At 42.4% G+C, this 72,089-nt stretch overlaps 2 protein-coding genes across 16 annotated transcripts in view; one reads left to right on the top strand and one right to left on the bottom strand.

Moving 5' to 3' along the window:
- Positions 1 to 10,274, bottom strand: part of unc-104 (kinesin family member unc-104) — a 348,954-nt gene extending 338,680 nt beyond the window's left edge. For 11 of the 14 annotated variants that reach the window (XM_068361060.1, XM_068361061.1, XM_068361065.1 and 8 more), the window contains exon 1: positions 10,110 to 10,273. The gene's annotated coding sequence lies outside the window, so the exon portion shown is untranslated. Of the gene's footprint in view, positions 1 to 10,109 lie in introns of all 14 variants that reach the window. The other 3 variants (XM_068361054.1, XM_068361056.1, XM_068361058.1) reach the window with 1 other exon arrangement.
- Positions 10,275 to 14,073: 3,799 nt separating this feature from the next.
- Positions 14,074 to 66,769, top strand: Tcs3 (Probable tRNA N6-adenosine threonylcarbamoyltransferase Tcs3). Of its 2 annotated transcripts, none has more exons than XM_068360347.1 (3): positions 14,074 to 14,174; positions 29,164 to 29,342; positions 65,785 to 66,768. In XM_068360347.1, the coding sequence occupies exons 2-3, from the start codon at positions 29,193 to 29,195 to the stop codon at positions 66,640 to 66,642; spliced, it is 1,008 nt and encodes a 335-aa protein (XP_068216448.1). In that variant the 5' UTR covers positions 14,074 to 14,174; positions 29,164 to 29,192; the 3' UTR covers positions 66,643 to 66,768. The 2 variants fall into 2 exon arrangements, with proteins under 2 accessions (XP_068216448.1, XP_068216449.1); XM_068360348.1 differs by having other exon boundaries at positions 14,164 to 14,266; positions 65,785 to 66,769.
- The last annotated feature ends 5,320 nt before the right edge of the window (positions 66,770 to 72,089 follow it).

Below are 72,089 nucleotides of genomic sequence, written 5' to 3'. Positions count from 1 at the left end.
GAACACATCCAGAAGGATCTGATAACTTGAAACATTCAAATCCCACCACGCATTATTATTTCTATGATTATTATCAAAAATAACCAATAACCTTGCCAGATGTATAACACTTTAAAAAACCCGTAATTTTGATCGGAAATTCTCCGTAAAAATATACTGTTCTCAGCTGCATTTCAGTAAAATACGGTCGACCGTAATTTTACCATACTTTGTTATTATCTTTTACGGGTTGGTGACCGTAATATCACTCCTTTGCGACCATATATTCGTTTTTAAAACGGTAAAAATCCTGGAATAAATGTTGCCAGATACTTACAGTTTTTTAATGCAAATTTTTAACAGTGAAGGTTCTGGCTTTTGATGCGTAAGGAAGTTGGATAAATAAGTTAAATAACAATGTGTACAAAGACCATTTTCAAGATATCCCACAGCTAACAGTAGTTTAAACTAAACTTGGTTTTAATATCAATATTCAACTTTCAGAGACTTAACCAAATGTGCCATGTCTCAAAATATGTTGAATAGCATTAAATCGCCTTATCAATTTATGTTGATAATTTACAGTAATCTTTCAAGTTCGGATTTCATTATTTGTACTAGAGTATTTCAATCATTATCATTATAAAAATAACAGACATTTATGCATCTTGTAGAATGTGATACCATGAAAATAAAGAGAGAGAGAGAGAGAGAGAGAGAGAGAGAGAGAGAGAGAGAGAGAGATGAAAATATAGGCGGTTTTCAACCTTTACAGTTACCTTATTTGCATTTTATTATGGTTGTAAACGATTCGAGTGCTTTGTTCTCTAATACTAAAACGTTGAGAAAAATACCTTCTCTCTCTCTCTCTCTCTCTCTCTCTCTCTCTCTCTCTCTCTCTCTCTCTCTCTCTCTCTCTCATGTCTGTATTTTCGATGCACAGATAGATGGTAAAATAACCAGTACTCTAATCTAGGCAAGAATGAACGGGGTTGATCCCCAAAGGAATGAAAGACGATGCCAGAACTTCCAAACAAACTTACAGAACCAAACGATCGAGGGCAAAGTGGATGGGTGCAAATTGGTTGGCAAGTATGACAACTTGATATGAACTTAGACCGGAATAGTACCTACAGAGAAAGGCAATACGTACAGATAGACACAGGAGTCCCTGGCACACTTCGCTCCGAAGAACTGCACACTGTCACACCCTTACTTAGATACAAGTAACCAAACACATAGTGTAAGGAGAGATGACAGAGTTGGGGGGCGGGTTTAATCACAGGAACTTGCTATGCAGTAAGGGTAGTACAGAGTGCATTTCCTCAGGGAGAGTTGTATCAGGAATTCATGTGTCCAACTGTTCATTTTGATGCTGAGAAAACAATATCTTGGGAAATAGCAAGATTAGTGGCAAAGACCATGCATCTGCCTAAAGTAAACCCTAAGAAAGAAAGAGACGAAACAAAGGCAGATTACTAATATGACAAACAATAAAATGCAAACTTCTAGTAGCTGATTTAGCCGTATATACATGAGAGGTCTTTCCAATACATCTTTGAATATAATTAAATGTCAAAATGGCCGGCAAAATTAAGGGTATCTATTACTCTATGGTATACATATAGGCATATTTGTGATACCATTTGTTCTCAAAATCAACATGATTCATGAAACGGTAAGTACTTTTTGCCAAAGCTTGAACAGTATTACGCAGAACGGACACCCAAAATAGCTTCGCAGCAAACCCCAGAAATATCCACCTTTCTCACCAGTGCTCTTCAACACACTTCCTGTTTCGTTCAAAAGCACCTACAGCAAAATTCCCGTCAAGTCCGTTATGTTATAGATAACATTTTATTTAGAGACGGATTTTTCTAAGTAAAACTGAAGTATTGATTCATTTTGTCTAGATAAGTTTCCATCTCCAGCATTACTATACATAGAATAGTATAATAGCATTGTAAGGGGTTGATGTGAACCTCGTAAAGCTTTAGTTGGGTCTATAAACACAAATTTTCACGTGATATCTAAATAGCATATGTCTGCCAAAGGTGAAATTAAAAACGGAGTACTTTCGAGTAACTGGTACAATATATCAAGGATTACACACACACACACACACACACACACACACATATATATATATATATATATATATATATATATATATATATGTGTGTGTGTGTGTGTCTTACTTATAACTGTAATCGAACAGTTCAACCCGTTTCTACAAAATGGCCCATAAAAGAAAGAGAGGACAAAGGAAATATAAATAAATCACTACATTTTGACCAATACACATTGGCTCTCTTCAATGTGTAAAGTAATATATATATATATATATATATATATATATATATATATATATATATATATATATATATACACATATATACATATATATACACATTATACATATATATACACATTATACATATATATATACATATATATATATATATATATATATATGTGTGTGTGTGTGTGTGTTTGTGTGTGTGTGAATATACTTTAGTATATAATATACCTGCGTACCCTCTAAAAATACACATTATCTTCTGCACGGCATTCATATTTCACAAGAAAAATCCCAAATATTTTCGATGCTTCATCCACGGTGCCTAACTTGCATAAACAATGGCCTAAGCCTATGCTTAAATCATGCAGCTTAGCCTGAATAGCGCCTCAATGTAAAACTGATAAAAGTTATCCGAGGCTGCGCCAAATCTTTTAAGGCATAAAATGTAAATATCACAACATCCATTCCCATCTCTATCTCATTTTCTTATACCATCTAAACGTAGGCAGATGCGCTATATGTATGTATGTATGTCTGTATGTATACGTATTAAAAGATACACATAAACACACTGACACACAGACTATATATATATATATATATATATATATATATATATATATATATATATATATATATATATATATCTATCTATATATATATATATATATATATATATATCTATATATATATATATATATATATATATATATATATATATATATAGATATATATATATATATATATATATATATATATATATATATATATATACATATACATACATACACGGTATATTGCACTAAATTAAAAGTGTGTGCTGCTCATTCTTATTTTCAATTAACAGCAATCTTTAAATGACTATTGGAAAATCACTTACGAAATTTTCAATTGTATCTAGCATGAATATAAATTATGAATTTAATGCCTAATCCAAATTTAAATTCTAACGAATCAGCTACGCTAGAGAATTCCAAGTTAATAGTCTTCGCCTAAACTCAAATTAATTCGACTGAATTGAAATAAAAAAAAAAATAACTTTCTTCAGATTCAGCTACACTAAGTAATTTCAAGATAGTAGTCTTCGCCTAAACTATTAGTAATTACAACCATTCTAAATTTAAAACAAAAATAAAAATTACTTCCTTCTATACTAAAGTCTCCTATTTTCAGTTGTGTAAAATAGTCAATTTTGCTCTGTATTTATATGAAAAATCCTGTTACTAACAATACAGCATTCTTATTATTCTATTCTTTCTGTTCTACTATTTATCTTGGGAATCCATGAATGCCTCTTCACGGAATGTGTACAATCTCAAAGGCCTAACTAAATTTCCTTCATGCATGTTAATCATTTAATCCAATTTTCTTAGCCTAATTATATTTTCACGGTCCGGAGTAATTAAAATGCTATTGGTGGACCTTGATGCTTATGAAGGTGGAGACCTGAATGATATTTTTCCTTTGTTTTTTTCATAATGTACCTAATTTCTTACCTCTAATATTGCCTGTTATTTTCTGCAAGTTAGTACGAAGGGTTTTTTTTTCCACTTGTTGGAGAATTAGTAATGTTTCTCCATTAGGTAAATGTGTTTTGTGGTAGTTCTAACCCTGCTGATTGCCGCACAATTTCCATAACTCCCATATTATCGATCTAAAGTTTTAGAACATATTTTGGCAAAACAGCTAAATTGGTTTGCTGAAGGTAATAATCAGTTCCCTAGTTTGCAATTTGTCTTCTGCAAAAGCCATGGGGAGTATAATGTCCTTCTTACAATACTGTACAGAAATCACTTGATTGTGGTAAAAGGAATTCGTATAATTGTTCTTCATTTTATTGCTGTCTTTGACTATATTAATCACGAGGACCTTGTTTTCAATCTTAAATAGTTGGGAATACGTGGACCTTTTCTTAGCATCATTATTAAATTTTTGAGTAATAAGTGTCAAAGACTTGTTCTTAGAAGGCACCATAGTGAGTATAGGAATGCAATATCTAGTGTTCCTCGGGGTAGTAATTTTGGCCCATTATTTTTCATTCTGTATGCACATGATATGTGGTTTGGCCTAGAAAACAAGCTTGCTGTACTGTATATGTAGATGATGCTACTATGTTTGCCTAATTCCATCTCCTGAATTTAGATCTAGGGTTGCTGAATCCATCAATAGAGATCTAGCTGAAATTGGCGCATGGTGCAAATTATGGGATATGAAGTTGAATCCTGATTATAAGTAGGTCAAGGACAGTGGCTCCTTGACATACAGATCTTAGCGTTGGTAACGTTTCTTTATCTATATACATCTTTAAAATCATAGGTATGATTCTTGATTTCCAGATTTCAAAATTACCTTTGAAAAACAAATTTGGTCTGTTACTTTTTGAATTGCACATAAAAATAGCTTATTGAGGGTTTTAATATTTTCGGTTATCAATCCATTCTTAAGAAATGTGTTATTTTTTCATTCATCCTTTTTAAAGTATTCTTCTCCTGTCTCATCTTAACCTATCGACTCTTATCTTAATTTGTTGGCCAAAAACTTGCTGTTTATTAAATTCATGATTTATGATCTTGATAATAATATCTGACAACGTCGTTCAGTTAGTTCTTTATGAAAGTTGCGTCGTGTTTTTTTTTTGTTTTTTTTTTTCATATTTCTGACTATCCTTTGCATTCAGATCTTCCCAGACTTGCCCTCTCCATCATAAGGCTTGCCACTATACCAGTATTTTAGAAGTTTTATTCCAGTTGCGACCATATTGTGGAATGATCTTCCTAATCAGGCAATTGAATCAGTGGAACTTCACAGGTTCCAACTTTTAATGAATGTTATTAAGTTAAACAGACTAACGTAAGCCTCTCTCTGTTGTTTATATCACAGATTATTTTAACGTTGTTACCGTTCTTGAGATTTTTTCTCTATTCTTCACTCCTCATATAGTTCATTCAATTCCTTATTTTCTTTACTTACAGGGCTATTTTTCCCTGTTGGAGCCCTTGGGCTCATAGCATTCTGTTTCGGATAATAATAATAATAATAATAATAATAATAATAATAATAATAATAATAATAATAATAATAATAATAATAATAAAAATAGTTCGATTTGAAATCTTCAATGCCAAATCCTTTATACAATATGTATCATCATGAACATACAGTAACCTACTTTCTATACGCCTATCTCTCTTTCAGAGCAACAACTAAGTCCGATATAGGGCTAAAGGAATCCTAAAAATCTTTAAAATGGGTAATATATAATATCTTCAGACATCGGCAAAAGATTAGGCAGCCTCCGAATATGTCTAATCTTGGTTTCTATAGCAAATCCATGCTGACATTTAGTAACATTGCCATATTATGCAATTGCCAAATAATTTGTGAGATTTATCTCCAGCTTCTAGTAGCGTAAACTAGAACCATCGACGTCAAAAGGATTCGAACAGTTTGCACTGCAGTTTCAACCTTATTTCATTCATTTAGATTCAGTATCTGCATTTCACTTCCCTAATGGAGAGTTGGCTCAACAGTTGCTTCATTCATTCATGACTTAGCAATACCTCTTTAAGAAGGAAGCTTTGGAACACATGTGATGAAAGTCGCTGACATTTTGAATTATGTCCATCCTAGTCTCATCATAAGAAAATAAAAGAATAGTTAATTGTTCTCTTCTTCATTGGTATTAACATAACTCGGACATAGTCATTCTGCATGTCAATATTGATCATAAGCTAGATTCAATCAAGCTTTGAAACTGAATGTGAAATCTGATTATTTAATATCTTAGATAGTTAGCTGTGTCTAATACTAACAATATATCATTCAATATTAAGTTTTGCATTACATTTTTAAACTTTCTCCTTGTGAGACAGCTAAGCATTTACTCTATCTAGCCTTAAAAAACTGTACTGCAGTACAGTGTTTTTTTTTAAAGTTTTATTAGCCTATGACTAAAGCATTTCTGCTTACCAAATGTATCTTCCTCACAAATCAAGTCAGACTGCATATTTTTCAAGAAACAATAACCTAGTCACAAGAAATTAAAAACCTAGTTTCCATTCAATATCATGATGTCCAACAAGTTAAGAAACGCCATGGTAAATTATGAATTCAATTTCCAAAAACCTATGTTTATCAAAACCCAAGTTTCTTGAGGGTACTATTCCGAATTAAGGTAAAATCCATTTTCTATCTTTAGCCATAATTTCTTGCCAGTTCTATAACTTTGCAATAATATATAAAAAAAAATCTTTAATTTTTTTTTCAAAATAACATAAAAATCATACTCATTGTGCTATATGAATAAAATTGTAGCTCTTTACTCCCACAAATAAAACTTGGAAAGGTAATTTCATAAAGTTAGTGTCATGAACACTAACCTATGGAAAAACATTAGTGAAATATTACCTTTCACTATATTACACCACTTTTTTTTTAATCTGAACAGTTTATCAACATGCTTTCCTATTAACTTCAATGTAAAGTTCATTAATAACATACTGCAGAAATAATCTAGGACAAAATCTAAACCTTACAATTACTGTATTAAGTAGGAGACTCAAAAGACATTAGGGCTACACGCAGAATATGAAATGTAACTTAAAATGATAAGATGAATAAAGCACAAAAATTATGCAATTTCCAATGGATGAAATAAAAAAAACAATTGCGTCTAAAATGGATCTGAAAATTACATTCATCTATGTATTGAAAATCTTTGATAAACTCAATAATCTATTTAAATAAACAGCCCATTTTAGAGGAACAGATCCCATTTTAGATCTGAATACTGTACAATACAATGTATGTACATTATGAATAATGTTAGTTTTATCAAATGCCATAACCATACATAACTGACATTTGCTACATAATTTGGCAACAAATTTACCCAGACAACATACAAGGACAGTACTTTACTATGTGCTATGAAATACAGTGTACTAGAGCTGTTTAGGTGAGAATGAAATTGATGAGTGGCTTCGCCACCCTTGTGAATAAGGACATGATATCCTAGGTTGGGTTATGGGAACAGGGAGGATTCAATATTAACTAGTGATGTTGCACAGGTAAAGATATACTGTACCATATTTTGTAGCTATATAACACAAATTTTCTAGTCTAACATCCTTTGAGTAAAACCTGTTAGCTAACTAAAAAGAAAAACAAGAATGCTCTAATCAGCCTTACAATATACAAAATATGGCTATGATTATAAGTTGTTCGGTAATCAGAATGAAGTGAGATGAAATGAAAACAAGTCAAACTCTATAAAATGAAGCTTTCACATACAAATATTTCTACTTTATCATAGATTTATTTTATCCTTGAAAAATGCAACTACATCACAAATATGAGAGTACATATATATATATATATATATATATATATATATATATATATATATATATATATATATATATTTATATATATATATATTTATATATATATATATATATATATATATATATATATATATATATATATATACTGTATATATGGTTAATGTATGATAATTCAATTTCTAGTGTAACTGGAATTCTATATACGAAATGATGAGTTCTAGCTTTTTAGGCATTTTTCTCTGTAGGACTAATGGGAACTGGGGCATAATAACTTACAAAACGATCAATTACAATTTTAAAACTTCATTGTCTAAGTTCACTGTTTTCTTTTGGTAGACTGATGGTGGGAACCAGCGCATAAGTTACTTGCAATCCCCTATATCAGCTATTAGAGGCTTCTAAGTATTGAAGCATAAGTTCCAGAATTTTTTCTTACAACAGCCCTTTATCTGCCCGCTTCATTTCAGTTCCTGCATGATTACCTTCAAAATAAGGCATCTCCCTGATGAAAGTTAAATCTATTTTGAAATTTAATGTACAGTAATTTAATCTATTTCAATAATTTATATCTAAAACAACATCCTTTCTCTATATACAGTAGCTATTGTTACTCATCTGAAAGTAAAAAATGTTGCCAAAATAATGACCTACGTGGTTGGCGTGCACATCACATCTGTGATGTCAGGAGAGAATTTCACATTGAATAAGTTAATATATGTATGTGCTTGGCCATTTTATAAGTTTTGTTCATTAATTAAACAATAGAGACAAATAAAATTAGTTGATTTCGTAGAGTTATTGTAAAGAGAGAGACTAGAATCGAGAGAGAGATGGAGTGTAAAGGCATTGTGCGAGTTAAATACTTATGTTGTAGTTTTTATAGACATAACAAACCAGAACCAGAAGCAGAAACATAACTCATTGTATGATTAATTGACACGCGTTGCTCATCAGCCAAAAAGATGCTGCTAAGAAGCCGGTAACAATGACATCACCAGAACGTCAAGTACAGTGACAGTGTAGGACGTCAACATTACGTAAGAAGAGGAGACCAATAAATCACAAGAATAGTCACATGACATGATTTAATTTGCCACACCTAGATTGGCCAACAAAAGATGCCAGCGAGAAAGCAGGACTGACTCTTCCCTCACCAGCAATCCCAGTGGAAGGTTTCCCCTTCTCCCTCATCTTAAGGCGTGGCCCCCACACCAAGTGCCGACATGATAGACACTTAATTAATTTCAAGAAATGCAGTTAAGTTGGCCGCAAGAAATAGGAGAGAAGTCCAGTTGGAGATGCCCTTTTGCCTTTCAACCGAGAGGTGGATAAACAACTAAATCCTACCCAAAACGAGGTAGGAGGAATTTTTTGTGTCCATTTGGATGACGCCTACCCAAGACCGACTTCCCTTCCTACCTGAAATGGGGACTCATGGATATTGCAACACACCGCAAATTGGTTAAGTTCCAGTCCACGGATGCAGCAATAGGAGAATTAATTGTGTACTACTTTGTGTATTAACTCTTTAAACGTTGAAGAAATTTGTAAGATCGTTGTTCATCGAAGTTCGCTTAGTAAGGCCACGAAAACAAAACCGCATTTTACCTGCAACCCCATCTTTTGGACATCATTCATGAATATAAAAGTAAATATAAGCACTGATGAATTATTGATATTAATAACTCAACATAACTTACAGAATAATAACTAAAAATATAAAGGACTTGAAGCTATTTAAAGATCATTCTGCCCCAGGAAGCTACAAATATCCATGTACTGCTTACATGAACAGAAGGGTAGAAATATTTTTTTGTCTAGAAGTGAAGCAAGCCACTACACAGCAAAGGCCATTGGATTAATGTGATATAAATTACAGCTAATTATGATACCGTACTTTAATTTCATGCACATTACATGAACCACATATTTTACGAGTAGTTATTTATTACTTATTCATTTCTGACTATAACTATTGATGCAAATCACTAGTTTATGATGTTTTCCCACCCAAAAACCAAGGTTTCCAACTGTAATCCCCCATATTGGCTTTAATACGGGGGTAAGAAAACTTATGAACGGATGGCTTGCCCAATATTCATGTTCAGAAATGGATAAAACACACGATAAACAATAGGAAAAACATGTGGTTCATATTTTTGGCTAAAAATTAAAGCAATATATATTTGCCAAGGTTATACAAGGTATCAAGCTTCAATCTCAAAACATAAGGTAAGTCAGGCTACAGCAGCCCGTACGCAAATCAATAATCATCAATGGACACGAAGTTATAATTATTCCTTAACGATAATGTATAATACCAATACATAATACATTAATCTTGCTAACAACAAAACGAGTGGATAAAGACAATGCCGCTAGGCCTAGCCTTTTTCTTTCACCATATCGACTGACAGATCAAAAGCGCTGGTTGAGAAACAGCTTTTAACCAATAAAATGCAAGGTATAATCATTAAGCTTACCGTCCCAGGTGCTTCTACTGTTGAAAACGTCTTCTTACAGCATGTCTGTAACAATACACAAGGGCAAGTATTCACTGCAAAAGATACAATTAGCTCGCCAAGGGACACACCCAAATATCGGCCACTGATGCTTGATTGGGTCGATGGCAGAGCTCAACTCAGCTGACCATTGTTTACATCTGCGCGGTCGCTTGCATTACCAAACATGTATCAAATGCCATAGGTAAAACCATTCTTTAAATGGTTCTGAAAATATTTCTTCTTTAGTTGTACTTTTAGTTCTTTTGGTTGTTTCCTAATCTCCACCTTCTGTCATTTATATTTTGAGAAAAACATCCATTCACTCCCAGCTGAGTTACCATAATTTTGTTGCCATGTTCCTTTTAGATGTTTCGAAATTGTTGATATAGGTAATGAGAATGATGGAACACCAATTACAGCTTCATTTTTGTTGGGTAAATTCAGAACTGGCCATCTTTGTTTTTTATTGCAGCTACTTCTTCAGATGAAAATCTGTCAATCAACCCGCCCTGGCAGAGCAGTGTTAGAATCGGACCATTTAACGAAAGTATTCCTGATACTTGCCATCGTGACCCTCCTATCATAAAAAGGTGCATTTGCTTTATTATACTCTGCTGTAAGGGCTGTTTCCCTTAGTTCAAAAAAACGGGTAAAAAGGTTTTGATAAACTTTTGCTCCTATACTGAAGATAGAACATGTTGGTTTTCCGAATATCAATTTCTCGATGAGCTGAAATCATACATAGAATTTTTTTTTTCTTTCTTTCTTTTCGAAGAGATTTTATAAGTACTAACAGCAGCATTTACAACCCAACTACCAAGGATCAGTCAGTGTTCTCTAAAGTTCTTAAAAGTTGAACACAACACTAATCTATGTACCTTGACCGTATATACCAACTTTCTGGTAGTTTTTTTTTAACATAAATCAATCAAGTATATACTTGCAATGGAGCCCTTCTTCTAACATTAGTTTGCTACATGAAAGACAGTCTTAGTCTTGTCTTGACAAAGAATAATTCAAAGGTTTTTACATTCAATCTAATGCTACTCGGTTAACCATTAGGCATAAATAGAATTGAGGACTTTGCTAGTTTTAAAAAATAGATATTTAATCTCAGCAGTAAAAGCATTGGTTGTGTTTTAGTAAGCAAAACTTATTTTATTTTCAAAGCATAACATCAACATTTTGTTGCCCTATCATTATGTTCTATGTCCACTAAAAAGGCATTTTTTTTCCCTTTTACTGAAGGCTATGGAGTATTCTTCTTAGAAGTGTTATATATATATATATATATATATATATATATATATATATATATATATATATATAATGACATACATTCGATTAATGTAGACTGTAAATCTGTTTTAAAGAACCGTGTATAATTGCCGGAGCTTTCCTGGTGAGTGTGAACGTTTATGAATGAATTATTATTATTATTATTATTATTATTATTATTATTATTATTATTATTATTATTATTATTATTATTATTATTATTATTAACTAAGCTGTTAGTTGGGAAAGCAGGATGCTATAAGCACCAGAGCTCCAACAGGGAAAAATAGCTCCGTGAGATAAATGGGTCTTACTAAAATATAGTAAGAACAGTAACACCATTAAAAGAGAACTTTCATATATAAACTTTTAAAAAGACTTATGCCAGCCTGTTCAACATAAAGCAATTTGCTGCAAGTTTTAACTTTTGAAGTTTGTTATTCTCTTCACTCTATTTCATTTCCTTTATACACGAGGGTATTCTAATTTGTAGAATTTGATGTGCGAGTTGTTGGTTTTATTGATTTGTTTCAAATAAATGTAGGCCTACTTAGCCTACATTATATATAACTACGCTTATTACCAATGTTATCAATATTATCCAACAAACATTATATGAAATTTTCAAATGCCGAATTTGATAAAAAAAAAATCATGTAGCCTCCTATATTAATAAATGGGTCATCATCACATGTATTACTCTTTTTTCAGTCAATTTGGAAAATCAATTATCTCTACATAATTTTCTTCTATGGTTGTAATGCACTATATCATCCTAAAACTCCACTTTCAATCAACCTGTGATTTCACTGACAAATTGCATTTAGACATGTTTTACTGGCACACGAGGAAGTTAGCACGAAAGATGTAACCTAGTCTTATTGGTTGTCCTCTTAACGCTTCTTTGACTAAGTCACTTTAAATGACAAAATGGTTCTTTATCTTTCTAATTAATTATTCAAATGCATTAACACATATGTAAAAAAAACTTGTGAAATAATTAATGCAACACAATGATCATCAGGATGAACGTGGCCAGATAGTCAGGACATTATTATACCAATTGGATGGATTAATGAATTGTGCAGAGTTAATAGTGAACCAATGTCACCCTTGGCTTATGGAAGAACAGCTTTGTTGAGAACATTATAACATATATATGAATTTAGGAAATAAAGGGATTTTAGAAGCCAACGATCAATGCATTTGGTAGAAAAGAGAAGTTTGTGAAACTTAGGCAAATTAAAATAACACATTGAATATCAACGGATGAAACAGAAAAGCTAAAAATATTCCGACTGTGGATCTTCTCTGCATATAAAGTAATCTTGTAACCTATATATTTGCATTTACTTGTATATCCATATACACGCACAGCCTCTCCATTTGCACCCCGTTTCCCGCAGAGGCGTTAGTTCTTGAAGATTAGTTCTTCCTATCTCTTAGTTACAATTTCAAGATAGTGTATCTTAATACCATATGTTCATACTTTACAAATGATCCTACAGGCTGGTGTGGATTGGACGTTAGTTATAACACTTGTGTTGTTTAACGACAATGGTAACAAAAATGGTAGAGTGAAGTGCAGATGCAAGATCGAAGGAAATGTTGCATGTATTTATAACGAAGAGAAACGAAGGTCAGATGCAAATTAGGTGAAAAAAAAGGATAATTTAAAAATTATATGGAGGAGAACTAAATGGGGAAACGTTTTTTGAGAAAATTAGCAAATATGTCATAAAATAAGAGATACAAATCGGGCGATGCTGTCTCAAGATGATTCGGTCCTATATCAATGAAGAGATTATATGAAGTTATTGAATGCCCCTGGTAAAGGAGAGGTAGATGCGAATGACAATAATAGGGAAATTTGAGAATGCTCTTTAAAATATGAGCTGAAAATAAACATGAAGCAAACAATTCCATATGAGATTTTTTTGTTAACCACCAGAGAAGAGAGAGAGAGAGAGAGAGAGAGAGAGAGAGAGAGAGAGAGAGAGAGAGAGAGAGAGAGAGAGAGAGAGAGAGAGAGAGAGACCTTTTTATTATCTTAATATATTTGATTCAGTCACAAGCTTTTATCGTCAACACCCGAATTGTTAATATTTTTTTGCCAAAGAGGGTACTATACATTGCTAAAAAGTAACTATTTTAGAACTCTCATGTTCATAAGACAAATTAAAAGAATTGTATTTTCAATGTTTGTTCACAGAATCTGTTTGATTTCTGAGGAATGTGTCTGTCATTACTATCAAATCTGTTGTATGTGGGTTCCTTCATCTTTCATGAGATATTTTCATAGGTAACGTATAAATTTAATTTTCACCACTTTTCTGTGAAGCACGATAATTATCCTCATTGTGCATGAACTTGTTTGTAAGTTCATAGCTTATTATATATACCATAATCGTTGAATTAGGATAGGATTATTTTTCATAGCAACTTAGAAGTCCTAAACCCCTCTTTTCTATTAGATAAATTGGAAGTTATGTGAGATAAATTTCCTACCTTTGCCCTCAGTTGTTAGACGGAAACTGACGTCTGGCAGATAGTCTACTAAATTTAAGATAATGAGTCTATGGTAGCATTAAAGGATAGTGTAATTTAAACTTAAACTATGATTAACGTGGACTTATATTATATGGAAATATTTATTGTTATATTTTTCAATGCAATAAGTGGGTTTTCTTCGTATAGTAATTTACAGTATTTGTACGATGTTATATATCGACATTGCATTGCTGTACTGTAAACATTGACAACGAGGTTTGTGGTTTTATTTTTAAAAGTAAATTGCTCGTATCTTTTGCTTTGTTCGTCGTTATCAGAGCGGCTGTTCATCAGCAAATGGTCACAGTGTATGTACGATTCACATATCATTCACCCCATTTGTTGATGAACATACCCAGTTTTTCAATGAGCGAGTAGGCCAAGCTAGTCTATGTCCAAAGTTAGACCAAATACTGTACTAGATCACTCCACAAGCTGTTCCACGTCTGATAGTATTTATGGCAGTAGTAGTATTTTTTCATGACATGCTCTCTCAACTTAAGTAAACTTGTTCATACCTACATAAACCGGTGAAGAGAAGTTATCTTTGCTAACTAATAATCTCTAGAAAAATAAGAGGTGTTCTTGGCATATTTTTAGGTATTTTGAACAATTTTGATGACGATAACTCTGAAACTTTATTTTTTAAACTATGTAAATGCCTGAAATACCATGTTTCACAAGGGAAACAAAAATAGATATCCCCTAACCTAAGCTTCCCACTTAACCTAATCCAAGACATTTTGTTCATTCATACCACAAGTGCTAAGCAGCCTACATGCCTCACAAGACACCTCGTAGAATAATCCTTTCGTTGCAAGTAAATGAAGGAGTTCCGGTGTTTTATTAGGTGTTTGACTAATTTTAGTGGCATTAACTGCCTGCTAGCTAATGTCTTCTGCACCATTATCTTGAAGCTAGCCACTCTGGTAAATGTTTACCCATTCACTGGCATGGGTAAAGAGTGAAAACTTGCATATTTTACCTTAATTTAACGTGCGATGCCGTATTACTACTCATCTGGAGCCTTCAACCTCTCAAAAACCTCCCCACCTAACCTAACCTAACCTAAGATTCTCTGCCCTCAGTCATACATCATTGTACCTGTGATCAGTGAAAAGACAAAGTAATATACTTTGAGTTTTAATCTTAGGTTAATTTTTTTTAATCTGGACCAGGGGTCTCCAAAGTGGTCAATATTAGGTGCTACTATAGCGTGAGGTCTACCACACTGTAGCGTGAGATCTACCTCCCGTTAGTACTATAGCGTGAGGTCTATTGCTGAATTATTCGTCCCTCATAGATAATACACATTTCATACATTTGTTTAAGCAATAAACAGTTAATTTAACATATCTTAGAAATGACTTAAATAGATAATTGGATTTCTAATTACATTAAAAAAGGAATAAAGGTAAAAATAAACATATTATCATATATTTCCATACATTTATTCTAGCGATACACTCTTCGTACATCAAACATGTTATCATATATTTCCATACATTTATTCTAGCGATACACTCTTCGTACATCAAACAGGTTATCATATATTTCCATACATTTATTCTAGCGATACACTTCGTACATCAAACAGGTTATCATATATTTCCATACATTTATTCTAGCGATACACACTTCGTACATCTTATAAGAATGACACAAATAGATCATTGGAATTTTTTCTCATCACCTTCCAGCACATATGGCGGTAGACCTCACACTATAGTAGCACCCAATATTAAGAGTGTGGAGTGGGTTGACAAAGGCTTTGGTATTAAAAAGGGTGTCGATAAAAGCCTGGGGTCTATTGAACATTTGCCCCAATACTTATCATTCGTACAATGAATAGTAGTACAGTACATTGAAGGCTACAATAAAATATGAATTACTACAGCACCTTGAAGATGGTTTTAACTGTTCTAATGCAGTTCTGACAAGCAGAAAATGTAATATACCATCAAGAGCTAGGTGACTTGAATTGTACTGATTATTCCCAGTAATGTTAACCTATTCAAGGAATGGATTTATTTGCTGCTTTGTCTTTATTTTGTTTAATATTTATAATGATTCTGAACCTAATTTTTTCATTATTACCATCATTATTGTTTGTTATAATTATTAATACTGTATTATTATTATTATTATTGTTGTTGTTACTCTTAATATTGAAAATAAAAAGAATAATGATAAAACTTGTAAATAGAATTAACGTAAGCAAGAAACAATGAATAAAAGGGAATGTATACCCGTAAGTAAAGTCATTGTTATTGATGTTATTATAGGTTTCTTATTTCTTTATGTAAACATCAGGGTTCGATGAGGAATTAAGGACTACATGTAAGGGTCGATGGTCCAAAACGTTTGTAGAGCCCTGATTTGGACCCTTTTAGTTAGACAAGACTCAATGGTCATTGTGGTTTTTACTGAGGTTGTTTATGTTTAATTAACTAATTCTAACTTACTAAAGTCAGTGCAAGGCTGTTGCTCTTATTGAATTAATTTATATTACTTTACAAATCACCAATATCACAGGATGCAATGAAACTACTACGTACTTGAAAATTTCAATAATCAAAAGGTAATCAATAGTCACCAATTAATTCTAAATTGCCATAGTATTAAGTATCATTATCAAAAGACCTTATTTGTTAACTCTGATTTGTGATGTTCAGCATGTTAACATTGACTCCCATAATTATTATTTGCAACAACTCTCCTTATATTTACATTTAAAGCTTTGTAACTAAAAGCATTTACTTGATGTTCATTTATTTTGTATTTGGCTTCATAATTGATATATTTAACAAAATCCTTATGACCTATCGTTCCTACATGTATACAAACAATCGTCCAATATTATTATTACTAGCTAAGCTACAACCCTAGTTGGAAAAGTGGGATGTTGTAAGCCCCATTTCTCCAACAGGGAAAATAGGCCAGTGACGAAAGGAAATAAGGAAGTAAATAAACTATATGATAAGTAATGAACTATAAACAATAAAAATAGAATATTTTAAGAACAGTAACAACGTTAAAACAGATCTTTCATATATAAACTATAAAGAGACTTATGTTAGCCTGTTCAACATAAAAACATTTGTAGCAAGTTTGAACTTTTTAAGTTCTACTGATTCAACTACCTAATTAGGAATATTCCACACCTTGGTCACAGCTGAAATAAACCCTTTAGAATACTGTGTAGTATTGAGCCTCATGATGGAGAAGGCCTTTCTTTTAGAAATAATTACATACCCAGTAATACGAAGAGGATGATACTGTCCAGGCAGATCTGAATTTAAAGGATGGTCAGAATTTTGAAAAATCTTATGCAAGATGTATAACGAACTAATTGAACGACAGTGCCAGAGATTAATATCTAGATCAAGAATAAGAGATTTAATAGATCGGCAGTTCTTGTCCAACAAATCAAGATAAGAATCAGCAGCTGAAGACCTGACAGGAGATCAATACTGTACTCGAAACAAGGTAGAATGTAAAAGTCAAAATACTTCTTTAGAATAGATTGATCACCAAAAATCTTACAAGACTTTCTCGATAAGCCAATTTTTTGTGCAATTGAAGAAGAGGCAGCGCTAAAGTGTTTCTCAAAAGTAATTTTTCAATATTTAACTTAGCCGGTGATTATATAGCTGCAACTCTGTTGCCCGACAGACAACTCTACGGTAAAAACTCGCCAGCGATCGCTACACAGGTTGCGGGTGTGCCCAACAGCGCCATCTGTCGTCCAGATACCCAGTACTCAATGTAAACAAAGACTCAATTTTCTCTCTGTCGAGCTATCGACAAGACGTACTTACTCGCTGTTGCTAAACTGGAGTTTTTTCACAACTAATTGGTGAAGTACTTTATTCTAGTTTTGAGCTTTCGCTATGCAGGTGTTTTATCTTCATCTTAAATCTTGAACTCGTTTTGGATAGATTTAATTATGGTGACAAAGAGAGTATGGACTTTCTTTCACTTTTAAATGGCCGACTCTTCCCTTAGACGGAAGTGTGTTTAGGCTTTCAGTAATTATCTTATCACGTTATAGATTTTCCTCTATATATTTTATATCTCTCCGCCTTTATTAGGCCTCTTCGATTAACTTTCCATTTATTATAAACATATAAAAATAATTTTAATGTTTTGTTTATATAGACCTTTCCTGAGAGTAGGCGGTCCTAACTTGGAAACCGAAGTTAATCAACGTTGAGCCCTTTATATCGTAATTAGCTTTTAAAGAGCTAAGGATTTAAAACTTTTTAAATTTAATATTTTATGAAAGAATTTCTTTGATAGTCTTCGTACTGTTTTCAAAGATGAACTAACGTTTAGTTTATTTATGCTACGCAGTTGTTGACGTTCAGGACGTTCAACATGCGCTCTATCGTTACGATAGAGAGAGAGTGTATCACGGTTTCACTTTGCAGTAAGAGTAAATCGATTCTGACGTTTTGTTCATTCTTTCTTAGCTTAAATGTTTTAAATTCTATTTTAAAGGAACTTTTTATTTGAAAAACCTTTCAGTTTTTTCCTTTAGTCAAATAACATGTTTTTTTGACGAAATATAATTGGGCTCTTCTCTTAGGTGCGAAATCAAGAGAGAAAGAGAGAGAGAGATAGAGACGGAGGGAGAGAGAGGAGAGAAAACGTTCCGTTCAAGCGGGTAACGTTGTTCTCGAGTTACTCTCGTCCCTAGTCGCTGTACGGGGAAGAAGGATAAAACGTTTTTAGTTTTTTATTCTCGTCCCCAGGCTATGTGCGGTGAGAGATTGAAAACGTAGTTATATGAACTAGTGTTTAGTCTCTTTCCCAGCCACTGATTTTTTTTTATCTTAAAATATGTTTTCTGTTTTTTGCTGGTATTAATGAGCTTGCATTATACGACTGATTTCGCAATTACTACCTTTTAATGAAGGGTAGAATTGCGTGTTTCAGGTAGAAATCAGTAAAAGTTTCGATTCCAGTGAAATAAGTGCAAAACAGAAAATCGAAGTGATAAAGTGATATGCGCAAAGTGTTACAGTGTTGCGTCCGAGGGTTCGTCTGTTCGTGCCTGTCGTTCACCTAGTCCGGGACCTCTTGCATGCTCCCAAGCCCAGGGGAGAAGTAATGTCAAACGACTTATGGGTTCGAGAGGCCTTGATCAACGAACAGACGTTTTCCCTCTATGGTATCGGGTGTATCTTACCAAGATCTCCCCTACCATAAGACGAGAGAGACGTTGTTTCTCCTCGTCATCCGAAGGCTTTTCGCATAAGAAACCTGTCACAAGGTTTCGAAGCCCTTAAGCGAAAGTCAGTCCTTTCAGGACAGGTCCAGCGTCCTGGTTACAACCATTAGGACAGCTCTGACCCTATGCAGTCATCGGATAACTGCTCGCCGCCTAACAAAAGCGTAACACAGACTCCGAGAGTCTTTTTTTGTTGGCAAAGTGTTGCGGTCACAGACGTTACCCTCGTCTCTTACCACAACCATTTCCGTTGATCCTTAATGGGTTGTATGGCAAGACATGCAGTATATGCTTGCCTCCCTTATGGAAGACTATTCTGCCGATTAGTCCGTTGAGTCTAGCCGTTTATCTCATCGATATCCTGGCTTTCAGCCAACCTAACGTTCCTTTGTGCTTACTGTTGACGTTGGCGTAGCTTAGTCACGTCAGTCAGGTTGTTTAGAACCACACTCGATGCGGTCTCGTGTGGTTTTTCAGCCGCATTTGGACGTTAGGCCACTTGCTGATGCTCCTGTTGACGTTCAAGACGTTCACTAACAATCGGAGTTGACTTGTTTTGACGCTGTGCGTCAACCTCCGTATTCTAGAGTTGTTTTGACTGCTCAGTCTAGGCAGTCAAAGCAGTCTCGAGTGGACGCTGTGCGTCCTCACGCACCTGTTGTGGTTGACAGTTCAGTTGTTGACAGTTCACAGACTGTCAAGCAGTTACATGACGTTGCGTTCTGGTCCGCTACTAATGCACCAGTGAGTGTGGACTCTGCTTGTAAAGCATTGCCACCACGGTAGGTCTCTCCCTTGCTTGAGACTCAGCTTTTATCGGACAAGGTTCCTGTAGATGAGGAAGTTGCTGTTCCCCCTCCTACTGATATTCCCTTGAGGACTCTGTCAGATGGAGAGGAGCCTAAAGCTGCTTAGCCTCCTATGGACTTTAATTAAATCATGATGATTTTTTTTAAGGATCTTTGTCCGGATCTTTTTGTACTGCTGCTCCTCGTTCGCCTAAACGTCAGAGCTTACACTAGGCCTAGCTACTTCGAAGCCGTTGTTTTTAAGCTAGTGCTCTCTCGCTCTCCTAGAGAGCTTTACGTTGGCTAGGCGACTGGTTTTTCACCAGGAGGAGTTTGGGGGATACAGCCTTTGCTTTCCCTTCTTTAAACTGGTTTATAGAGCAAGAGTCTGATATGACACGAGAGAAGTTCTCGGCTTGGGAGTTCATGCCTCTGCCCAGATAGACTTCTCAATTCTCGTAGACTCTCCCTGGCGCCTGGCCAGGAGACGCTCCAAGTTGTTTACAGGTCAACTTCACAGCTGTTTTCAAGCCTTTGAAGTTTTGCTGTACAATTATGTCATGCATAACAAGGCTTTCAGGGATGGTAAGCGGTACCGCCTCAGTCGCTAACCCCGTCTGTTGCCACACCTGCTCCCGTAGACCCTAAATGGGCTTTGCTGCAAGACATGCAGTCCAAGCTTGCGTCCTTGATAGAGGACTTTAATGCGGAGAAGGTTGCTACCGAACCTTCTGGCCAACAACCTTCCAACCGGTCGGTTGTGCGCCCTGTTGACGCTGAGGTAACCTACTCGCGTCTGCCAGTTGAGGTGGTTCCTCCACCGATGCGACCCAGTGTGGGTTGCCAGCCGCACGTTGACGTTAAGCAACGCTCGGAGGTGGTTGTTGACGTTCAGGACGTTCAACAACCAGCAGAGGTGACTTGTTTTGACGCAGTGCGTCAACCTCAGCAACCCGGTAGGGTGTTGACTGCACAACCCAGACGGTCTAGACAGTCTCGGGTTGACGCTGTGCTTCCTCGTGCACCCATGGTTGTTGACAGTTCACAGACTGTGCAGCAGTTCCATGATGTTGCGTCCGGCTCCGTCACGCATCCACCAGTGCGACCGGACTCAGCGAGCCAGACGTTGCCCACTCCGTTGCCGTTTCCTCATCAGTTTTCGGATGAGGAACCCTCTGATGAGGACGTTGCTGAACAACAAGACGATCAGCCCCCAGAATAGATCAAGCCCTGCTATCCATCCAGAAGATGCTGAAGAAGGAACGCTGCTCAGTCAGGCTGTGGATGAGTCTGGTAGGGACGCTGTCATCCGTGGAACAATTTGTGTCACTAGGAAGACTACACCTCCGTCCTCTTCAATACCATCTAGCTTTTCACTGGAAAAAGGACAAGACGCTAGAAGCGGTCTCGATCCCGGTTTCCGAAAAGATAAAGTCTTGTCTGACTTGGTGGAAGGACAATATCAACCTAAGAGAGGGTCTTCCCCTGGCTGTTCAGACTCCCAACCACGTTCTCTTCTCGGACGCATCGGACGTGGGCTGGGGCGCGACACTAGACGGTCGGGAATGCTCAGGACTGTGGAACTCGAGTCAGAGGAGCATGCATATCAACTGCAAGGAGCTGTTGGCAGTACATCTGGCCTTGAAAAGCTTCAAGTCTCTCCTTCGAGGCAAAGTGGTGGAAGTTAACTCGGACATCACCACGGCCTTGGCGTACATCTCCAAACAAGGAGGTACCCACTCACTGACGTTGTACGAGATCGCAAGGGACCTGCTCATCTGGTCAAAAGGTCAAGACATCTCCCTAGTAACGAGGTTCATCCAAGGCGACTTGAACGTCATAGCAGATTGTCTCAGTCGGAAAGGGCAAGTAATTCCAACCGAATGGACCCTCCACAAGGATGTGTGCAAGAGACTTTGGGCCACTTGGGGTAAAACCATCCATAGATCTCTTTGCAACCTCGCTGACCAAGAGGCTTCCAATCTATTGCTCTCCAGTCCCGGACCCAGCAGCAATACATATAGATGCTTTCCTCCTAGATTGGTCACATCTGGATCTCTACGCATTCCCACCGTTCAAGATTGTCAACAAGGTACTGCAGAAGTTCGCCTCTCACGAAGGGACAAGGTTGACGTTAGTTGCTTCCCTCTGGCCCGCGAGAGAATGGTTCACCGAGATACTTCGATGGTTAGTAGACGTTCCCAGTAGTCTTCCTCTAAGGGTAGACCTTCTACGTCAGCCACACGTAAAGAAGGTACTCCAAAGCCTCCACGCTCTTCGTCTGACTGCCTTCAGACTATCGAAAGACTCTCGAGAGCTAGAGGCTTTTCGAAGGAAGCAGCCAGTGCGATTGCTAGAGCAAGGAGAGCTTCTTCCATTAGAGTCTACCAATCGAAGTGGGAAGTCTTCCGAGACTGGTGCAAGTCAGTTTCTGTATCCTTGACCAGTACCTCTGTAGCTCAAATAGCTGTTTTTCTCTTATACCTGAGAAAAGGACGATCCCTTTCAGCTCCCACTATCAAGGGCTACAGAAGCATGTTGGCATCGGTCTTCCGGCATAGAGGCTTAGATCTTTCCAAACATAAAGATCTGCAAGACCTCCTTAAGTCTTTTGAGACCACCAAGGAGCGTCGTTTGGCTACCCCTGGATGGAATTTAGACGTGGTACTAAGATTCTTCATGTCAGACAGGTTGGAGCCGTTACAATCAGCCTCCCTGAAAGATCTCACTCTTAAGACTCTTTTCCTGGTATGCTTAGCCTCGGCTAAAAGAGTCAGTGAGATTCATGCCTTCAGCAAGAACATAGGATTTTCGTCAGAAAAAGCCACTTGTTCGCTACAACTTGGTTTTCTAGCCAAAAATGAGCTGCCTTCTCGGCCTTGGCCTAAATCTTTCGATATCCCCAGCTTATCGGAGATCGTAGGCAATGAACTAGAAAGAGTCTTATGCCCTGTTAGAGCTCTTAAGTTCTATTTAAAGCGTACTAAACCTTTACAAGGCCAATCTGAAGCTTTATGGTGTTCAGTTAAGAAACCATCCTTGCCTTTGTCAAAGAATGCTTGGTCAGACTTTATCAGATTGTTAATACGAGAAGCTCATTCGCATCTGAGTGAGGAAGACCGAACTTTGCTTAAGGTGAAGACGCACGAAGTTAGAGCTGTAACAACTAACGTGGCCTTTAAGCAAAATATATCTCTGCAAAGTATAATGGACGCAACCTATTGGAGAAGCAAGTCAGTGTTCGCGTCATTTTACTTGAAAGATGTCCAGTCTCTTTACAAGAACTGCTACACACTGGGACCATTCGTAGCAGCGAGTGCAGTAGTGGGTGAGGGCTCAACCACTACAATTCCCTAATTCCATACCCTTTTAATCTTTCTCTTGAAATGTTTTTATTGTGGTTTTTTGGGTTGTCCGGAAGGCTAAGAAGCCTTTCGCATCCTGGTTGATTTGGCGGGTGGTCAAAGTCATTTCTTAAGAGCGCCTAGATTAGGGGTTTTGATGAGGTCCTGTTGTATGGGTTGCAACCCTTGATACTTCAGATCCTAGGGGTCGATCAGCATCCTAAGAGGATCGCGAGGCTCCGTAAGGAAGACGTACTTAAAAGGCAGAGTAATTGTTCAAGTCGACTTCCTTACCAGGTACCTATTTATTTTGTTTTTGTTATTTTGATAACTTCTGAAATGAAATAAAAACTCTTAGCTCATAAAAGTGTAAACATATATTGCTGGTCTCTACCCACCCCCCTGGGTGTGAATCAGCTATATAATCACCGGCTAAGTTAAATATTGAAAAATGTTATTTTGATAATAAAATAAATTTTTGAATATACTTACCCGGTGATTATAAATTAAAGGACCCTCCCTTCCTCCCCAATAGAGACGCAGTGGGACGAGGAGAAAATTGAGTCTTTGTTTACATTGAGTACTGGGTATCTGGACGACAGATGGCGCTGTTGGGCACACCCGCAACCTGTGTAGCGATCGCTGGCGAGTTTTTACCGTAGAGTTGTCTGTCGGGCAACAGAGTTGCAGCTATATAATCACCGGGTAAGTATATTCAAAAATTTATTTTATTATCAAAATAACATTTTACTTTCAAGAATCACGCCTAAAGTTTTGAAAGAGCCATACAGAGTTAAAGAAACATTATCAATGCTGAGATCTGGATGTTGAGGAGCAACTATCCTTGACCTACTTACAGTCATATTTTGAGTTTTGTTAGGATTCAACTTGAGTCCCCGTAATTTGCACCATCTCTATTATGGGATTCAGCAACCCCAGGTCTACAGTACATTCAGGAGATGGAATTGATGCAAAGAGTAGCATTGATAGAAGTATTATTTTTAGCATAGCTGGAACTCTGGTGTTAAGTAATTACTGAGAGGTGTCTGGGTAACCCTGCCCCCTCGCCAGCGCACTGATTAGCCACTTATCTTCCAGAGTGATGCCTCTGCCAGCAGCAAAAACATCAACTCTGACTACTGAAGAGAGAAGGAAGGAAGAGACTTTGCCCTCCTTATCCCAATCCTGTATTTTTTACTTTGTTCCCTGCCGCTGTGTCTTCTATGTCTCGTCCCTCGTAGTTAAAGAAGAGCATATGGCCTAAGTCCTTTTGGACTTCTTTCAGTCCTTCTTCACATACGTGTTGTATAGTTGAGGATCTCCCCCTATGTGCTGACGACTCCTGCAGAAGGCGTTCGTAAGGCTCTCAATTCATTAGACAGTGACCCTTTTAGAACCCGTAGAGGATGAGAGGTATTCTCCTACAGAGAAGATTTTCATAATACTGTGAGAATTTTGTCACCTGAAACTTACCCAAGTGTATGAACTCCGCTAACTTTAGTATTCTTTTCACGAGCACTGAGTGCACATTCATGTATACGTGCACATCCTTTTTCATACTCTTAACCAATTAGTTCTTCACGCATACGATAATTGTCATACGTATGCTCCTCAGCTATGGGCTTTTCACAGGCTGCATCTTCTTTACTCAATAGATCCAGGAGAATTAGATCTGCATGCATACGATTACCCACTCGCATACAGGCTCCCTTGTGATCATTATCATCCACACATATGAGATTGCTATGTTGTAGGAGTTCAGCTGAGAATTCTAGGAAATCAAGCGCTTGGTCCTCACACTCCAGGTATTGGCACAGTCGGTCCTCTTAGATATAAACATCACACGCAGAACACTGTTGGTCTGATTCTCCACGCATGAAGGCTTTGCCTGCATCTTACCAGCACACAGAATGCTAATGCCTCAGGTCTCTCAGGGATAGTTCCCCATCAATGTGCTACTTACTTGTTATATCCCCGCACGCTATAACTTTACAAGTTAAGTCCCCGAGCACCAGATCCCCATGAGCTAGATTGCAACACACTAGATCCCCATGTACTAATTCCCCATGCACTACATCTTTACATGTAGGATCCCCACGCGCTACATCCTCACCTGTTAGATCCCCACGTCCTATATCATTACACGTTGGCAGAGACACTGGGCTGACCCTTGGGTCATGAGTGTCCTTCAGGATGGTTATTTGCTTCCCTTTCTGGACCACTGGCCCCCTTTTCTCTTGTTCGGTTTGAGTTCCAGTCGGATTTCTCAACATCAGCAAAAGCCCTGACCTTGCAGGCAGAAGTGGATATGGTGTTGGAGAAGAATGCACTCAAAATCATGTGAAACTGATCTCCGGGCTTTTACAGATGTCTGTTCCTAATGAAGAAAGCAACAGGGTTTTGGAGACTGTTCATTGACCTTTCTCCGCTGAACAAGTTTGTTCATCAAACGAAGTTCAGGATGACAACAGTATGGTTTGCGCTGTCTTCCATCAGACAGGGAGACTTTATACTTTCGGTAGATTTGAAGGAGGCGTACTTTCAAGTGCCTGTTCATCAGACCTTTCGAAAGTACCTACGCTTCTCCGTTAATGGTACGGTGTATCAATTTGAGTCTGTGTTTTGGACTGTGTACTGCTCTTCAGATGTTCACTCAGGTGTTCATCATAGTAACCACTTGGGCCCAGTAGCATGGGATATATCCCCTGATGTACAGTATACAGATAATTAGTTGATCCTGACCTCGTCAGAGAGACATTTGCTTCAGGATTTAGATGGCCTCGTTGTACTTTGCTATGATCTGGGGATTGTGGTAAACTTGGAAAAGTAAAGTATCATATTCCAACCAGAGGGTGAAGGGCTTGGGCATGCTGATAGATTCGGCAGCAGTGAGAATCTTTCCCATATACTATCGCATCAACAAACTCGGGGAGGTTCTGCAACCATTCCTGTCTAAGACAGTTGTTCCAGCTCAGCAGTAGCAACATTTTTTTCATACATCAGTCTTCATTGAAGAAGCTTGTTCTTTTCAGGCATTTCCACCAGAGATGTCTTCAGTGGTGCCTGAAGCATCACTGGGTAGCCAACAGCGATCCCTGTTCCTTTCTGTGCCTGTCACAGGAGGTCTGGAGAAATCTTGCCTGGTGGCATGATGAGAATTAACCTCACTATGGGAGTCCCACTTGACTACTCGCTTCCGGATCTGCGTTTGTTCTTGGATGCATCAAAGGATGGGTGGGGCGCACACCTGGAAGACCTGGTCGTATCATGAATATGGTCGAAGAAGACAAGCATCTGTACATTTACATCCTCGAAATGCAAGCGGACTTCCTAGGCCTGCAATCATTCCAAGAATGTTTGAGGAGGCGCTATGTAGTGCTGATGAGCGACAGGTCAACTGTAGTGGCCTATGTCAACAAGCAAGGAAGGACGGTATTTGCACCTCTCCTGCAAGTTGACAAAGCAGATGCATGTCTGGGTGGTGTGTCACACCATAGAGTTATCAGCAAGGTACATTCCGGGCAAGAGGAATGTTCTAGTAAACACACTCAGCCGTCAGGGGCAGGTTGTAGGAGCAAAGCAGTCTATACATCCTCTCGTGGAGGAAAAGCTTCTTACCCTTTGGGGCTCTACAGGAATCAACATGTTCGTGATATGTCTGAACAAGAAGTTTCCTGTCTTGTGCTCTCCCGTTATAGGCCCATGGGCAGTATTTAAGAGATGTTGTCTAACACCCCTGTGATCACATGGACGGCTACACCTTTCCCCCATTCAGCCTGGTTTAATCAACAGGGTTGATTACACCAGGAATTAGGATGACCCTGATGGCTCCCCAATGACCACATGCCGAGTGGTATCCCGATCACCTTCTCTTCTGGTCGAGGTCCTGAGAGAACTGCACCCCCCTGGCCCACTCTCCTCTCTCAACTGCACTGGTATGGGTATCACCAGTTCTTAGAATCGTCTCTTCATGAGTCGAGACTATCCAGCGTCTCCTCAGATCAAATGTTTTTTTTGCGAGGCACTGCATAGGAAATGTCTTGATACCTCCAGAAGACCATAACCTCAGACCCCATGAATGGGATGTGACCTTAGTCCTCAACACCCTTATGCATACCCCTGTTTTGAGCCCTGTCCGACAGGGATCTTACACTCAAGATTGTCTTCTTGTTAGCATCAGCAAAGAGAGTGAGCGAGTTGCACAGTCTCTTGTATGTAGTCACCCACACTTGTGTATGGAAAGGTCTTCTTTAATTTTTGTTGTTGTGGCTAAGACACAGAATCCAGGAGTGCATGACCCCAGGTTTAAGTTGGTCTCCATCCCCTCCCTCTGGGAGCGGTCGAGTGGTGGTGAAAACAAAATGCCCTTGTATTCTATAAGGTCTCTGCAGTGCTGACTGAAGAGGACCCAACACCTTTGGCCTGAGTGTAGAAGACTGTTTGCTACCACTGGTAGGTCCAAGAAAGAGGTTTTAAGGAACACAATATCTTTTTGGCTCCGTGATATGATCCGTTGAGCTAACGCCTCTGCTTACAAGACTGTTGAGGCAACAGTCAAGATCAGGGCTGAGAAAACCTGTAGGTGGGCCAAGTATGAAAGGCAGGTGTTTGGAAGAGGCAGACCACCTACTGTTTATGGCCTTTTATCTGAGAGATTGTACCCACAATCCCTTGACACTTTTATGCTTGGATGTGTGGTGGCTGCTTAATTCATTGTGTAGCAAGCCCAGCTCCTTACGAGGACAGATTGCATCTCTTCTATGGTAACAGTATTGACAAGTCTGGAATGATTGTAGTATAACTGGCTCTTCTTCTTCATTCTTCTGCCCTTTCTTGTGGTCAGTAGTGAAAGTGTTACAACCTGGTCTGACTAGATGGGGTTAAGTTACAATTCAGAGCTCCATTCTTTGAAACCAAAGAAATATATTTTCCCATCCCGTATGTGAGCTTGGGGATGTTGTATCTTATACTAACCCAATACTCATATGACTAGTATTCGATTCAGCCAACATTTTTCCCTCGGGGAAAACATTTATTTGATTTCGGTTCGGTACATTGTATACACCCCAGGTCCTATCAGTCTTATCATCCCTATAATAAACAGATAGGGGGTGTTAGAGTCTTCGCTTCATTCTCCTGAGACCAAGGGTGAGAGAAGTTAAAAGAATCTTCCAGTTTTGATTTTAGGGGGACTTCCAACCCTCAAAGCAGTGAGGCTCCCTAATTAAAGGACGATGGTTTGTATGTTGCATAGGAATAAATATCAAATCCTAAAAGTAATTTTTTTTCCAAGCCATATAAACCTGAGCTTTTTAATATATCACTCCTCTTGAAACTACCCCTTTAAGTCCTGGGTCAAAATAGCAAAAGTGAATAGAGAACCAACTGTAAGGGGAGAGGGGCTTTGCCCCTCACCCTCCCCTGTCAGATAACTTCTTGTTATCCATTTCAAATACCAGCCTGCACTGAAGTAATCTCTTTAATTAAAGGACTCAGATTTGAATGGCTACAAAAAATACAAATTAATTTAGAAATTCTGTATATTTGGATTGCAGTTACTGCAGAAGTAATGTTTAGCACCTGCTTCAAAGTATTGCCTTTTAATTTAAGTTATTTAATTTGAAGGATAAGCATTACCTGTACAGTATTTGATATACTGTACAATATTTTTCCACAGAAGATAAAACAAGAATTCTATGTAGTATACTGTACTGTTTAACAGAAAATTTATTAACACAGTATGACAATTTTTGGCATATAGATTAAAAGTCCCCGTGTATTTTATGGAACACCAGATATTGTTTGAATTTTCTAAGCCAAAGTATTTTATTTTTCAGCATTGATTATCTGTAACAGAGGAATAGAAATGGTATTAGTCATAGGCCTCGAAGGAAGTGCCAATAAGATTGGCATCGGTATTATAGAGGATGGCAAAGTACTTTCAAATCCAAGAAAAACCTATGTTACACCACCTGGGCAAGGATTTATTCCTCATGATACAGCAAAACATCACCAGGTATGTTTTATTTAGAGTTTTTCAATATCAAACTTACCCGATGATCATATAGCTGCATCCCTGCTGCCCGACAGAAAAAGTCTACGGGAGGAATACGCCAGCGATCGCTATACAGGTGGGGGTGTATATCAACAGCACCATCTGTCAAGTAGGTACTCAAGTACTCGATGTCAACAACGAACCAATTTTCCCTCTGTCGTGCCACAGGCAAGACCTACTGAATACGCCGTCCCTAACTGGTTTTGTTTTCACAACGTTTTGGTGAAGTACACTATTCCAGTTTTGAGCTTTCGCTATGCAGGGGTTTTATCTTCATTTCAAAACTTGAACTCGTTTTGGATAGATTTAATTTTGGTGACGAAGAGAGTATGGACTCGAAGAGAGTATGGACTCTCTTTCACTTTAAATGGCCGACCCTTCCCTTAGACGGAAGTGTGTTTAGGTTTTTGGTAATTTTGCTTAACAAGTTATAGATCTATTTATTTTATTTCTCTCCGCCTTTAAGGCCTCTTCGATTAACTTTCCATTTATTATAAACTTATAAAAATTAATTTTTATGTTTGTTTATATGCGACCTTTCCTAATAGTAGGCGGTCCTTACTTGGAACCGAAGTTAATTAACTTTGAGCCCGTCATATCGTATTTACCTTTTAAGAATTTATACCCCTTTTTAATTTTATGTTGTTGAAAGAATTTCTTTGATAGTCTCGTACTGTTTTCAAAGATGAACTAACGTTTAGTTTTGTCTCCGCAGTTGTTGACGTTCAGAACGTTCAACATGCGCTCTATCGTTACGATAGAGAGAGAGTATTTCACGGTTTCACGTTGCAGTAAGAGTAAACCGATTCTAGCGTTTCGTTCATTCTTTCTTAGCCTAAATGGTTTAAATTCTAAATAAAGGAACTTTTTATTTGGGAAACCTTTCAGTTTTTTCCTTTAGCAAATAATATGTTTTAACGATATATAATTGGGCTCTTCTCTTTGGTTCTAAGTCAAGAGAGAAGAGAGAGAAGGATAGAGACGGAGGGAGAGAGAGGAGAATAAACGTTTCGTTCAAGCGGGTAACGTTGTTCTCGTTTTTTTACTCTTCTCCCTTGTCGCTGTAGGGGAAGAAGGTAAAACGTTTCTAGAGTTTTATTCTTGTTCCCAGGCTTTATGCGGTGAGAGATTTTAAACGTAGTTTATTTGATCTAGTGTTTAGTCTCTTTTCCAGCCACTGAATTCTTTATCTTTAATTATGTTTTTCTGTTGCATTGTAAACTGTTTTCGCAATTACTACCTTTTAATGAAGGATAGGATTGCGTGTTTCAGGTGGAAATCAGTTAAAGTTTCGATTTCAGTGAAATAAGTGCAAACAGAAAATCAAAAGTGATAAAGTGATATGCGCAAAGTGTTACAGTGTTGCGTTCGAGGGTTCGTCTGTTCGTGCCAGTTGTTCACCTAGTCCGATACCTCTTACAAGCTCCCAAGCCCAGGGGAGAAGTAATGTCGAAGGACTTATGGTTCCACAGGCCTTGATCGACGAACAGACGTTTCCCTCCGTGGTTTCGGGTGTATCTACACACGTTGCCGACGTGATCACCCCACCCACACAAAGACGAGAGAGCCCATTTATTCCTCGTCTGCGGAAGAGGTTTCTCGCAGAAACCATGGACCAATCTTGCTGCTTTTTTAATGCAAGTCGGTCCCTTCCGCGCAAGTCCAACGGCCTAGGTGTAGCCACTGGGTCAGTTCGGACTCGCTGCAGTCATCCGACGACTGCACACCTTCCGAGAGAGGCAAGGTGGTTCCGCAACAGGCAGTAACTCCGTCTGTTGCCGCACCAGCTGTTTTAGACCCTCAGTCACAACGGACAGTAGCTCCGTTTGTTGCCGTCTTTTATAGACCCTAGTGGTCTATGCTGCAGATATGCAGTCTCAGCTTGCTTCCTTCATGCAGGAGTATCGTGCTGAGAAGGTTGACACTGCACCTGTTAACCTACAACCTGCCGCGGTTGTGCGCTCAGCAGATACTGCGGCTGCCTGCTCCCACACTCCACCTGTGAGAGCTCCACTACCGATGCGCAGTCGACCCTGCCAGACGCATGTTCATGCTGCACCCTCCGTTGACATGCGTGAGCTACCGCATCAGCAATGGGAAGGTGCTGTCAAGCTGCCGTGTTTTGCCGCAATGCGGCATGATCCGCAACCCACGGCAGTCCCTCCCACGCACCAGCACTCCGCTTTTGTTGTTGCCAGCTCCCACACTCCGACTGCGGAGCAGGGTTGCCAACTCAAATTTTCAAATGTCGCTAGATAGGCTTGCAAAAGTAGCTAGAAAGTAGCTAAAGTCATATGGAATTTCTCTAAAGAAAGTAGCTAAAATAGAATACTGTAAAAAAGGCAATGAATTAGCACAAAATCGCTAATTTGGCAACTCTGCTGCGGAGAAGGTTGACGATGCACCCGTGGGCCTACAGCCTACCACGGTTGTGCGCCCGGCATGGCTGCCTGCTCCCACACTCTTGTTGTGAGAGCTCCTCCACCCATGCACAGTCAACCCTGCCAGACGTATGATGACTCCCACAGACACACGGAGCACTCCGTTGCCGTGCGTGAGCTACCACAAGCTGCCGTGTTTTGACACGGTGTGTCAGCCTCCGCAACACACTGTGGTTACCGCCACTCGCCCGCAGCAAACTAGTCAGTCAGGAGTTGAGGCTTCCCCACACAACTTTGGTTGTTGCCAACTCACAGACTGTCAATCAGTTACATGACGTTGCCTTCTGGTCTGCTACTAATACACCAGTGCTGTATGTCCTCACGCTCCTGTTGTGGTTGACAGTTCAGTTTTTGACAGTTCACAGACTGTCAAGCAGTTTCATAACGTTGCCTTCTGGTCTGCTGCTTATGCACCAGTGAAACCCTCACTGAGATAACCTAACTTTTCTCGGACATGGTTCCTGTAGATGAGAAAGTGCTGTTCTCCCTCCTTCTGATATTCCCTTGAGGACTCTGTCATTTGGAGAGGAGCCTTAAGCTGCTTAGCCTCCTATGGACTTTAATTAAAGCATAACATGCTTCCAGGGAGGGTAAATGGTTCCGCTTCAGTCGCTACCCCGTCTGTTGCCACACCTGCTCCCTTAGACCTTGGGCTTTGTTGCAAGACATGCAGTCCAAGCTTAGTCCTTGATAGAGGATTTTTTACGGAGAAGAACCTTCTTGCCAACAACCTTCCTACCGGTTGGTTGTACGCCCTGTTGACGCTGAGATTTCCTACTCACGTCCGCCAGTTGAGATGATTCCTCCTCCGGTGCGACCCAGTGTGGGTTGCCAGTCGCACGTTAACGTTAAGCGACTCTCGGAGGTGGTTGTGGACGTTCAGTGTGTCACTAGGAAGACGTTCAACAACCAGCAGAGGTGACTTGTTGTGACGCAGTGCGGCAACCTCAGCAACCCGATAGGGGTTGTCTGCACAACCCAGACAGTCTAGACAGTTTCGGGTTGTCGCTGTACTTCCTCGCTTCCCCATGGTTGACAGTTCACAGACTGTGCAGCAGTACCATGATCTTGTGTCCGGCTCCGTCACGCATCCACCAGTGCGACCGGATTCAGCGAGTCAGACATTGCCCACTCCGTTGCCGTTTCCTCATCAGTTTCGGATGAGGAACCCTCTGATGAGGACATGGCTGAACAAGACGATCAACCCCCAGCCCTGCTATCCATCCAGAAGATGCTGAAGAAGGAACGCGGCCCTGTCAGGCTGTGGATGAGTCTGGTTAAGACACTGTCATCCGTGGTTCAATTGGTGTCACTTGGAAGACTACACCTCCGTCCTCTTCGGTTTCATCTAGCTCTTCACTGGAAAAGGACAAGACGCTAGAAGCGGTCTAGATCCCGGTTTCCGGAAGATAAGTCTGGTCTGACTGGATGAAAGGACTTTATCAACCTTTGATAGGGTTTTCCCCTGACTGTTCAGACTCCCAACCACGTTCTCTTCTCAGACGCATCGGACGTAGGCTGGGGTGCGACCTTAGGCGGTAGGGAATGCTCGGGATTATGGAACTCGAGTCAAAGGACAATGCATTTCAACTGCAAGAAGCTTCTGGCAGTACGTCTGACCTGGAAAAGCTTCAGGTCTCTCCTTCAAGGCAAAGTAGTGGAGGTGAACACGGTCAACTCCCTGCTTTGATGTACATCTCCTAGCAAGGAGGGACCTACTCTCTGACATGGTACGAGTTCGCAAGTGACCTCCTCTCCTGTTCAACAGGTCTAGACTTTTCACTAGTAACAAGTTTCTTCCAAGGCAACTTGAATGTCTTAGCAGATGGTCTCAGTAGGAAGGGACAATAACTCCAACATATTGGACCCTCCACTAGGATGTATGCAAGAGACTTTGGGTCTCCTGGGGCCAGCCAACCATAGATCTCTTCGCAACCTCGATGTCCAAGAGGCTCTCAATACTTTGCTCACCTATCCCGGACCCAGCAGTAGTTCTTTTAGATGCCTTTCTACTTGATTGGTCTCATCTAGATCTATATGCATTCCCTCCGTTCTAGATTGTCAACAAGGTACTGCAGAAGTTCGCCTCTCACGAAGGGACAAGTGGACGCTAATTGCTCCCCTCTGGCCCTCGAGAGAATAACTTACCGAGGTACTTCGATGGCTAGTAGACGTTCCCAGAACTCTTCCCCTAAGGGTGGACCTGCTACGTCTGCCACGCGTAAAGAAGGTACTCCAAGGCCTCCACGCTCTTCGTCTCACTGCCTTCAGAGTATCGAAAGACTCTCGAGAACTAGAGGTTTTTCGAAGGAGGCAACCAGAGCGATTGCTAGAGCAAGGAGAACATCCACCCTTAGAGTCTACCAATCGAAGTGGGAAATCTTTCGAAACTGGTGCAAGTCAGTATCCGTATCCTCGACCAGTGCCTCTGTAACTCAAATAGCTGACTTCCTCTTATATCTGAGGAAAGAGCGATCTCTTTCAGCTCCCACTCAAGGGTTACAGAAGCATGTTGGCATCAGTCTTCCGTCACAGAGGCTTAGATCTTTCCAACAATAAAGATCTACAGGACCTCCTTAAGTCTTTTGAGACCACGAAGGAGCGTCGTTTGGTTACACCTGGTTGGAATTTAGACGTGGTTCTAAGATTCCTTATGTTAGACAGGTTCGAACCACTTCAATCAGCCTCCCTGAAAGATCTCACCTTTAAGACTCTTTTCCTGATATGCTTAACCACAGCTAAAAGAGTCAGTGAGATTCATGCCTTCAGCAAGAACATCGGATTCTCATCCGAAACGGCTACATGTTCTTCATCTTGGTTTTCTAGCCAAACACGAGCTGCCTTCTCGGCCTTGACCAATATCGTTCGATATTCCAAACTTATCGTATGGTTGGAAATGAACTAGAAAGAGTATTATGTCCTGTAAGAGCTCTTAAGTTCTATTTTAAAACCTTTACGAGGCCCGTCTGAAGCTTTATGGTGTTCAGTTAAGAATTCATCTTTGCCTATGTCAGAGAATTCTTTATCCTATTTTTATCAGACTGTTAATACGAGAAGCTCATTCCCTTCTGAATGAGGAAGACCAAGCTTGGCTGAAGGTAAGGACACACGAAGTTAGAGCTGTCACAACTTCCGTGGCCTTTAAACAAAATAGATCTCTGCAAAATATATTCGACGCAACCTATTGGAAAAGCAAATCAGTGTTCGCGTCTTTTATCTTAAGAATGTCCAGTCTCTTTACGAGAACTGCTACACTCTGGGACCATTCGTAGCAACGAGTGCAGTAGTGGTGGGGGCTCCACCACTACAATTCCCTAATTCCAGAACCTTTTTAATCTTTCTCTTGAAATATTTTTGGGTTGTCCGGAAGGCTAAGAAGCCTTTCGCATCCTACTTGATTTGGCGGGTGGTCAAAATCATTTCTTGAGAAGCGCCTAGATTAAAGGTTTTGATGAGGACCTTTAGTATGGGTTGCAACCCTTCATACTTCAGCTCCTAGGAGTCGCTCAGCATCCTATGAGGATCGCGAGGCTCAGTAAGGAAGACGTACTTAAAAAGGCAGAGTAATTGTTCAAGTCGTCTTTCTTACCAGGTACTTATTTATTTTATGCTTGTTATTTTGAATAACTGCTAAAATAAAATACGGAATACTTAGCTCATAATGTCAACTTGTTATGCTGGTCTCTACCCACCCCCCTGGGTGTGAATCAGCTATATGATCATCGGGTAAGTTTGATATTGAAAAATGTTATTTTCCTTAGTAAAATAAATTTTTGAATATACTTACCCGATGATCATAAATTAAAGGACCCACCCTTCCTCCCCAATAGAGAACTAGTGGGACAGAGGAGAAAATTGGTTCGTTGTTGACATCGAGTACTTGAGTACCTACTTGACAGATGGCGCTGTTGATATACACCCCCACCTGTATAGCGATCGCTGGCGTATTCCTCCCGTAGACTTTTTCTGTCGGGCAGCAGGGATGCAGCTATATGATCATTGGGTAAGTATATTCAAAAATTTATTTTACTAAGGAAAATAACATATTTCAAAGTATATTTTGTGTATAACTACAGTACTGTAGTTTTGACATACTTTATACTGAATTTCAAAAGTTGTTCCAGCACCAAATACAAACCTTTCAGCTCTTTACTATGGAGATAGATACATTTCGGCAACAGCTGAAACTAGCCGTAAAACTTTAAGGGAGGTGATACTCCCCTCCACTGGTTAGTGGTATGTGTATCCACTACCCCGCTCTCACACAGTAGCTAACACACACCACTTTATATTTTGGCTCAGAAAAGAATGGACGTTGTTTGATCTTCTCCACTATACTGTACTCGGTTTCAAAACCTATCAAAAGAACAACTAGCCTAAAATTTTAAACTTTAATTGTTCCGTAACCGAAATACAAACCACGCTATTTACATAGGGTATTACTTTCGGCGTAGCTGAAATTGACGAGCCATTAGATTTTTAACGAGGGTTTACAATCCCCGCGCCAGTTAGCAGGGGTAGGGGAGGGGTAGCTTGCTACCCCTCCCCCCTCACACATCGGTGAAATGTCTCACTTCACTTTTGGCTCGGACGATGTACAGACATGTCTGTCTTTCATCCTCGCTTGGCAGCCATTTAATGTTTTGTCTTTACTTAATTACTTACTTTTCTTATACTCTATATATATGTAAACATATTTTCATGTTTATTTATATATTTGAGTATAGAAATCAGTAAGTTTCCTTTTCAGTGTTCGTGCTTGTGTATGTAGTGTATGATATCTCCGTGTAGCCCGCCGGCTGTCAGGCCACCACGGTGTAATTTCATGGGTCGCGATCGAGTTTGACTACAGTCTCTCTCTCTCTCTTGAGGTCGTTCACCCTTTACTACGTACTCGGTAGCTTCCTTCCCGTGTCGGGTGGAGTTGCTACGCCGTACATTTTATCTCAATTATTTTTATGAATCTAATTGTATTTGTTAACTTTTCAGCTTTCGTAGAACGCTTCCCTTCGGGGTTTTTTCGTTCTTACTTTAGTGAACATTCTTAATTGAATTACATTATTATAATTGTTATAATTCTGTTTTTGTTACAGCTCTCTGCCTTTCCCCCTTCCCCGTGACTGTAAGTGGGGTTGAGGGCACATGCCTGTTGTGTAATTCTTGTGTTCTTTTCCGTCGGGATTCCTCTTCGGAGTCTTCCCGGGGTAATGAATGTTAACTAATTACTTTTTATTTTCACAGTTAACGATCTAGTTTTTCGTTTGCATAATGTGACAACGAAGCTAGCTGTCTTGTTGGGGCCTGGGGAGTCTGCTGTTGCTACCTCCCCTATAGGACTGTCAGGGGCGTGTCTCCTTCTCCTGGAAGTTCTCCCGTGACAACTGACAGCTCTTCAGTTCATCTTAGAACTCTCAGGAGGTTCGCCTCCTTGGGTGGGTAACTTCCCTTCCGAGGGAAGGTTTCCTGCCCAGGTTTGAGTTTTTCCCTTTGGGAACTTCTCTTACCTTAATTTTGTTCCTGGTCCTCCAGCGGTTATGCTCTTGGTACTGAGCGACCGCTTTTGTAACCTTGCTCAAGGGGCTGAGCGGTTGCAAGCTCGGACCATGGAATTCGTGCGACTATGCTCTTGGTGCTGAGCGGTCGCACCTGCAGCTACGCTTAAGGGGCTGAGCAGCTGCAGGAGCCCCTCTTCGGAGGCTTTTTAGGTCACTTGCTGACCCTTCGGCCCCATGGGCCCCCTCTTCAGTCTCTTCTACGAAGTGTTCCTCTCTCGTTCGCGAGGGAGGACACTCCTAGAGACTCCTCCTCGGAGGACTCCTTCTGCTGTTGTTGCTGTTGTTGCTGAAGGCTCAGTCCCCTTCGGGGGGCAGCTGAGCCCTACGGTCTCTCCTGCGAGTGCTTCTCCCCTGGGGGGGAGTTTATCACAGAGACTCTTCTTCGGAGGACTCTTGTCTGCTGTTGTTGCTGAAGGCTCAGTTCCCTTCGGGGGGCAGCTGAGCCCTACGGTCTCTCCTGCGAGTGCTTCTCCCTCGAAGGGGAGTTCACCACAGAGACTCCTCTTCGGAGGACTACTCCTGCTGTTGTTGCTGAGGGCTCAGTTCCCTTCGGGGACAGCTGATGCCAACGGTCTCTCCTGCCAGTGCCTCTTCCCCTCGGGGGAGTTCACGATCAGAGACTCCTCTTCAGAGGTCGGAGGGTGTTGCGCCTGTCCGAGGTCGTTTTCATCTTCATTCGACGTTCTCCGCAGAGGACCCTCCTAGACGAGTACCGACCGTTGCAGCTGCTTCTCTGTCCCTCGGAAGATCGTTCGCGATATCCGACTACTGCCAGACCTTCTAGTCTTCATCTCCGTTCCTGGACGCAGATGCGCAGTGGGCGCCAACGCACCTCGTTTACAACGGGCACCGGTCCCTTCAGGGCTAAGGGGCTTATTCCACAGTGTGGGTAAGTCCCTTAAGTGCCAGGTTTTACCTGCGCGCCAACGATCTCCTGCGCGCTCGCGCACAGTAGCGCTCTAGCGCTCGCCTGCTGTGAACCACGATCTCCTGTAGTTGAGTCTCGCCGTAGATCTTCTGGTCGCCAGCGCTCACCTGTGCTTCTGAGACCTTCTGTGCGCCAGCTCTCTTTAGCTCGCCAGCGCACATCTGCGCGCCCTTTCCTGCTACGCGCCATGGGGCGCCAACGGTCTCCTGAATGCCTACGATCGCCTGCTTGCCAGTGCGCATCGGCGCTCCCCTTCCTGATGCTTCTGCGCACCTCCTGATGTGCGCAAATGCGCGCCAACGTTGCTCTTGCGCCCACGATTTCCGGATCTGGGCGCAGGCAAGGAGATTGTTCCTTCTCTGTACGCCAGCGCTCATATATGCGCTCTTTCCTGACCTGCGCGATGCGCGCCAACGTTCGCCCTCACGCCCACGATGTACCAGATCTGGGCGCAGGCAAGAAGATTTCCTTCTCCTCGCCGAAGATCTTCCCTAGTCTCTGCGCGCCCGCGCGCCCACGTTAGTCTCCTGTGCCCGCCCTTGCGCGCAACCTCATCATTGGTTCTACACCCATGCTGATTCTTCTAGCCGCGCATGCGCGCCCACTTTCGCCTGCGCGCGAACCAACGCCCGCTCGCCTGCCCGCATGTATGCCCACGTTCGCCTGCGCGCGAACCAACGATGCACAGGCCCACCCCGCCGCCCACTCGCCCGCGCGGCCGCGCGCCCACATGCTCACGCGCGCCCACGTTCTCCTGCGCGCAAACCAACGCCCACGCGCCCGCCTGCCCGCTTGCCCGCACACATGTACGCCCACGTTCGCCTGCCGCCGCCCACTCGCCCGCGCGCGCCCACGTTCGTCCACGCGCGAACCATCGATTGTATCATCGCTCGAGGTTTCGCGACACGGGCAACATGGTGAGCTTTCTGGAGCGCGTATTTTCAGATCATCATCGCCACGATCTTCACCCCGCGAACGCAAAGCATGGCGCGTGCAAGAGCAGGAAGAATCTTCAGAAGTGTCTGGGCAACATTCTTCTCCTTCTTTTCAGGCAGGCCCCATCAATGGGGGTGACTGGTCTAGCCCTTCCTCTTCACCATTCCGTGGAAGGGGCTTACCAGGCATTTCCCTCTCCGATTGCGACCCGAGGATTTGTACAAGGAAGCTCCAGGAAGATCATGGGAACTTTCCTTCTCTCGGGCACAAGCACCATTGTTTTCTGTCGCCAAGTTTCGAACTTGCGGACAAACTCGATGTTGAAGCATCGAGATGCAGGGACCGAGAGGTTCCTCTCTGAAGTCCCAACCGTGGATGTCGGCAAACTCAGACACTCTTCCATCCTTGGGAAGAACTTGTTTGAGCCCAAGGACGGGGAAATGGACAACTGGTGTGTGGAGAAAGTCGAATCTCGATTCACTCCTCCAAGGGCGCTTACTTCCAGACTCTGCAAGCCTCCAGCACCTCACCACACAGTCTCGTCAGCCTAGGCCATCGGACCGGCTCCGGCCGCTAAGACAAAGTGTACAATAGCAGCCCCCTCCTGTCAGGGACAAGAAGGACGGGAAGTCCTCCCGGGGAGGCAATAATCCTAGAGGGAGTGGCCGAGTCCGCAAACGCTAGGATTGGCAACCCCCCCTGCAGGTTTCCCGCTGGGGGGACGCCTGAAGCTACGCTTTCAGATAGCAGCATCCCAGTGCCGATTCCTGCACGATCTCCGTGATCAGCCAATGATATCGCGCCTCGTTCTTAACATCTCTACCTCTGACAGCGAATCCAGTGTCGCTGAGCTTCTATGCCATGGGATCGGCAAGGGGCTAGACCTTCGGGAAAAGGGGCCATGCTCTAGAAGGATGCCCTCCAAAAGGGTCGTCAACGGCTTCCCCCCCCCCGGCTTCTTCAGTCGATCCTTTCTTGTAAGGAAAGCATCTGAAGACGGGAGTCCCGTCATCGACCACTCAGCTCTGATCAAGTTTGTCGAACAAACTTCGTTCAGCGTGGAACAGCAGAATCGATCAGACTTGTAGCGAGACCACAAGACTCCATATGCCCTGGATCGGAAGGACGGGTACTTCCAGGTCCCATTCCATCCATCTTCCAGGAAGCACTTGGAATTCAGCCTAGACAACAGATGTACCAGTTCAAGATGTTATGTTGCGATCCCGCCACAGCACCGCAGGATTTCACCAGGGGATTCACCCTGATATCCTCATGGCCACTCAGGAGTAGGCTTCCGCCTCCTTCGCTTTCTGGAGGACTGGCTAACTCCGGTAGTCTCGGATGCGACCTTCTTCGACACCGAGACAAGCTTCCGGGACTTTACCAGGATCTAGGGATCATGGTAATTCGCAAGAAGCCTTCTCTGCTTCTATCTCAACATCTGGGATGTAGCCATGATATTGACTCCTATCTCCAAGCCTTCCCATCAGATGGCTGTAGCAAGGCTGAGGAGAGTCGCAGAACCTTTCCTCTGACAAGGAGAGCTTTCAGCACTATCTTGGTTACGCTTCCTAGGTCTCCTTTCCTCCTTGACCCATCTAGTTCCGAACGGTCACCTCAGGATAAGTTCCCTGTTAGGTGGCCCAAGTACCAGTGGAATCAAAGCAACGATTAACCGGACTTTCTGGTCCCTATGGGACCAGCGGAACGATTAGACCTGCAATGGGGGGTTGACCTACGGAAACCTCTTGCAAGGAAGTGGATCTTCTCGTCCTTCCCCCTCATTGGATGCTGTTTTCGGACTTGTCAAAAGAGGGGGGGGGGGGGGGGGGCCACGTTCTGATTCAGGCCTGTGGTCAGGACCTGAAAGGTACCTCCACATCAATCAGCTAGGATTAAGGCCGTAGTCTGGCCCTTCAACAGTTCCAACAGATCCTGGCGAGTCACTCCGTAAGCGACAACTCCACGGTACTGGCGTATTTTAACTAGCAGGGAGGTACATTTCCATACTTTCGCATCTTGCAGTAGAGATACTGAGATGAACCGAAGTCCACTCAATACCACTATCGGCTCGCTTCATTCCGGGCAAAGGAATGTGCTCTCCGACAATCTAAGCAGAGACTCACAGATAGAGTACCTGGGGGTCTTTGGCCCCTAGTAACCAGCAAAGGCCTGACCTGGGGGTCCTGCTCACGACAGCCTTGAACTTCAAGCTGCCGCTGTACTACCCCCCAGTCTCAGACCCCAAGACTATTTGGTAAGATGCCTTCCTATAACGGTGGGACAACATCGACGCCTACGTCTTCCCACCATTTTGTCTGTTGAGAAGGGGGCTCAACAAGACCAGATTGTCGGTCAACCTATCGATGACCCTGGGAGCTCTGCTGCGACTTTACGCAGAACGGTTTCCGGACCTTCTGCATCCCCTGGCGGAACTCCCGGGAGAGCTTCTTCCATGACACAGGCTACTCAACAACCACACTGCAGCATCTATCACAAGCCGTAGCATCGCTTTGGCTTCACGCCGGGAGACTATACGACACCTCCTCACAGAGAGGCACCCCGCAACAGTCGCGGAGCGGAGGTCTCGTCACCTGCGAAAGTCATCCGCAGGGGTCTACCAGGCGAAGTGGAGAGTCTTCTGTGGTTGGTGTCGTGGGAGAGGTACCTCTCCCCTTGATGCCTCTACTCCAGCAATAACGGAGTTATTGTTTATCGGCCGGAGGAAATTCGATTTTCCCTCTTGGCGGTGAAGCCTATCGCTCAGCCTTACCCTGGCCTTCAGGCTGAAGGAATAGACATTTCCTCCCCGCTGGATCTTACTTCACTCATACAAAGCTACGAACTTGCCTGCCCCCAGTCGGAGTGAGCCCTCCTCCTTGGAACATGGTTCGGGCTCTTAAGACCCTTAAGAGATCTTCTTACGAACCATTACGTCAGGCCTCTAATCGTCGCCTGTCTTGGAAGACGGTGCTCCTGCTCGCTCTGGCTTTGGCCAAGCGTGTAAGCAATCTTTATGGTCTCTCGTACGACGTCGCTCTTTCAGGAGGATGGGGGAGGTAACATTCAGGTTCGTTCCTGAGTTGGTTACTAGACTCAGAATCTTGGAGTCCCGGACCTTCGGTACGACTCCTTCAAGGTTTCGAGTCTCCGTTCTGTAACAGATGACCCAGACCTCCTCCTACTTGCCAGTAAGGAACCAGAGGGGTTATCTTTAAGAACAGCTGCAGTTCGTCCTCACGTGCAAGCCCGGTTTAGGAGCACAGGAAGGACGCAGGGGAGGGTCACCAAGAATGCCTTTTCAGCCCGGATTCAAGGCCATTCATCTCGACCTGAATCCAGACCCTCCTCCGTCACGTCGCCCTACAGCACACGATGTCAGATACATTGCAACGTCGCTGGCCTTCAAGAGGGACTACTCTGTGACGCAGGTGCTACAAGCTGGAGTCTGGAAGCGTCTAACGACCTTCACAGCCCACTTCCTGCAGGACGTGACCCACAGGAGTATCGATACGTTTTCTATTGCCCTGTGGTGGCTACACAACAGCTGGTCTAACCTCAGACTCCTTTTTGGACAGGTAGCAGAAGGTTGAGGGCATTGTTACCAGGTTTTAGACTGCATGAACGGAAGAAGTATGTCTGGCCCTTACTTCTTTCTTCATCCTTCTCCTCTCCTGGGGAAAGCAGCATCCTGGTCTCTGCATAGCTGACCTCAAACCTCTGCAGGTAAACCATGCTTCCTTGTGTTCCGAGTATTAACATAATACGGTCGCGTCTCCCATACCCTGACGAAGTGGTATTGGGAACATCCTAACCTAGAGTACCTTCTAAAGAACTCCAGGTCAACTGCCTAGGACGAGTCACACTTTATTCCTTCACACACAAACTTATGTAGGCCACACGTTCCTTGCAGAGCAGGGAACTTGTGAGGTGCAGGGACTCCTTTTCTCGAGTGCTGCTCACTCGGATTCTGAGTCCCCGGGTAAGCCAAAGCCAGTCAGGCTGGGGACTATCCACCCTTCCTAAGGGGTAAGTCATCCTATGTAAATAGCATGGTTTGTATTTCGGTTACGGAGTAAATGACAAATTCGGAGATAATTTGTATTTTTCCTAACCATACAAACCTTAGCTATTTACACACATTTGCCCGCCAGCCCTGTCCCCCAAGACAAGTCCTACCTCTAAGTGAAGTGAGACATTTCACTGGTGTGTGAAGGGGCTACCCCTGCTAACTAGCGCGGGGGTAGTAAACCCTCGTTAAAAATCTAATGGCTCGTCAATTTCAGCTACGCCGAAAGTAATACCCTATGTAAATAGCTAAGGTTTGTATGGTTAGGAAAAGTACAAATTATCTCCGAATTTGTCATCTTTCTCTAGAGTGATAGAGTGTACATTCGGGAAGAATGCGGATTTGTCCAGGTAGGGAAGGCCGCCAATGCAGAACCTTCATGTCTTCCTTGGAGAGAGATCCCCTCTCACTTTGTCCTATGTGCAAAGGGCATTCCTGTTGGTAGTTGTCTCCATGAGATGTGTTCAGGGAATGTCCTCCCTCCCAGTAGCTATGATTTGGCAAGCTTAGGAAGAAGAAGGCTAAGAGGGATTTTTCCAATTCGGGTTCATCCTCGAAGTTGAAACCTCCCCATCTTACTCTCCCTGCTTAATCAGTCTCCTCTGGGGATCTATCGGGTAAGAGTGGAGGCGACTTGCTGTTAGGACAACCTTGCAGCTCGGAAGTCCTGGCTGCTTCCCCCAGAGAAGCAATCCAGACTTCCTCCTCAGGGGGATCTTTGTCAGCTGAAAAGTACGTCAGCATTTGGCCCTCTTTAGGGCTTCAGGCTCTCCTTCAAGAGAACGCCTGCTAGAGGTTCTCTGGCAAGGGACACAAGGAGAGTGTGAGGCTCTCATACCCAGGACAAATATCAGTTCATCCCCTAGACCTGCTAACGGTAGTGCACAGAAAGTCTTTTGTTTCGTTACCAGGAGTAACTTCAATGCCTTTCCCTCATCGTTCAGCTTTGTAGGCAAAGAACGAATACTCTCCAGAGTATCCCATCAGAAGGTTCCTTAACGGGAATTCATCAAAGTGTAGGCCTAGCCTCCCACACTAGGGAAAGACACCCCTCACCCACTGTTGTGCGCCTGTTGTTCCGTTAGTGGGACAATCACCTCACATCAGCATCAAAGTCTCGTTCGTCCTTCCCACCCATGGGAGAGAAGACGATCACCCGTATGGTCTCCTCTAAGGTATTATAAAGCGTGTCTGAGATTTATCAGTACCTTGCTCAAGCTCTTAGGAGTGTAGCTCTTTGGACCTAGATGACAGGGGTATTAAATGGATGTTTACAGCTCCCGCCCCCCGCCTCTGTGTCCTTAGGACACATCATACCTCGCTACACATGGAGAGACTGCAATTTACCCTTGATCCCATGGCTTCTACTTCATCAAGAGTAGAACCCTCCAGGTTGCCGCCCATCCAGGAACCCCCTCTTCCTTACAAGGAAGGAAGCAAGGTTAGGCAACACTCCCCCATTGAGGAGAGACAAAGCCTGTTGGATTTCCTATAATGCGCATTTACAGAGGAACTCGCCTAATTAGATCAAATTGGTGACGATGGCGAGAAGGCGAGCGAGCGAGGGATTCAACCCTCACATACATCTACATGCCAAATCCATCATGCACTACCTCTTTCGCAGTTCTGTCTCCTGTAAATGCTGTGGTCGACACCTTTGCTATCTGCAAAGCCCATCTGTCGTCATTGCCCGCTCATGCTCATACTGCTCCCGCCAAATTCTCTCTTCTTTCCCCTTCAGAAAATGGGGTTGAGCAAGGACCTAGGCTTACTAGACACCGCCACGCCTTCTCATCTTTCTTTCCTTTGCAGCGTGACTACCCTGTAGAGGATCACCGTCGTCGAGATCAGCGTGCCCGCTTGCTATCACCGGTTCTTCTCCTCGTCAAGAGATCACAGTGCTCTCTGGTCGACCAGACGTAGGCTATCATCCTCCGTCAGGAAACAACTGTCAGACTCCAAGAAAAGACAATCATTTTGCCACGCCTGCTCGTGATCGTCACTCGTCTTCTTGTGATCGTCACTCTCCTGATCATTGTTTGCCAGCCATTGAATGTCTGTCACCCAACAGTGCGCTGTTCACCAGCTCACCAGGTCGTCGTTTGCCGGCTCACCGTTCGCCTCTTAGATGTTCATCTCTCAGACGCTCGTCTGCGTCTGCGCACACTTCACCAACACGCCGATCATCAACATGCCAATCGCCGACTCGCTGATCTCCAACTCCTCAATCCCCAACTTGCCAATCCCCAGCTCACCACTCTCCAGCTCGTAACCGTCGCTCGGCAGCTTGTCGAACGCCATCTCTCCTCATGATTGTTGCTCGCTAATGCATCATACTCTAGCTCATGATTGTCGCTTGCCAGTGCGTCATACTCCAGCTCATGATCGTCGCTCGCCAGCGTGTCGTATTCCAGTTTGCAGTTCTCCATCTCCACTGCGGGATTGTCATGCTTCTGCGAGCGATCCTCTTTCTCTAGCTCGTCAACACCTGGACGATCTTCGCAGACCATCAGCGACCATTGCTGAAGGCCTGCAGGTTACCTTGACTCGCCAGCAAGAGGTGGGCACCCGGTTCCTTCCCCTTCTGGCTTTAAGGAACCTCCAAAGAAGTATCCTCGAATCACTTCTGTATCTCCATCTCGTCCTTTCTGGTTTGACCTAGAGGGCATGCCTGTGCTGCTTTGCCAGGAGAAGAGACCTGCATCTTCTCAATTTCAGGTACCTATGCTGTGATCCCTTAGGAGGTGATCTTCAGCTGTAAGCCTCCCCAAGGATATGCTAGACCTGTCTTCTGTGGGGAAACTGCCATCCTTGGTTGATACCTTGGTGAAGGCGGTAAGACAGGCAGTCGCAGGTACAGCTCCTCCAGCCAGTACATCTCCACTATCAAAGGCCACTGTAGCTTCTACTCGGATCCCGTTGGAGAAGCCGGTTTCCTTTTCCTCCTCTACCCTTTTGGACCCTAGGTGGAGACCTGCCGCTTCCAGGGCCCCAAACTCTTAGATGGTTGTCTCCCATCAGGAGGGTGTGTGGAGCTGTGGTATTTTCTGCTAACATCCAGCAGGACTTCTCAGAGCTTCAAATAACTTCAGTTCTGATAACAAAGCAGAAGAGGAGAATGAGGAAAAAGACTCCCTCACTGGTTGATAACCCTTTTACCCCCAGGCTATTTGGAAATTTCCAACCCTTAACCCCCAGGGGGTTATTATTTTCCCAGCACATTTTGCAGTATATTTTTTTTAAATTGCTCTAACAGCCTTAATTTTTGTCATAGAGAGGTCGGGTTGGTCTCATTCTCTTGGAAAATGCCTGAATTTTTTCAAAAAAATTATCAAAAATATGAAAAAAAAATTTTTATAGCATTTTTTTGCAAGGACGTACCGGTACGTCCATGGGGGTAAAGGGATGGCTTTTGTGAAACGTACCAGTACGTCCTTTGGGGGTAAAAGGGATAATCTCTACCCCCATACGAGCAAGGGTTCTCGATTTCCAAGGGAGGTCTCACTTGATGCAATGTTCCGCCCATCTCCTATAGACTTGGTTCCCCCAAAACTACGGCTTGTTTTCAGACCACTGGAAGACCCTGCGGTAGTACCATGTGCAAGAGAAGGTCAGACCTCTTCGGGATGACAGGAACCTTCCAGACCTTTACTGCTGGAAAATTCCTGCCACCTTGGAGAGAGTCTAAGGATGCAAAGATGGTGCTGAAGAATGCCTAGTCAAGAGGGCAGCTGAATGATGGAGGAAGTCCAATCAGGACTACCTTCTCTATAGGACCTTAACATTAAGGTCCTATGGTAAGGCCTCACCACCACCTAAGAAACAGCATCAAGTCACCAAACCCTCTACCAGTAGGACAGCAGGGTCCTAAAAAAAGGTGTCCAGGAAGCACTTTCCTGCAAAAGACCCAAAGGGCTCCAAATCCTTCAGAGGAGGAAAAGGTAGCAAAGGAGAGGGCAATCCTCCCAATTGTCCCCCAGTGGGGGATGCTTGCAAGGCCACTGCCAGAGGTGGCTGCAGTACAGGGCCGAACCCTGGACAGTCTCCATGATTCGTTCAGGGTATCGCGTCCCTTTCATTCAATTTCTCCTTCCACTGTCTCGCAATCCTGTACCATCGAGCTCTTACGCGAAGGTATCCACAAAAGAGCTGGCCCTCCAGGCCTAAATCCAGACCATGTTGGAGAAGGGCACTCTCCAAGAGGTCCTCAATGGGTCCCCAGGCTTTTTCAGTCGACTTTAAAAAGTGCATCTAGAGGCTGAAGACCAGTCATCGATCTCCAGCTCTGAAGAAGTTTGTTCTACAAAGTCTGTTCAGCATGGAATCAGAACACCGATTCCCTGGATATATTGATCCCCATGGAACTAGAGCAGCTTACAGACCTTCAATGGTGGGTGGCAGACTAGAACCTCCGCAGAGGGACCGACCTTCTTGTTCCTCACCCGGAATTGATGGTCTATTCTGATGCATTGAAAGAAGGGTGGGGCCCCACAGGCAGCACAGGGCTTTGGTCCAAGTCAAAAAGGTGCCAGCACATAAATTTCTTAGAGATGAGGGCAGCCTTCCTGGCTCTCCAACAGTTCCAACAGTTCCTGATGGGTCACTCTGTGGTGCTGATGAGCGACAACACCACAGTAGTGGCCTATGTAAACAAACAAGGCGGTACCTTTTTGCAGCCCCTATGCCATCTAGCAGTGGAGATGTTAAGAAAGACAGAATTCAACTTGGTGTCCCTATTCCCTATCAGCCTGCATCATTCCAGGCAAGAGGAATGTGCTTGCAGACAATCTTAGCAGAGCGACTCAGATAGGGGGCTCCGAGTGGTCTTTGAATCATCTAATAGCCAACAAAATCTTAACTTTGTGGGGTTCCCTGACTGTGAATCTGTTTGTGACACCCCTGAACTAAAAGTTCCCTCTGATGCTCAGGCTCTATGCCAAGATGCATTCCAACATTGGGGCAACAACATCGACGTGTACGTCCCCCCTCCCCCCTGTTCTGTCTGATGAGAATGGTGCTCAACAAGACCAGAGCATCCAACAACCTATCCATGACACTCATAGCTCCGCTATGGTATCACACAGAGTGGTTCTTGGACCTTCTGCAGGTCCTGATGGAGATCCCAGGTGAACTCCCTTCACAACACGATCTACTCAAAGAGCCACACATGAATATCTCTTACAAAGCAGTAACTTCTTTTCGTCTTCACCCCTTGAGACAAGTTGCGAGGAGGATGGCTGGATACCTGCTAAAATCTTTGACTTCAGTCTACTAGGCCAAGTAGACTGTGTTCTGTGGTTGTTGTCATGGAAGGGGCATCTCTTCCCTTGATGCCACTATTCCAACAATAGCGAAGTTCCTTGTTTACCTTTGGGAGGAAAAGCTTCCCTCGGTCTCGGTGGTGAAAGGCTGCCGCTCAGCTTTGAGCCTTGCCTTTAGACTGAAAGGAATTGATATTTCCTCTTCGTTAGAGTTGTCTCTCCTCATACGAAGTTATGAGCTTACAAGCCACTTGTCTGAAGTCAGACCTCCTCCTTGGTACGTGGTTTGTGTCCTTCTGATCTCTGAAAGGTGCTACCTATGTACCTATGAACCATTATGCCTGGCAACTGATCACCGCCTCACTTTGAAGACAGTGTTCCTACTCGCTTTGGCTTTGGCCAAGAGGATTAGCGAACTTCATGGCCTATCCTACCACGTCACTCATTCAAGGGGATAAGGGGAGATAACACTCATCTTCGTGTCTGAGTTAATAACAAAGACTCAAAATCCGGGAGTAGCGGATCTTAAATTCGGGCCCTTTTGGATTGGGAGTCTTCGTTCTGTAACTGATGATCCAGATCAACTGTTACTTTGCCCAGTGAGGAGTTTGAGGTATTACCTTAAACGCACTGCAGCAGCTCGCCCCTGAGTGTCTGCATTCTTTGTCAACATGGGGAAGGTCAAGAGGATGGTCACAAAGAACACCATCTCGGCTTGGATTCACACGGTCATAGAGCGTGCATTGAATCCCAACCCTTCTACTACTCGCTGACCTAGAGCGTATGATGTTAGGGGCATTGGAACGTCCCTAGCATTTAAAAGAAACTACTCTGTGGCACAGGTACTACAAGCGGGCGTGTGGAAGCATCAGACGACCTTCACTGCCCACTGCCAGCAAGATGTGAGCCACAGGAACTTGGAAATATTCTTCATTGGTCCTGTGGTGGCTGCACAACAAGTGGTTTAAAATGTCTCAGGCTCCTTGATGGACAAGTAGCAGGTGGTTGAGGGCATACGTTACCCAGGATTAGTCTGGGATGAATGTTAAGAATGACTGGCTCTTTCTTACTTTCATCTTGCTCCCTCTTGGGGAACAGCATCTATGGTCCTCTGCAAGCTGGTCTCACCTATCTGCAATTAATAACCATTTTCCTTGTATAACCTAGTATAGAAATGATACTTGTTACGTCCCCATACCCCCATTTAAGATTGGATTGGGTAACGACTATGGTTGATTCTTAGATTCCTATTTGTCTCTGAGAACTCTTTCCTAGACCAATCACATTGCTATTATCACAAGCACACAGGTTGCTCAGCTGTTATCCATGCGTTGCACGAAATTTTAGCTGGATGTCAGGGCCTCTCTCAGTTATGTGCAAAGCCCGTACGGGAAAACCCTGGGTCAAATTCCAAGCCAGTTAGTTCAGACTTCCTCCCTCCCAATGTGTGAGTCATCCCTATAAATAGTGTTGGAATAAATGACAAATTTGGAAGTAATTTGTATTTTTTCAAACGATACAAACTTGTAGCTATTTATAAAAATTGTCCTACCACCTGTCCCCCTAGAAAGCCCTGCCTTCAATCGAAAGTAAGTCAGACACACTGGTGTTTGAGTGAACGGGGTAGCTAGGTACCCCCGCTACCCCCTGCTAACTAGTGGGTTGGCAGTTATACCTCGCTTGAAAGTCTTTATGGCTAGTCTTCCAGCTTTGCCGAGAGTAAATCCCTATAAATAGCAACAGGTTTGTATCGTTAGATAAAATACAAATTACCGGTTCTTCCAAATTTTTCATATTAACAGCATCGCATTTGTTTTTCCCTATGCATAAGTTAAAGGGTGCTTTATCTATTTCAGCCCGAATATCTACAGAAAAATTCATGAAGTTGGTCTCTCGCAGTTCTATAATATTGATGCCAACTTTTCATTAAAGATGTGAATGATTGCATCTTTAGCTTTCTGTCCGCAAGGTAAAGCACTTGAAGCGTTTGAAGAACTACAGTAATAGAATTTTAGCCTGAAGATGCAAATGGCATAATTGATCATTTTGAAGATAATTACATTGGTAGATTAACTCATAGATTAACTCTTAGATCCAGAAGACCAAGATTTGATGTAAATATTTGGAAAATGCATTCAAGAGTGCAGCATGATCTACCAAAAACAAACAGTGCATTAGAAGGATGGCATTGAAGTTTTGTTTCATTAGTAGGTTGCCCCCATCGTAATAATAACAATAATAATAATTATTAGTAATAATAATAATTAATAATAGTAATGATAATAATAATAATAATAATAATAATAATAGTAATAATGATGATAATAATAGCCATTGGACGTTCATACGATGTATTTGTCACACTAGTCCTTGCTGGTCATCATCAAGTAAAACAGAAATAGATATACAAGAACTCAGCTCCTCATATCAAAACTGTTATAGGTGTTGAAAATTGGTTTATTTTAGACTTTTAAAAAGAAAGAACTCAATCTTAGATTTTAAATAGCAGACTGTTATGGCATCATTAATTAGATTAAAAAAATTTAATTATTTTTCAATGCTTAACCTTTTTTTAGTTTGGTTGAGTATATTATACTTTTAACTCACTAATGAATTTGTTTTTCTTCAGTTTTTAAATTCTTTTATTATCAGTTTTTGTTTGAATCTACTCCGTTATCATAGTATGATGATTTATTTTTTCACTGTTTTTCTTATGAAATTCACTTGTTATTTGAGTATATTTTACTCTCCTTAAATAATGGATTAGTTTTGATTTTGTATTGTTCTATTTATCAGTTCCTGGTTAAATATATTTTAACTGCTTTAACATTGATTTTAAATTTCCCAAATGTTTTCAGTGTTTATTTTTTCTTTTACTTGGATTTTTCCTGAGGGGTTAATTCCTCCAGGGGATAATTTTCCTCGGGGGAAATTTTTCCTTGGGTTTTTCCCCCTGGGGATTTTTTCCTCTCACGGTCGCCGAAATGTATCTCCATAGTAAAGAACTTCAGGTTTGTATGGTTAAGAAAAATACAAATTATTTTTGAATTTGTCATTTTTCAATATTAAACTTACCCGATAATCATGTAGCTGTCAACTCCGTTGCCCGACAGAATTCTACGGGAGGGATACGCCAGCTATCACTATACTAGAAGGGGGTGTACTCACCAGCGCCACCTGTGGCCAGGTACTGCAGTACTTCTTGTTGACACCACCTCACTTTTTCCTCTGTCGTGCTTCCGGCAAGACATTCTGGGATACGCTTATGATTTTGGAGTATTGTTCACGGTTTTTGGTGAAGTATTTCTCTAAGATTTCAGCTTTCGCTATACTGGAAACTTTTCTAATTAGCTTAGATAGCTTTTATTTGGTTTTGATTAATGATTAACGATCTTTTTGCTTGATTTAGAATCCCCCTTGACTAACTCTTTGATTCAAGATGTCTGACCTTTCACAAGCCCCACCCCATAGACGATGTAGGTCTTGTAATAGGCGTGTTCCGAAGGCCTCGGTTGATCCTCACACCGCTTGTTCTGACTGTAGGGAAAGACCCTGTCAGTTGGAAGATCGATGTGAGGAATGCGCCGGTCTTTCGGAACTTGAATTTGTTCGATTCCTGAAATATTCAACCAAGTTAGAGAGAGAGAGAGTTAGGAGGAGTTCTTCTCGCTCTTCACTTTTTTCCTCACCTCATGATCCTCAACCTTTTCCTCCCCCTGTAGTGGCTACCCCCGAACCTTCTATTTGTGCTCAACCTGATATGTCCGATGTTTTGCGTGCCATTCAGGCTTTAGGTGACAAAGTGGAATCGGTGGTTAGTGACCATAAGTCTCTTATGGCAGAAGTCAAAGAACTTAAGGTCAAAAGTGCAGTGGGAGGTGATAGTGCCAGTGCTGTGCCAAGTGCTAGTGTCAGTGCGGTGCCAAGTGCTAGTGTCAGTGTCAGTGTGGTGCGTGAGGGTACTTCTGTGCGTGCCAGTCGTCCTCCCAGTCCGGGACCTCTTGCAAGCTCCCAAGCCCAGGGGAGAAGCAATGTCGAAGGGCAAAAGGGTTCGGCAGGCCTTGATCGGCGCACAGAAGTATCCTCGGTGGTTGCGGGCGTGTCTAACAGAGACCGTCACTCCCACCCGCAGACGATTGAGCCCGTCTTTTACTTGTCTGCAGAAGAAATGTCAGGGAGAAAACGCTGGACTCAGGTCTCAAGACCTCTCAAACGCAAAGTCCAGACCTCAAGAGTTCTACAACCTGGTTGCAGTCATTGGATTAGCTCTGACTCTCCGCAGTCATCAGGTGACTGCACACCTCCTAAGAGAGGTAAGGTGATGCCGCAACAGACCTCATCTTCTGTTAAGGCTTTGCCTCAGCAGACCTTAGCGTCTGTCGACCCCAAGATGACTTTGCTGCAGTCCATGCAGTCACAGCTTGCGGTCTTAATGCGTGAGTGTCAGGCTGAGAAGGTTACACCTCCTCCTGCGATCGCTCCGCCTCACCGCAGTCCAGTCTGCCAGGCGTACGAAGTTGAGGTTCCTCAGGATACCTTACCGCATACTGAGTTGCCAGTTTCCAGCGGTGTGCAGCAACCTCCGCCTTCCTTAAGGCAACCTCAGCAATGGGAGCAGGAGTCTTATGCCTTACTTCCTCCGCTTCCGCTTGCGGTTCCACCAGCGAGGCAACAATCTCTTGAGGTACGACAACCTCTTCCATCCATGAGGCAGCCACCTCAGCACTCGCTGCAGCGACCTCAACCCTCCTCAAGGCGAGAGCCTCAACTCCTTAGGCTAGCACCTCAGGAACCTCAACTCGCGAGACAAGAACTGCGTTCTGCGCAGCCGCTACCTCAACTCTCGCAGCTCACACCTCAGGAACCTCAACTCGTTCCTCAGGAACCTGCTACTGCGCATCCGCAACCCTTACAGCAAGCGCAACTCTTGAGACAAGAAACTCATGCTAAGAGTCAACCACCTCAACCCATGCGCCTACCTTCCTCTACTCTTCTTGACCAGTCTTTGCAGCCTGAACCTCAGATTTTAACTCAACAACAGAGACTTGAGGATGAAACCACAAGCGTTTATGCACCCGCTTGTTCAGATTCTGCTGTTCAGCATACCACTGTTACATTACCTCTCACTTCGCTACACTCTGGTGATGAGGTTTCTGAGGAGGAAGCTGCGCACCTGGATCCCTCATCAGACGTGGAAGAACCCAAGTCTTCTCCTCTACCCATTGACTTTCGTAAGGTCCTGGCTCTTTTCAGAGAGGTATACCCGGACCATTTTGTTTCTGCTACCCCCCGCTCTCCTCCATCTGAGTTTTCGCTGGGCATGCAACCTGTTAAGTCGACTTATACTAAGCTCGTCTTTGCTAGGTCATCTAAGAGAGCTTTAAGAATATTAGGGGAGGGGTTGCAGTCTAAACAGCAACTAGGGAAGACTTCCTTTATGTTTCCACCTACTAAGCTCACTTCTAAGGCGGGCGTATGGTATGCCACAGGAGAGGAACCAGGCTTGGGAGTCCCTGCCTCTGCCCAGGCTGACTTCTCAAGTTTGGTCGACTCTCCTCGTAGATCAGCAATGAGGCGCTCTAAGGTTTGCTGGACCTTCTCCGATTTAGACCACTTCCTAAAGGGTGTATTTCGTGCCTTTGAGATGTTCAATTTTCTAGACTGGTGCCTGGGGGCCCTTAGCAAGAAGACCTCCCCTGCGGACAAGGACTCGGCCATGCTTTTAATGTCCTGCATGGATAAAGCAATTCGGGATGGGTCTGGCGAGCTTGCTTCAATGTTTGTGTCAGGAGTTCTTAAGAAAAGGGAGCAACTTTGCACCTTTCTTTCTTCCAGCATCACACCTTGTCAAAGGTCTCAACTCCTTTTTGCTCCGCTTTCTAAGTTCTTGTTTCCCGAAGAGCTTATCAAGGATTTGTCTGCGGCCCTGATTCAGAAGGACACTCATGATCTTGTGGCCTCTTCAGCTCGTAAGACTAAGGTTGCTCCCTCAGTTCCCAGGACTTACCGCACCCCAGTGGCTGATACTCCTGCTACAAGGTTTATTCCGCCCTTTCGTGGCAGAGCCCCCAGCCGAGGAAGCTCCCGTCTAGACTCTTCTAGGAGCAGGTCTAGGAAAGGTCCCAAGACTTCAAAAGGCAAACACTGACTCTCCTCCTCTCCAGACAGCAGTAGGAGCCAGACTCAAGACCTTCTGGCAAGCTTGGGAAAGGAGAGGTGCAGACGCCCAGTCTGTCAGGTGGCTAAGGGAGGGTTACAGGATACCATTCTGCCGCAAACCCCCTCTGACCACTTCTCCCATCAACCTCTCTCCCAACTACAAGGAAAAGGACAAGAGGCTAGCGTTGCACCAGGAGGTGTCGCTCCTGTTACAGAAGAAGGCAGTGGTTATAGTCCGGGACCATCAATCCCCGGGCTTCTACAACCGTCTCTTTCTGGTGGCCAAGAAGACAGGAGGTTGGAGACCAGTGCTGGACGTCAGCGCGCTCAATGCTTATGTCACCAAGCAGACGTTCACTATGGAGACGACGAAGTCGGTCCTAGCAGCGGTCAGGCAGGAGGACTGGATGGTCTCGTTGGATCTGAAAGACGCTTACTTTCACGTTCCTATTCATCCAGACTCCCAACCTTTCCTGAGATTCGTTTTTGGAAAGGTTGTGTACCAATTCCAAGCCCTGTGTTTTGGCCTAAGCACAGCTCCTATGGTGTTTACGCATCTGATGAGGAATATTGCAAAATTCCTCCACTTATCGGACATCAGAGCCTCCCTTTATTTAGACGACTGGCTGTTGAGAGCCTCCACGAGTCGTCGCTGTCTGGAGAGTCTCAACTGGACTTTAGACTTGATCAAGGAACTGGGTCTGTTAGTCAACTTAGAAAAGTCCCAGCTCATTCCCTCCCAATCCATAGTTTACCTGGGAATGGAGATTCGGAGTCAGGATTTTCGGGCTTTTCCATCGGCCCCAAGGATAAGCCAAGCCCTAGATTGCATCCTGAGCATGCTGAAGAGGAACAGTTGCTCGGTGAGACAGTGGATGAGTCTCACAGGGACCCTGTCATCATTAGCCCTGTTCGTCGAGTTAGGGAGACTCCACCTCCGCCCTCTCCAATTCCATCTAGCAGCTCATTGGGACAAGGAATTGACGCTCGAAGCAGTCTCTATCCCTGTCACCAAAGAGATGAAGACCACTCTCTTGTGGTGGAAGACCAACCTCCTTCTCAAGGAGGGCCTATCGTTAGCGATTCAGACCCCCAATCTTCATCTCTTCTCGGATGCATCAGACTCGGGCTGGGGCGCGACCTTGAACGGACAGGAATGCTCGGGAACGTGGAACAGGGAACAGGAAACGCTCCACATCAACTGCAAGGAGCTACTGGCAGTTCATATGGCCCTAATGAACTTCAAGTCCCTCCTGCTAGGCAAGGTGGTGGAGGTGAACTCCGACAACACCACAGCCTTGGCTTACATCTCCAAGCAGGGAGGGACCCATTCGAGGAACCTGTACGAGATAGCAAGGGACCTCCTCATTTGGTCAAGAAGTCTAAACCTCACTCTAGTAACGAGGTTCATTCAGGGCAACATGAACGTCTCAGCAGATCGCCTAAGCAGAAAAGATCAAGTCATCCCCACGGAATGGACTCTTCACAAGAGCGTGTGCAACAGACTTTGGACCTTGTGGGGTCAGCCTACGATAGATCTGTTTGCCACCTCCATGACCAAGAGGCTTCCTTTGTACTGTTCCCCAGTTCCAGACTCAGCAGCAGTTCATGTGGATGCTTTTCTGCTGAATTGGTCCCATCTCGACCTTTACGCATTCCCACCGTTCAAGATCATCAACAGAGTCATTCAGAAGTTCGTCTCGCACGAAGGGACACGGCTGACGCTGGTTGCTCCCCTTTGGCCTGCAAGAGAATGGTTCACAGAGGTACTACAATGGCTGGTCGACGTCCCCAGGACTCTCCCTCTAAGAGTGGACCTTCTACGTCAACCTCACGTAGACAAGGTGCACCCAAACCTCCACGCTCTTCGTCTGACTGCCTTCAGACTGTCGAAAGATTCGCTAGAGCTAGAGGCTTTTCGAAGGAGGCAGCCAGTGCGATTGCCAGAGCAAGGAGGGTATCCACTCGTAGAGTCTACCAATCCAAGTGGGAAGTCTTCCGAAGCTGGTGTAGAGCCAATGCAGTTTCCTCTACCAATACCTCTGTAACCCAAATAGCTGACTTCCTATTACATCTAAGGAATGAGAGATCCCTTTCGGCTCCTACGATTAAAGGGTACAGAAGTATGTTGGCTTCAGTTCTCCGCCACAGAGGTTTGGACCTTTCTTCCAACAAGGACCTTCAAGACATCCTTAAGTCTTTTGAGACTTCTAAAGAACGTCGTTTACCCACTCCAGGCTGGAATCTAGACGTAGTCTTAAGGTTCCTTATGTCTCCTAGGTTCGAACCTCTCCAGTCAGCTTCCTTCAAGGACCTTACCCTCAAGACTCTTTTCCTCGTCTGCCTTGCAACAGCTAAAAGAGTCAGTGAGGTTCATGCCTTCAGCAAGAACATTGGGTTCACATCCGAATCTGCAACATGTTCTTTACAGCTCGGATTTTTAGCTAAGAATGAACTTCCTTCACGTCCTTGGCCTAGATCGTTTGAAATTCCTAGCCTTTCCAACATGGTAGGTAACGAGCTAGAAAGAGTTCTTTGCCCTGTCAGGGCTCTGAAATATTATCTTAATAGGTCAAAACCTATACGAGGACAGTCAGAAGCCTTATGGTGTGCAATCAAGAAACCTTCGATGCCCATGTCCAAAAACGGAGTTTCGTATTATATAAGGCTTCTGATTAGAGAAGCCCATTCTCACATGAAGGATGAAGACCTTGCTTTGCTGAAGGTAAGGACCCACAAAGTGAGAGCCGTAGCCACTTCGATGGCCTTTAATAAGAACCGTTCTCTGCAGAGCATTATGGATGCAACTTATTGGAGGAGCAAGTCAGTGTTTGCATCATTTTATCTTAAAGATGTCCAGTCTCTTTACGAGAACTGCTACACCCTGGGACCATTCGTAGCAGCGAGTGCAGTAGTAGGTGAGGGCTCAGCCACTACATTCCCTTAATCCCATAACCTTTTTTAACCTTTCTCTTGAATGCTTTTATTGTTGTTTTTTGGGTTGTTACGGTAGGCTAAGAAGCCTTCCGCATCCTTTTTGATTTGGCGGGTGGTCAATTCATTCTTGAGAAGCGCCTGGGTTAGAGGTTGTGTAGAGGTCCTTTAGTATGGGTTGCAGCCCTGTATACTTTAGCACCTTAGAGTTGATTCAGCCTCCTAAGAGGAACGCTGCGCTCAGTAAGGAAGACGAACTTAATAAAGGCAGAGTAACGGTTCAAGTCGACTTCCTTACCAGGTACTTATTATTTCATTGTTATTCTGAAATAACTGATTATATGAAATACGGGATACTTAGCTATCCTTTAGTCATGTACACTGGTTTTCACCCACCCCCCTGGGTGTGAATCAGCTACATGATTATCGGGTAAGTTTAATATTGAAAAATGTTATTTTCATTAGTAAAATAAATTTTTGAATATACTTACCCGATAATCATGATTTAATTGACCCACCCTTCCTCCCCATAGAGAACCAGTGGACCGAGGAAAAAGTGAGGTGGTGTCAACAAGAAGTACTGCAGTACCTGGCCACAGGTGGCGCTGGTGAGTACACCCCCTTCTAGTATAGTGATAGCTGGCGTATCCCTCCCGTAGAATTCTGTCGGGCAACGGAGTTGACAGCTACATGATTATCGGGTAAGTATATTCAAAAATTTATTTTACTAATGAAAATAACATATTTTGTTCTTGATTCAAGGTAATTGATTGTATACATTGTTATTTTCATTGTTCTTGATTATAAAAAAGGTAGTAGATTATATTTGTATTGCAGATAAAGGTGATAATATAGACACTATTGTCCTTAGAAATTTTACCATTACTGATTTTTTTTATTTATTTATTTGAGTGATTATTAATGACGAGGGACTGGAAGCTTTAATTAAGCAAAATAATTAGCTGACAAAGTGATCTTCTATGTTACAACATTCCTTGAATATAAAAGAGAGATCATAGCTTTATAGCTTTTTTAAAATTTTGGATTTTCTTTTCAACAAAGTTTTTTATGGATTACAGTATATGAATCTTAAAGAGTTATTCAAGTCTCTTATCCCAAGTCCTATATTGTATAGACCATTCTTAACCTACAATTTTCAATATTAAACTTAGCCGGTGATTATATAAGCTGCAGCTCTGCTGCCCGACAGAAAAACTCTACGTTCAAAATACGCCAGCGATCGCTATGCAGGTAGGGGGTGTACATCAACAGCGCCATCTGTCGAGCAGGTACTCAGTACTCAATGTAAACACAGAACTCAATTTTCTCTCTGTCGTGCCACCGGCAAGACCTACTAAATTCGCTGTTGCTTACTGGATTGGTTTTCACATATTTTGGTGAAGTACACATTTCTAGTTTTGAGCTTTCGCTTTGCAGACGTTATCTTCAATACATCCTTGCATTCTTTTATTGATTTTGGATTATTTGTTGACGACTTTGGATAGATTTTGAATTCCCCTTTGACTAATTCAAGATGGCTGACCCTTCTCAAGTCCCTAAATTCAGGAAATGTAATGCTAGGGACTGTTCAAGGCGTCTTCCGAAGGCCTCTATCGATCCTCACAGTTTGTTCCAATTGTCGGGATAAGACCTGTCAGTTGGAAGATCGATGTGAGGAATGCGTTGGGCTTTCGGAATTCGATTTCATCGAATTCCAGAAATACACACGTAGGCTAGAGAGAGATAGAGTCAGGAGAAGTTCATCTCGCTCCGTTGATTTTTCCTCTCCTCATGCCCCACAACCTATTCCTTCCCCTGTAGTGGTTGCTCCTGATCCCCCTTCTAGCACTCAACAACCTTCGATGGCAGATATGATGCGTGCCATCCAGGCTCTGGGTGAGAGAGTCGAGTCATTGGCGAGTGACCGTAACCAACTCATGGCAGACGTCAAGGAGTTGAAGTGTAAGAGTGCAGTGGGTAGTGACAAAGTGAGTGGTAGTGTTGTGGAAAGTGTTGTAGATAGTGTTGCGCTTGAGGGTTCGTCTGTTCGTGCCTGTCGTCCTCCCAGTCCGGGACCTCTTGCAAGCTCCCAAGCCCAGGGGAGAAGCAATGTCGTACGACCAAAGGGTTCGAGAGGCTTTAATCAGCGAACAGACGTTCCCTCCGTGGTTTCGGACGTATCTAACCAAGATCGCCCCACCCACACGAAGACGAGAGAGCCCATTTATTCCTCGTCTGCGGAAGAGGTTTCTCGAAAGAAACCATGGACCAAGGTCTCGCGGCCTCTTAAGCGCAAGTCGGTCCCTTCCGCGCAAGTCCAACGGCCCAGTTGTAGCCACTGGGTCAGTTCGGACTCGCTGCAGTCTTCCGATGACTGCACACCTCCTAAGAGAGGCAAAGCGGTACCGCATCAGGCAGTAACACCGTCTGTTGCCGCACCTGCTACTGTAGACCCTAAGTGGTCTTTGCTGCAGACAATGCAGACACAGTTAACGTCATTGATGCAGGACTTTCGTGCGGAGAAGGTTGACGCTGCACCAACCGCTAGCCTACAACCACCCACGGTTGTGCGTCCAGTGGACGCTGAGGCTACCTTCTCCCGCACTCCAGCTGTGAGAGTCCCGTCACCCATGCGTTCCAGTGTACCCTGCCAACCGCATGTTGACGTTCAGCGACGCACGGAACCTTCCGTTGACGCTCGCGAGTTACAACAACAACCTAAGTTGTTTTGTTTTGACGCGGTGCGTCAACCTCCGCAACCCAGTGTGGTTACCACTACTCGCCCACAGCAGACTAGACAGTCTGGAGTAGACGCTTTGCGCCCCCGCGCTGCTATGGTTGTTGCCAGTTCACAGACTGGGCAACAGTTCCATGACGTTGCGTCCGGTTCAGTCACGCATGCACCCGTGCTGCCGGACTCAGCTGACCAGCCGATTCCTACTCCTTTGCCGCTTCCTCCTCAGTTTTCAGATGATGGACTCTCTGATGATGACGACGCTGCACACATTGACGATCCGCATACGGACATCGACGAACCCAAGACCACGCAACCCTCCTTGGACTTTAGGAAAGTTCTTGCACTGTTCAGGGAGATGTATCCTGATCAGTTTGTTTCTGCGGCCCCACGCTCTCCTCCATCTGAGTTCGCTTTAGGCACGCAGTCATCCGCGCCTGCCTTTACGAAGCTCGTCCTCGCCCGCTCGTCTAAGAGAGCTTTACGAGTGTTGGGAGAATGGATGCAGTCCAAAAAGAACCTTGGGAAGACAGCATTCACGTTTCCCCCTGCGAGACTCTCTTCCAGATCGAGCGTCTGGTATGCCACGGGAGAAGTTCTCGGCTTGGGAGTTCCTGCCTCTGCCCAGGGCGACTTCTCAGGTCTAGTAGACTCTCCCCGCAGGCTAGCCATGAGACGCTCTAAGATTTGTTGGTCTCCTTCAGACTTAGACCATCTGATGAAAGGAGTGTTCAGAGCCTTCGAGGTTTTTAACTTTTTGGATTAGTGTTTGGGAGCGTTGAGCAGGAAGATCTCCCCTTCTGACAAGGAAACTTCCATGCTCATTATGTCCTGCATGGACAAGGCCATACGTGACGGTTCCAGTGAGCTTGCGGCTTCGTTCGTTTCCGGGGTCCTCAAGAAACGGGAAAACCTTTGCTCTTTCTTGTCAGCTGGAGTAACACCGTGTCAGAGATCGGAACTTATGTTTGCTCCTCTCTCAAAGTGCCTTTTCCCAGAGGAGTTGATAAAGGAGATTGCTGCCTCCTTGATTAAAAAAGACACTCATGACCTGGTTGCGTCCTCTGCCCGCAAAGCCACCCCTTTGCCTACCTTGTCTAGACCCAGGATGGACACTCCAGCGTCCAGATTCATTCCGCCCTTTCGTGGCAGAGCCTCCAGCAGAGGAGGTGCTCGTGCCGAAGGGAGACGTGGGAAGAAAAAAGGTACCAAGTCCTTTAAGGGCAGAGTCTGACTGCCACCTTCTTCAGACAGCAGTGGGAGCCAGACTCAAGAACTTCTGGCAGACCTGGGAGAAAAGGGGCGCAGATGCACAATCTGTGAAGTTGCTCAGAGAAGGGTACAAGATCCCGTTTGTACGCAAACCCCCTCTAGCAACGTCTCCCATCGATCTCTCTCCCAGGTACAGAGAGGAGGACAAGAGACTAGCTTTGAAGCAAGAGGTGTCTCTCTTACTAGAAAAGGGAGCGGTAGTCAAAGTCCGGGACCATCAATCCCCGGGCTTCTACAACCGTCTCTTCTTAGTGGTAAAGAAGACAGGAGGGTGGAGGCCGGTGCTAGACGTCAGTGCGCTGAATGTCTTTGTCACAAAGCAGACGTTCTCCATGGAGACCACAAAGTCTGTTCTAGCAGCGGTCAGGAAGGAAGACTGGATGGTCTCTTTAGACCTAAGGGACGCTTACTTTCACGTCCCCATCCACCCAGAATCCCAACCTTTTCTGAGGTTCGTTTACGAAAAGGTTGTCTACCAATTTCAAGCCCTGTGCTTTGGCCTAAGCACGGCTCCTCTTGTCTTTACGAAACTGATGAGGAATATTGCCAAATTCCTGCATTTAGCGGATATCAGAGCCTCCCTCTATTTGGACGACTGGCTTCTAAGAGCTTCTTCCAGTCGTCGCTGTCTGGAGAATCTAAAGTGGACTCTAGATCTGACCAAGGAATTGGGTCTCCTGGTCAATATGGAAAAGTCCCAACTGGTCCCATCCCAAACTATAGTGTACTTAGGGATGGAGATTCACAGTCAAGCTTTTTGGGCTTTTCCGTCGGCCCCCAGAACAAGTCAAGCCCAAGGATGCATCCAGAACATGCTAAAGAAGGACCGATGTTCAGTCAGACAGTGGATGAGTCTGATAGGGACGCTTTCATCCCTGGAACAGTTCATTTCGTTAGGGAGACTGCACCTCCGTCCCCTTCAATTTCACCTAGCTGTTCACTGGAGAAAGGACAAGACGCTAGAAGCGGTATCGATCCCCATTTCCGAGAAGATGAAGTCATCACTGACTTGGTGGAAGGACAACATCAACCTCAAAGAGGGTCTGCCCCTGGCTGTTCAGACCCCCAACCACGTTCTCTTTTCGGACGCATCGGACACGGGCTGGGGTGCGACATTAGACGGTCGGGAATGCTCGGGAACTTGGAACTCGAATCAAAGAACGTTACATATCAACTGCAAGGAGCTACTGGCAGTTCATCTGGCCTTGAAAAGCTTCAAGTCCCTCCTTCTAGGCAAGGTGGTGGAGGTGAACTCAGACAACACCACAGCCTTGGCGTACATCTCCAAGCAAGGAGGGACCCATTCTATGACGTTGTACGAGATCGCAAGGGACCTCCTCACCTGGTCAAGAGATCTAAACCTTTCTCTAGTAACGAGGTTCATTCAAGGCAACATAAATGTCATGGCGGATTGCCTCAGTCGGAAGGGTCAAATCATTCCAACAGAATGGACCCTACTCAAGGATGTGTGCAAGAGACTATGGGCCACATGGGGCCAACCTACCATAGATCTCTTTGCAACCTCGATGACCAAGAGGCTCCCAATTTATTGCTCGCCAATCCCGGACCCAGCAGCAGTTCATATAGATGCCTTTCTACTGGATTGGTCCCATCTAGACCTTTATGCATTCCCCCCGTTCAAGATTGTCAACAAGGTACTGCAGAAGTTCGCCTCTCACAAAGGGACAAGGTTGACGTTAGTTGCTCCCCTCTGGCCCGCGAGAGAATGGTTCACCGAGGTACTTCAATGGCTGGTGGACGTTCCCAGAACTCTTCCTCTAAGAGTGGACCTTCTACGTCAGCCACACGTAAAGAAGGTACACCCAGGCCTCCACGCTCTTCGTCTGACTGCCTTCAGACTATCGAAAGACTCTCGAGAGCTAGAGGCTTTTCGAAGGAGGCAGCCAGGGCGATTGCTAGAGCAAGGAGGACATCCACTCTTAGAGTCTACCAGTCGAAGTGGGAAGTCTTCCGAAACTGGTGCAAGTCGGTATCAGTATCCTCAACCAGTACCTCTGTAACCCAAATAGCTGACTTCCTATTATACCTGAGGAAGGAAAGATCTCTTTCAGCTCCCACGATCAAAGGTTACAGAAGCATGTTGGCAGCAGTCTTCCGTCACAGAGGCTTAGATCTTTCTAACAACAAAGATCTACAGGACCTCCTTAAGTCTTTTGAGACTTCGAAGGAGCGTCGTTTGGATACACCGGGTTGGAATTTAGACGTGGTACTAAGATTCCTTATGTCAGAAAGGTTCGAGCCACTACAATCAGCCTCCTTTAAAGATCTCACTTTAAAGACTCTTTTCCTCGTTTGCTTAGCAACAGCTAAAAGAGTCAGTGAGATACACGCCTTCAGCAGGAACATCGGATTTTCATCTGAAACGGCTACATGTTCTTTACAGCTTGGTTTTCTAGCCAAAAACGAGCTACCTTCTCGTCCTTGGCCGAAATCGTTCGATATTCCAAGCCTTTCAAATTTGGTTGGAAATGAACTAGAAAGAGTCTTATGCCCTGTTAGAGCTCTTAAGTTCTATTTAAGACGAACTAAACCTTTACGAGGACAGTCAGAAGCTTTATGGTGTGCTATTAAGAAACCTTCTTTACCTATGTCAAAGAATGCAGTTTCCTATTATATCAGACTGTTGATACGAGAAGCTCATTCCCATCTGAATGAGGAAGACCATGCTTTGCTGAAGGTAAGGACACATGAAGTTAGAGCTGTCGCAACTTCAGTGGCCTTTAAACAAAATAGATCTCTGCAGAGTATAATGGACGCAACCTATTGGAGAAGCAAGTCAGTGTTCGCGTCTTTTTATCTTAAAGATGTCCAGTCTCTTTACGAGAACTGCTACACCCTGGGACCATTCTTAGCAGCGAGTGCAGTAGTGGGTGAGGGCTCAACCACTACATTCCCCTAATTCCATAACCTTTTTTTAATCTTTCTCTTGAAATGTTTTTTATTGTTGTTTTTTGGGTTGTCCGGAAGGCTAAGAAGCCTTTCGCATCCTGGTTGATTTGGCGGGTGGTCAAATTCTTTTCTTGAGAAGCGCCTAGATTAGAGGTTTTGATGAGGTCCTTTAGTATGGGTTGCAACCCTTGATACTTCAGCTCCTAGGAGTCGCTCAGCATCCTAAGAGGATCGCGAGGCTCAGTAAGGAAGACGTACTTAAAAAAGGCAGAGTACTTGTTCAAGTCGACTTCCTTACCAGGTACTTATTTATTTTATGTTTGTTATTTTGAATAACTGCTAAAATGAAATACAAAATCCTTAGCTCATAATAATGTAAACAATTAATGCTGGTCTCTACCCACCCCCCTGGGTGTGAATCAGCTTATATAATCATCGGCTAAGTTTAATATTGAAAAATGTTATTTTTATTAATAAAATAAATTTTTGAATATACTTACCTGGTGATTATATATTAAAGGACCCTCCCTTCCTCCCCAATAGAGACCCAGTGGACCGAGGAGAAAATTGAGTTCTGTGTTTACATTGAGTACTGAGTACCTGCTCGACAGATGGCGCTGTTGATGTACACCCCCTACCTGCATAGCGATCGCTGGCGTATTTTGAACGTAGAGTTTTTCTGTCGGGCAGCAGAGCTGCAGCTTATATAATCACCGGGTAAGTATATTCAAAAATTTATTTTATTAATAAAAATAACATGTTACTGTACTTGATGTCTGTCATGTCGAACCTTGCTGGAGATAGAAACAGTTAGAAGTATGTGGTAATTATATTTGTAATGGAAATTATGTAACTTCTGTAAAAGTTAGCAAATGCATAAATGTCAACTAATATAATGAATTTAAAAGGTAAATTAAAGATGCATAAAATCAATTTTCAAATTTGTAAGGTAAGCCATTAGATTTTTACCATGACTTATACATCACAGTACAGTACTGTATAGCTCCCACTGTTCTGCTTCCATATGCCAGCTGACAATAGTTAAAAACCTAACTTGTTGGGAACTACGTATCTGGAATTCACTATATATTTTTTTTTTTTTTGTGCTGTAAGGTGAGTTGTTTAACCCATAAGATTAACTTCTAAGATATAGTTGTTTCATTGGATTAGACTTGTGAAATTGTGCTATCTTTATCTCTTGTAGGCCCAAGTATTAGATGTTCTTCACCAGGCCCTTTCACAAGCTAATGTAACACCTCAAGATGTTGATGCCATAGCCTATACAAAAGGTCCTGGGATGGCAGCACCCCTAATCAGTGTTGCAGTTGTTGCAAGAACAATAGCCCAGTTATGGGACAAGCCTATTGTTGCAGTCAATCACTGCATAGGCCATATTGAAATGGGTCGTCTTGTCACTGGTGCAGATAATCCCACAGTTCTCTATGTAAGTGGTGGAAATACACAGATTATTGCATATCTAGAGAAAAGATATAGAATATTTGGGGAAACTATTGATATGGCAGTAGGAAATTGTTTAGACAGATTTGCTCGGATTTTGATGTTATCAAATGATCCTAGCCCTGGCTATAACATTGAACAAATGGCAAAGAAAGGTAAGAAGTATTTACCTCTGCCATACGGCGTTAAAGGCATGGATGTGTCATTCTCAGGAATGCTCACTTATCTTGAAGAACGCACAGGAAAACTCTTGAAAACTGGACAATATACAAAAGCAGATCTTTGTTTCTCTTTGCAAGAGACTGTGTTTGCAATGTTGGTAGAAACCACAGAACGAGCAATGGCACACTGTGGGTCTCAGGAAGTCTTGATCTGTGGTGGTGTTGGTTGTAATGTACGACTTCAAGAGATGATGGGTAAAATGTGTGAGGAAAGAGGAGGTAAGCTGTATGCAACAGATGAAAGCTTCTGTATAGATAATGGTGCCATGATTGCTCAAGCTGGATACTTAATGTTTAAATCAGGCATAAGGACACCTTTGGCAGACACTTGGGTAACTCAAAGATATAGAACCGATGATGTCCCAGTTACCTGGCGTGATTGATGCTTGTCAACAGTCTTTATGATCCAAAATTTTTGACAAGTTACTTTCTTTAGTAACTAATTTGATTTTTTATGTACCTAAGCTATTGTGATAATATCCAAAACATTGTTGAAGAGTTTTTATGGAAAATATAATGAAAAATAGAACCAGAGTTTTTATTGAGCCTCATAAGTATTTGTCATTATTATTTTGGGGGGCATTAGAGTTACTGTATTTCAATGGTTTAATTTGTTTTAGATAGAAATACTTTGCAATGGGCAGTCTAATATCCTCGTGTAACTCTGACTTGGAAAAAACAAAAAGAGAAAAAGTATATACAATATGTATGGTGCGTAACACCAAAACATGTGATCACCCATTCCTTAGTATTGATGGGAGATTATAGACATCTGGAGAAAGACTTTAGTTGTATAATTGATAAGGAAATTGTTGATTGTATGAGATTTTGATGTTTTTTTAGTTTTGTTTTATGTCACGTCTGATTATTTGTCTTATTCCACAATCTTTATCTGTTTCTTGAGAATGTAAATAAGAAATTCGTGTTTTGACATCAACCCAGTACAAAATAATGAAATATACAGATTGAAATATCAAGTAAATTATATATTTCAAAATTACTCTCTTTTGTTCTTGTGCAAATATATAAAGAAGCAGGAATTTGGGAATTTTCTGGTTGAGGATGGTCAGCTTTGCTGATGGCGAATAAATTTTGGTTAAATTAAATAAATTGGGCAGTGAACTAATAATTGGTTGTTACTGGTCCTTGTCATTTATAGGTAGTAGGTTGGACAGGGTGCCAGCCACCCTTTGGGATACTACTACTAGAGAGTTATTGGGTCCTTTGACTATCCAGAGAATACTGCATTGGATCCTTCTCTCTGGTTACTGCTCATTTTCCATTTGCCTACACATACACTTATATCATTGGAAGGAGAAAGGATCAGTGAGGTAGAATCATTTAAATATTTAGGAACTATGATGTCTAATACTGGATCTTTAGAATTGGATTTTAATGAAAGATTGGAAAAAGTAAATCAGATAATGGCTCAGTTAATAAAATTTGGAAATCAAATTGCCTTAAATTACATATAATCAGGCTATATATCAATTTGGTGAAATCGGTATTACTGTATGGACATGAGTCATGGTATGCCATTGAAACAATATCCAATAAATTTAGTAGATTTGAGAACTAAACCTAAGATGAATATTGGGTGTTAAATGAAAGGACAGGACAGGAGTAGAAATGAAACTATAAGAGATTACTCGAGTGCCATAAGTGGATGAGGTCATGGTGAGGGGTAGAGGGTGATAGTTTTGGGATGCTCTTTGCACTCCCAAGAGAGATTAGTTCACCAAACTTTTAACTGGACTCCACAAGGCCCTAGATGAGTTTGAAGACCCAGGCCTACATGGGTGAGGACTATAAAGTGTTATGTCGATGATAAATGAAGAAGTATTAATTTAAAAGCTCAAATAGAGATAGCTGGCAAAATCTAACCGAGTCCCTTTGCATCAATAAACGTAGGAGGAGATGATTCTCCTCTGTCCTCATACACTTGACAAACCTGAGATTACCAAACGATTCTTTTTCGCTCATGGGTTAACTACTACACTGTAATTGCCCAGTGGCTACTTTCCTCTTGACAAGGGTAAAAGAGACTCTTTAGCTATGGTAAACAGCTCTTCTAGGAGAAGGATACACCAGAATCAAACCATTGTTCTCTAGTCTTGGATATTGTCATAGCCTCTATACCATGGTCTTCCGAGGGTACTCTCAGGCATACTATGTTATATTATTTCTCTTCTTGTTTTTTAAAGCTTCTATTGTTTATATATGATTTATTTATTTTAATGTTGTTACTGTTCTTAGAATATTTTGATTGTTGGTTACTTCTATTGTAGTTTGTTTATTTCCTTATTTTCTTTTCTCACTAGGTTGTTATCCCTGTTAAAACTCTTGGTCTTATCCCATTCTGCTTTTCCAACTAGGGTTGTAGCTTAGCAGGTAATGATAGTAATAATGATTACCTTTTAGGCTTTGATAGACTTTCCTCTATATTTTTGTAAATGATTAATTTAAATGATACAGTATTTAATTTATCTTCTTGTGTTCTCTCTTGAATATCCTTTGGCCTCTACTATACCAATTGTTTAGGAAACTTACTGAGGCGTGCTAATGCTTCGTATAACCGACGGTAGCACCAATAATACAAACAAATAAACTAACAATATTTAGTTATTTACAATTAGTAACTGAAGAAAAATTAACAACTTCTATTACTTAGAATTTTAAATAACACAAGAGATTGTTCATGCATCTTATGAGGCATCTTAAAATCAGAAAGAAGAGCAAATTCAAGTAAGTGCATGAACTTGAATATTTAGATAAATTCAATCAAATTGTTCGGAGATGTCCTTGTCATCTACTCATAATAGGTGATACAGTATTCTTAAGTGGTAACAACTTGCTTCCAGGTGTAAAGGTTGTACAGTGGGAAGTTACAGAATCATGGCAAGTTGCAGTTGTCTTTGAAATAAAGGTATTGTTTGGTAGGCCATCAATTCCCACAGATTTTGCATCAGAAGGGAAGTTACACTGTTGTGTTGAAAGGTAAGAAATTTGTGGTAATATGTGTCAATTGTATTATCACAAACTATTCCAACCAGGGTTGTACAGGCTATTTGCCAAAAAAAGGTACAAGTATCACAAGAAATAATAAGTCACTGATATAAGGTGTGACACAGTAAGACGAACTGGTACTCTGTGAAGGTAAAGAGAAAAATTTGACTTACACTACAGCCTGATTACTGTAAAGAAACAAATTAAACTCAAGAATAAACGGAGAACTAAAGAATAAATCAAACCAATAGATGGTGCTGATAAATACTAAGAAAAACTGAGGATCAACGACGAACATGCATCATGTATTAATGATAGAAAATAAACCAGCCGATAGGTGACGGGTGTGAGGCTTGGAATTTTCTCATTGACACCAATTGTTCTCTCTTAATTCAGAGTGTCATGGAATACTTTCCCTGCAGCTCTTAAAGTGATATCTGGCCTAACTGTAGCTCTGTCATAAGTAAAGTTAACCCTGTGAATTTTAAAATCCCCATTGTGAATAAGTCATGCTTAAACTCTGTATAACCTTCATTCTTTATATTTGTGCTAATGTTACCAAGGAATGTTTACTTTTTTAGCCAATTTTCAATCAAATACAAATGTTCTTTTAAGCAAGAGCATTCTGCTTCTTCCAACTAGTGTTGTAGCTTAGCAACTAATAATGATAATAAATATTAGTTTTACCTATACTCTGACAACATTACAACCACGGTATATTTAAGGATTTTAACAATGATTCAGAATTTATGACTGTCATTATTATTAGTATTATGATTGTTATTATTATTTTTGTGACATACCTCTTTCATGTAATGCTGCATGTACTTTTCATGGGATAATATATTTCCTGAACTTTTTCTCCTTATTGTTAAATGAGGAGTTGTTTCCTTAGTTATTAAAAATCCGAGTTCATGACATAGTGTGATGTTAAGAATGATAATTCTTACCCTTTAGTTTGTCTAGGCTTACTCATGTTTGTTCTAACTAAACATAATTTTTTTGGGAAGAGCTGGCCATACAAATGGCTGGGGTCATATTCTATCTAGGTTCCTTAAGGAATTTGCTAAAGTATTGGTGCCTGTGTTTCCAGTTTGTTGTTCTTTGTTTTTGAATTTAGTGAATTCCTTTGCACTGGTTCCTAAAAGATGTAGTCATATTTTCATGAACTTCTCCAACTTATAATCTTCACAAATATTTACCAAATGTCATTTTCTTGAAAACCTTGAATCAAGTTTTTCTTGTTAAATGCAGCTTATATAGGCAAAATCCAGATAATTTTTCCATGCATCTTGCTAATATTTTATGAGTTTTGCAGGACTTGAAGTAATGTCATCAGTTGCTATTTTCATGTTAAGAGAATATTGTAGACTCATTCCTAAGGTTTATCGGATTCGGCTATAAGAAAAAAAATGTTGTAAAGTCCCATCCTTAAGTTTTTGTGCCAAGATAATTTAAGTAAAGTTTTCCCCCCCAAAAAAAAACTACTGATCCCTGAGGGCAAATTTCTTATGAGAGGACATGGCTCAAAAGGGTTAACCCTCCTATGACATGTACAACGTGAGATATTTTACTTGCTTTAAGTAAGAAAACTGTTCATAACACAAACGATTTTAGAGAGACCGTTGTTTGGTGTCATTCCTTTCATTGAGTCTTCACAAGATCCTTGTGAAATGTGCTGGCATAGACTATTGTTTTCAATTATGTTATTTTGATAATAAAATAAATTTTTGAATATACTTACCCGGTGATTATAATAGCTGCAACTCTGTTGCTCGACAGAAAAACTCTACGGAAAAATTCGCCAGCGATCGCTACACAGGTAGGGGGTGTACTCAACAGCGCCATCTGTCGTTCAGATACCCAGTACTCATTGTAAACAAAGAACTCAATTTTCTCCTCGGTCCACTGTGTCTCTATTGGGGAGGAAGGGAGGGTCCTTTAATTTATAATCACCGGGTAAGTATATTCAAAAATTTATTTTATTATCAAAATAACATTTTTCAATATTTAACTTAGCCGGTGATTATAATAGCTGATTCACACCCAGGGGGGTGGGTAGAGACCAGCAAAATATGTTTACATCATATGAGCTAAGAATTTTTATTTCATTTTAGAAGTTATCAAAATAACTAAACAAACTAAATAGGTACCTGGTAAGGAAGTCGACTTGAACAATTACTCTGCCTTTTTAAGTACGTCTTCCTTACGGAGCCTCGCGATCCTCTTAGGATGCTGAGCGACCCCTAGGAGCTGAAGTATCAAGGGTTGCAACCCATACAACAGGACCTCATCAAAACCTCTAATCTAGGCGCTTCTCAAGAAATGACTTTGACCACCCGCCAAATCAAGTAGGATGCGAAAGGCTTCTTAGCCTTCCGGACAACCCAAAAACAACAATAAAAACATTTCAAGAGAAAGATTAAAAAGGTTATGGAATTAGGGAATTGTAGTGGTTGAGCCCTCACCCACTACTGCACTCGTTGCTACGAATGGTCCCAGAGTGTAGCAGTTCTCGTAAAGAGACTGGACATTCTTAAGATAAAAAGACGCGAACACTGACTTGCTTTTCCAATAGGTTGCGTCGATTATACTTCGCAGAGATCTATTTTGTTTAAAGGCCACGGAAGTTGCGACAGCTCTAACTTCGTGTGTCCTTACCTTCAGCAAAGCTTGGTCTTCCTCATTCAGATGGGAATGAGCTTCTCGTATTAACAGTCTGATAAAATAGGATAAAGCATTCTTTGACATAGGCAAAGATGGTTTCTTAACTGAACACCATAAAGCTTCAGACGGGCCTCGTAAAGGTTTAGTTCGTTTTAAA

This window comes from Palaemon carinicauda, chromosome 37, assembly GCF_036898095.1.
Source record: "Palaemon carinicauda isolate YSFRI2023 chromosome 37, ASM3689809v2, whole genome shotgun sequence".
NCBI classification, from domain to species: Eukaryota; Metazoa; Arthropoda; class Malacostraca; order Decapoda; family Palaemonidae; genus Palaemon; species Palaemon carinicauda.
Note: the sequence above shows the minus strand (reverse complement) of the source record. Positions and strands in the feature narration are given on the sequence as shown.

Excerpts from the sequence above, each read along its gene's own strand:
- Tcs3 (XM_068360348.1), top strand. The coding sequence starts at position 29,193 with ATGGTATTAGTCATAGGCCTCGAAGGAAGTGCCAATAAGATTGGCATC. Across the intron at positions 29,343-65,784 it reads ATACAGCAAAACATCACCAG|GCCCAAGTATTAGATGTTCT; the intron begins GTATGTTTTATT and ends TATCTCTTGTAG.